Source organism: Hemibagrus wyckioides, linkage group LG29 (genome assembly GCF_019097595.1).
Source record: "Hemibagrus wyckioides isolate EC202008001 linkage group LG29, SWU_Hwy_1.0, whole genome shotgun sequence".
Taxonomy (NCBI): domain Eukaryota; kingdom Metazoa; phylum Chordata; class Actinopteri; order Siluriformes; family Bagridae; genus Hemibagrus; species Hemibagrus wyckioides.
In genome coordinates, this window is record NC_080738.1 from 4,486,499 (window position 1) to 4,552,336 (window position 65,838).

The 65,838-nt window shown below is 41.6% G+C and overlaps 2 protein-coding genes across 5 annotated transcripts in view; both read right to left on the reverse strand.

Moving 5' to 3' along the window:
• Nucleotides 1–19,868: 19,868 nt before the first annotated feature.
• LOC131349202 (stonustoxin subunit alpha-like) lies at nucleotides 19,869–58,139 on the reverse strand. 3 transcript variants are annotated; one of them, XM_058384688.1, is made up of 13 exons: nucleotides 57,952–58,139; nucleotides 39,955–40,010; nucleotides 36,565–37,016; nucleotides 36,207–36,263; nucleotides 35,998–36,082; nucleotides 35,565–35,669; nucleotides 35,110–35,193; nucleotides 34,797–34,901; nucleotides 34,097–34,505; nucleotides 33,902–34,009; nucleotides 32,864–32,936; nucleotides 32,519–32,611; nucleotides 19,869–23,135 (listed from the first exon to the last, which is right to left on the reverse strand). In XM_058384688.1, the coding sequence occupies exons 8-13, from the start codon at nucleotides 34,898–34,900 to the stop codon at nucleotides 21,997–21,999; spliced, it is 1,926 nt and encodes a 641-aa protein (XP_058240671.1). In that variant the 5' UTR covers nucleotide 34,901; nucleotides 35,110–35,193; nucleotides 35,565–35,669; nucleotides 35,998–36,082; nucleotides 36,207–36,263; nucleotides 36,565–37,016; nucleotides 39,955–40,010; nucleotides 57,952–58,139; the 3' UTR covers nucleotides 19,869–21,996. The 3 variants fall into 3 exon arrangements, with proteins under 3 accessions (XP_058240671.1, XP_058240669.1, XP_058240668.1); XM_058384686.1 differs by lacking the exon at nucleotides 35,110–35,193 and having other exon boundaries at nucleotides 36,207–36,260; XM_058384685.1 differs by lacking the exon at nucleotides 35,110–35,193.
• A 4,688-nt stretch (nucleotides 58,140–62,827) lies between these two features.
• Nucleotides 62,828–65,838, reverse strand: part of klhl5 (kelch-like family member 5) — a 38,402-nt gene continuing 35,391 nt past the window's right edge. For both annotated transcript variants that reach the window (XM_058384640.1, XM_058384638.1), the window contains one exon: nucleotides 62,828–65,838. This exon is cut by the window's right edge and continues 1,614 nt beyond it. The gene's annotated coding sequence lies outside the window, so the exon portion shown is untranslated.

A 65,838-nucleotide genomic window follows, 5' to 3' on the forward strand; every position in this document is an offset into this window, starting at 1 on the left:
AACTTTGTGTGGCTCTTAAAGTGTCTGTGCCTTTTTGTGAAATGCGCATAAACTTTCCATCTGGTGAGGTGTGCATGGACTGATTGATGGTTGGTTTCCATTCCAGCACCTGGCTAGTTTCCTTGAGCATTGGTCCCAAGTCCTTTGATTCGTGGCCTCCTGCTACCATCAATGTGATATCGGGTATTGAGTTTGTTATCTGGAACCAGCTCTTCAAGTTGTTAGGTAGCTGAACTGGCGCTGCCACCCCTTGCGGTCCCACAAAGATGTCTGTCGTTACTACGTCAAACATTTTTCCTTCCAACATATCTGACCACAGTATTGCATATTCTTCATTGGTACAATCTGGTTCAAAACACATGGTACAGTGTAGTGGGCTCTTGGGTTCGGTGTAATGCGGCCGCATGGCCCGTGTCCGTGGCCCGTATCCACAACTCTAATGTTTTAGGATTGTCATTCTGTAGCCAATACACTGTGCCACACTCCGTGTCTGTCTGTGCCTCCACCATGAGATATTGTTCTGCTATGGTTCTGTCCGGGAATGTTACCCAGAGACCTGTAGGACTGCACTGAATTCTGGACTTGAATTTACACAGGAGCTCTTGTCCCAATAAATTGACTGGTGTAGCAGGTGAATACAAAAGCAGTGCCACAATGGTGGTGTCTTCTAATGTTGGTATCTGAGGCTCTGTGAAATGTAAGATCTATGAGACCCCTGAGAAGCCTGTTGTTTTTATGGTCTTCCGAGCGAGAGGGAGATTCGAGCCTTCACGTCCTATGCATGAATATGTGGCACCTGTGTCAATCATGAACGGAAAAGGATGCTCATTATTAAGTGTTACCATGACAGTTAGTTCTTGTTGTGGATGCAGTGTGGTGGCATACTGCATATTCTCCCCCTCCGGCTTCTCAGGGCCACTTCAACTCCAATTTGGTGTGGGCCCCAATCCCGGCCCTATCTGGGGCTGATACATATGTGGACAGTCTCTTCTCATGTGTCCACTCCTTCCACAGCCCCAGCACTCTAGTGGTTGTTGAGGCTGCTGGTATTGAGGACTAGGGGGCGCCTGTGCATAACTCTGTCCTTGGGGCCCTCCAGGGCTCTGCGGCGCATAACCTTGCTGTGGTGATCCCCACCTTTCCCATGGCTGTCCCATGGCACCTTTCCCATGGCTGTCTGATTTGAGTTTTCTCGTCATTAAGCAACAAAGTTATTTGTAAGCCACTCTTTGATTTCGTGCAGACAGGCTTCCAGTCTTTTGTATGCTAAGTTATCGTTACGTTTTATGGGTATGTAGAGCTGTGTATCATCTGCATAACAGTGGTATGATATCCCAAAGTTACTCATAAGGGATCCCAGAGGTAACATATAAAGCAAAAATAGCAATGGTGCTAAAATCAATCCCTGGGGTACACCACAAGTAAGTTGAGCCATTGAGGAAGAAAGAGGGCCTAAACTAACAGAAAAACTTCTATAAGACAGGAAAGATTGAAACCATTTCAAAACTGTACCCAAGATTCTGAGAGTGTTTGAACAGGGATTAAAGAATCCTGTGGTCCACAAAATCGAAAGCTGAACTTAAATCTAACAGCATTAAAGCCACGGTATTACCAAGCATCTTTGGTCATTAAAATATCATTAAAAACTTTTAACAATGCAGACTCAGTACTATGCAGGGGTTTAAAACCAGACTGAAAAATGTCAGAAATGGAAATGATTTGCAGATGGTTTTACAACTGTATGAGAACAGCTTTTTCAAGAATTTTGGATAAAAACAGCAGATTGAGATGGGTCTATAATTTCCATATATTGCTGAACCAAGTGAGGCTTTTTTGAGAATTGGGGTCACAGTAGCTAGTTTTAATCAGGCTGGAACCGTCACAGTCAACAGACAAATATTAATAATACATAAAATGACTGAACCGACCGTATCGAAGATCTGTTTTAAAAAATGTGAGGGAAGAATGTCGTGAGGGTGGGTTTCAACTTTAAAGCGGTCTCTCTACATGTCTGTCTCAGGGTCGGATACAGGTTGTATTGAGGTAAACACTTAGGCTTGAGTAATGTTGATTTTGTCAGAGAAAAAGTTGAGAAACTTTTCACACTCAAATGAAGAGATAACAGATAATGACCAAGTGATTAAGAACAGAATCAATGGTTGAAAATAGGGTTCTAGAACAGTGTGAGTTTTTTTTGCAATAATATCAGATAAAAATTTATGCTAAGCAGTCATGGTGGCCTTTTGGAAATTATGTAAGGAAGCATTCAGCATTTCGAGTGATATTTGGAGCTTGTCTTTCTTCCATTTTCATTCAAGCCGTCTGCACTGCTGTCATAGTGATCAGATATCATCATTGGATCCAGGGCTGAGACTTGTTTCGGGAACAAACAAGCTTTCTAGTTGCAATAGAATCCAAGATGTCGGAACATTTGCTACTAAAAAACTGAATCTGCTCATCAACATCAAGTATGATGCAACAGACTCCAAGATGGGCAGATTATCAGTCCCCAAATATAGTTCAGAAAAGAGATGATTTGAGTGCAAATTCAAAATGCGAGACCAACGCACTGGATGTGGTAAGGTTTTAGGTGAAGCTGGAAGAGGTGTGGAAAAGAGCACTGGTCTATGATCAGAAAGTGGAATATCGCAGATGTCAATGTCAACCACAGACAGCCCATATGTCAGTATTAAATCACGTGTGTGACCATGACAGTGTGTGGGACCATTTACCTATTGAACAACATTCAAGAATTTGTTTGCCAGGGATCGCACATTGGCAAGCCCCATCCTGAGCTGTGGTCGATCCTGCTGAACATCAGAGACTCACTTTCATCAGTGATTCACTTTCCTACATCAGAGTCGAGGGGAATTCAAACGGATAATGCTGGAAGGTGAATCCTTGGGACACCAATGAGCTCCCACATCCTCTGTGGGAGTGGTTGGACATTAATATACCTTCTAGTGGGTTAGTTTCTAAGGTCTATAACTCAGTCCTCTCACTGCAAAACACTCATATTCTATCTATCCACTCCTGGGAAAGGGATGGTCTCGCTCAACCTGAATGGGACGTGGTATGGACCAGATGTTTCACTGCATCTAAAAATCTTGCACACCAGATGATACATTATAAGTGTATCAGTAGGGCTTATATCACTCCCAGTATACTTTACAAAATAAAAGCTAGATCTGACCCTTACTGTCACTTATTTGGCTCTTATTTGCATATGTTTTGGGAATGTCCAGTGGTGGTTATTTTCTGGAAATTTGTATGTTCTGTTCTTTCAGATTTCCTGCTCTTGGATATACCACAAAAGCCCACACTTTTTCTGCTGTTAGATGATTCCATTCTCCAGCTGAATGCTCATCGAAAAAGGACCTTATCAGCTGCAAGTACTGCTGCTAAAAAGACTATTCTGAAGTTATGGATAGAACCATCCACTCCCACATCATTCACTTGGCTATCATACTTTAGTGTCATTGCCTTGCTGGAAAGTACCACTGCCAGGCTCAATGTCACAAAGGACCAAACTATTCGAAGTTGGATAAATATCGCATTGATGATGCTAGATAGACTTAGATAGACTTACATTTTTACTATACTTATTTGATTTATTTCTCTCCTTTTCCTTTCATCCTCTCCTTTAGTACAAGTGGACAGTTCATGGCATTTGTTTGTACATAGTTCTTTTAAACTTTAAATTGTGAATTATATGTCTTTGTTAGTGAATAAAAATGTTGATCTTAAAAAAGATTATGAAATCTGTGTAATCCTAACTGAGATAACAAAATATAACCGTATGGAGGCAAAAAGAAAGAAGAGTTTTACAGATGACATTCTGCTTTTGGGGAAAGATGCAGACTGCTGTAGAAGAGGCTCTATTATCCTTTTAACCCACCTGGCACAGTGTGGTTTCAAGGCCTCGCTCTCTAAACTCCAATTCTGCAAGGCTCTGGTGCAGTATCTGGGGTTTCTCATCTCTCAAGGACAGTGCAAGTTCTCATCTGATCATCTGAGAGTCATAACGGAAGTCCATCCTCCCAAAACACAGAAGGGTATGCTCAGTTTTCTGGGACTGATCAATTATTGCCGTCAGTACATACTGGACTGTTCACACTATGACAAAGTGTTGTGCCAGTGCTGTCTCAGAGACATGCCATATACTGTGGAATGGACTAAAGAAATGATGAACTCTTTTTGTTACCTCAAACAATCCCTGAGCTCTGCTCCAGCTCTAGGGCTGCCTGACTACAACATTCCATTTCATCTCTATGTCACCGAGGATGGGGGCACGACTGGAACTTTCATATTCCATACCACCCCAAAGGAAGTCTTGGCCCAAGAGCACGGTGGTGGTTATTGCCCAGTTATTATTGCCTGGCTATCTATGCCCACATGTGTGCGTTCAGTTGCTGCCTCTGCTCTACTGGTCTCAGATGCTGAAAGAGTTGTTCTTTCACACCCACTACATGCACCACATCAGGTAGTCACCATTCTCAATAATATTCAGACACAACATATGACAGCACAACGTCGTTCAGGCTATGAAGCCATCCTTTGTGCCACACAAAATCTCACTATCAAACCCGTAACGGCCCAAAATAGCCCAGCTGTCCTGCTCCACCGCCTCATGCACTCTTGTTTGGTGCCTGATGGCTGGCTGGAACACGACTGTCTGGCTAAGATTTCAGAATCGTCATCACTGTGTGCAGATCTGTCACAACATTCGTTGGAGGGTGGGGCACACACATTTGTAAATGGCTTGTGCTCTAAACCCAATGATAATACCACCTTATGTGGATATTCAGTATGTTCTTTGCCTAATGTTGTACACAAAGCTCACTCTATTCCTTTTCTTTCACCTCAAGTGGCTGAACTTGTTGCGTTAACAAGGCTATGTTGTCTGTTTAAAGATCAAGTTGTGACTATTTATACTGATTCACGATATGCTTTTGGTGTAGCTCATAATTTTGGTAAGATATGGCATGCACATGGTTTTAAAGCTGCAAATGATAAACCCATTTCACATGCTAAACTGGTTTCTGATCTTCTAGAGGAATGTTACCTAAATGTTTAGCTGTCATCAAGGTCAAGGGTCATGACCCAGAAGATTCTGAAATGGCTTGTGGTAACTCTAGCTGATGAAGTAACAAAATGGGCTGCCAAAGAAGGTACTCACCTTTTGTGCACAAAACAGCCACAGTATTTTCTCTGTTCACACATATTTTGACTCCAATAGATATTGATATAACTTTTCTACAAACACAGGCTTTAAAACAAGATCTTTTGTTTTGGTCTTCTGAGAACTGTTCACCCTCAGATAATGATGGACTGATTCACTGTCCTCAGGGCCATATTGCACTCCCCTGTTCTGTCTTACCATTTCTCGTGCACCATTTTTATGGTATCTCACATGCTGCAAAAAGAAGGGTAATTAAAAACATCAACAAACAATTCTGTATTCTTAATGTCACTAAAACTGCCAAATTGCTACTTGATGCATGTTTGATTTGTGCCAGAGCCAACATTCAGGTAAAACTGCCAAACATGATGCGTTACCCCCTCCAGAAGCGCCGTTTCAAGCTTCACAAATTGACTTTACACACATGCCACCTGTGAGAAACCTAAAATATCTTTTGGTGATTGTTGATAAATTCTCAAAATGGGTTTAAGCTTTTCCCTTTGCAAAGGAAAATGCAAATACTGTCGTTAAAATTTTGGCAAAAGAAATCATACCTAGGTATGGTATAACACAATCAATTGACAGTGCTAATGGTACACCATTCACTTCCAAAGTGACCCAGAAACTTTGTCAGTATCTCAACATTGACTGGAACTTTCATATTCCATACCACCCCAAAGTTCAGGGATAGTAGAAAGAAAGAATAGAACCATTAAAGTCAGACTCACTAAAGGCCTGGTCACACTACGAGACTTTAACCGATGGCAGTTAAAGTCTTGTAGTCACGTGTGTCTTCGTGAGGGGGTCACACACCACACGATCTGACAACAACTCTTGTCACTCAATGCCTCAACGCCGTCCCCAAACACACGCGACAGGTGTATCCGGAAATGATGCGAGACTTTCAGTAGAGGTTTGTTTTGAAAATGAACGTCGGCAGGAGTCTCGCTCTAAATAAATGTTAATTTATTAAAATAAATGTTGTGTCCACACTATTTTTGAAGCCATGTTGCTGCTGCTGCTGCTTTTCTTCCGGTGACCTCAACTCTGTTCACTTGCTCTCTCATTGGCTGGAGGTCGTAGCTACAATTGACACCACGTGATGTCGAGTCGGCCGACCGTCCCAGATATTTAACATGCCAGATATCTGGATTTTGTCTGCGAGGTGTCAGCGATGCGTCAGCTTGCCTCTTTGATGCGTCGTTGAGTAGTTCACACAAAGATTGCCAAGCACTGATCACCCGCTGATTTTCGCATGATCACCCGCATGACTACTCCAACCCCTTTTTCTTTGTTTTTGTCTTTTAAGTTAACCTACAGTACTTTGAAACCGGCAATTTCTTCCATATGGAGTGCATTGAGTACGATAGAGATACTCTTATTTCTATTGGTATACAATGTACTCACAATTCGATGTTTTTGACCACGGTTCCAAGCTGGCCGAGTGAGATCCTGAGGAAGAACAAAGGACGCAACCCGAAGCGGTGGCCCCGAGGGAAAAGAGCCGGCGTCAGGAACAGGCTGAGAGCCCGTGCACACCGCACACCTCTGTCTAGCATCCTGCTCGCCAACGTCCAGCCGCTGGAGAACAAGCTCGATCACCTCAGGGCCAGTGTAAAGTTCCAGAGAGACATTCAGGACTGCAATCTCCTCTGCTTCACCGAGACATGGCTGAACCCAGCGGTACCGGACCACACCATCCAGCCAGCCGAGTTCTTCTCGGTTCACTGCATAGACAGGACATTGGAATCAGCGTGTGTTTAATGGTGAACAGTAGCTGGTGTAACAGCGTGAGCATTGTTCCTCTTACACGCTCCTGCTCACCCAACCTGGAACTATTGACCATCAAATGGCGTCCTTTTTATCTTCCTCGGGAGTTTACATCGGTCATAGTCAGCGCCGTTTATATTCCGCCTCAGGCGGACACAGACACTGCTTTATGCAAGCTGCATGAAGCACTCACACAACACCAGACTCAACACCGGGATGCTGTGCTTATTGTGGTGGGGGACTTTAACAGTGCCAACCTCAAACGCACAGCGCCAAACTTTTATCAGCACATCAGCTGCCCCACCAGGGGTGAAAGGACACTGGACCACTGCTACACTACAGTTAAAGATGGCTACAAGGCACAATCTCGCCCACCGTTTGGGAAGTCTGACCACGCCGCCATCTTCCTCATGCCAAAATATAAACAAAGGCTCAAGCAGGAAGTTCTGGCTCAGAGGGAGGTCTCACGCTGGACAGACCAATCAGTGGCTGCTCTACAGGACGCTCTGGATGACGCGGACTGGGACATGTTCCGGCGCAGCTCTGATGACATCAATGTGTTTACGGAAGCGGTTGTGGGATTCATTGGGAAACTAGCAGATGACATTGTGCAGAAAACCACCTTCAGAACGTTTCCCAATCAGAAGCCGTGGGTGGATAAGACCATCCGCGACGCTTTGAGATCTCGCACTGCTGCCTACAACGCGGGACTTGCGTCAGGTGACATGACCTCTTTCAAGGCTGCGTCATACAACATGCAGAAAGCGGTGAAGGAGGCGAAGCGGGAGAAAAGCTCTAACAGAGTGACTCTAGGAGCCTGTGGCAGGGATTAAGGACAATTACGGACTATAAAGCACCAACATCTTCTAACTTCTACGCTCCCTTCGAGGCTGCAGCTAATGATGCTAATGCTAATGCTACAGCTAATGCTAATGGCTGTAGACATGAAGAGAATGCCAACACCAATGCATTCATCATCTCTGAGCATGACGTGAGGAGAGCCTTCAGGAGAGTGAACACCAGGAAAGCAGCAGGACCAGATGGAATCTCATGTCGAATCCTCAGAGCCTGCGCTGACCAGCTAGCACCAGTGTTCACAGACATATTCAACCTCTCCTTAACCCAGTCGGCAATCCCCATGTGCTTCAAAGAGCCCATCATTGTTCCTGTCCCGAAAAAAACCCATCCTACTTCCCTCAATGACTATCACCCTGTAGCCCTGACCTCAGTAGTGATGAAGTGCTTTGAACGGCTGGTCAGAGACATCATCATCACTTCACTTCCAGACACACTGGAACCACTACAGTTCACCTACCACCCGAACCGCTCAAATGACGATGCCATTTCCCACCTCCTTCACACATCACTCACTCACCTGGACACTAGAAAGGGGAATTATGTTAGAATGCTGTTTGTTGACTACAGTTCAGCATTTAATACTATAATCCCCTCCACACTCACCACCAAGCTGGAGCACCTGGGACTCAGCCCATCTCTTTGTCAGTGTCATGAGAAACTGTCTATTTCTATTAAGGTTCTTAGAAGAAACAGTTCACACAAATATGACTGGTTATGGCAAACTTTGATTAGCATGAAAATGATTTTTATTAGAGTTGTGTCTGTTTAAGACATGGTCCCATGTAAAGTTCCAAATATGCAGTTGTAAAAGTGAATTTAAGACTGGTTTTGTCCTTTTTTAATTAACTGTGATGTAGTTTATGTTATATTATATGATTCTTTTCCTCATACAGTTGGAGATACGTTTTAGTGTAAACTAGTATAATGTCTTCTCCTTGTCAATCTGTTTCTTTCTTTTTTAGGATGTAGCTGACAAGGATGCATACAGTTAAACTACAGTGGGGATCCTCTGCGTAGACCAGGAAAGTCCTCAGCTAAACCCATCCAAGGTGGCAATCATCTTGGAAGAGAGTTTGGTGATGGAGGAACTGCCTCAGGACTTCTGTGTCCTTTTTGGGCTAATTTATGCCTTGTACCTCGACTACCCTAAGTCTATGAAAAACACTTTTCAATTCATTCAGAAGGTAATGCTCAATGTAGGAAAAGGTGAGCTGGCACCAAAAATACAGTCTTTAAAAAATCAGCTTGCACTGTAAAAAAAAAATGGTTGTTGCTGTTACCAAGTTGTTTGTAATGTGTTTGTAATTGCAATTTTAAAATGTTCACTGTTTGCACTGTTTGATTTACAAGGTCTCTATCAGCCTTGAGTTGTAATATTCATTATTCAGTTGTAAGATTCATAGTCTTCTTGTATTTGGAATAAAACACCAAAAAAATTACTATCATTTGTTTTGGGTTTTTTTTCCAGATTTTTCTGCTGTGAATTAAAAACTTTAGTTAGTTTTACTTAAGAAAAAGAGTAGAGTAATTGAACAAAGTAATTGATATTACAAATTATTTCAAGTTAAATCAGCATGGAATTTAGTGTATTGAACTTAAATATTCCAAGTGTAGTAACTGAAAAAGTAATTAATATAAAACATTTTAAGTTAAATAAATATACATTTTTAAGTACATAGAAGTTAAGATAGATGTTGGAAGAGCTGGAAATTTTAAGTCAAATTCACTCAAGTTTTTGAGTACACATTACTTAGTTTTTTTAAGGCAACCAGTTTCCTCAAATTTTTTAAGTAAATTCAACTCATCCAGGTTTACAGTGTATGTGACTAATAAAATTTGAATTTGTTATTACAAACCAACAGCCGAAACTGGGTGGATCTCCTGCCCTCAGTTCTTTGTGAAATTCCCATGACGCCACATCCAAAATCCCAACTATCTCCTTTTGAGATAATTATGGGCAGGCTATTTCCAACCCCTTGGACTAAAGGTAATCCTGGTGTTTCCTTTTCAAGTGACCTGGCGGTGATTGTCGGCGATTACACTCAAGCACTAGTTGAAAGATTAAACAGTGTTCATGGAAATGTCTCTGCCTCTCTCCCTCTACCTACAGATCAGCCGACTCACCCTTTTCTCCCAGGTGATGCTGTTTTAGTAAAAAGCCTCTATCCCAGGAAAGTGGGGGAAGCCTTTGGCCATCCAACTAGAGTGGTAGCAGTCACATGCACTGCTGGCCTCACTAATTCTCAACCTCAGTGGATCCATGCCAGCAGGGTGAAACAGTGCCCTGTTCAAGTGACACCTAAGAAAGAAGAATACCTGCAATCAAGCAGCCCTTAGGGGGCCTCATCTCATCTCACCTTTTCACATACACATTTAGAAACCTATGTATTAGCTTTCACACATGTCTGATAATCTGACCAGGTTTAGAACTAATAACATTCCTAGACACTGGCTTTGTAGACTCTTAGGTCATTCGAGAACTTGCTCACGTTGTGATCCTGATAGGCCACTCGGCCATTGCTTAGAAAATAAGTGGAAAATGTTGATTATACTTTAAGTAGGGAGCTTATGCTTATATTATAGTAGTTTTACACCTCAGCAGCAGTGTGGCGGAAATTTAGCCTGTGATTTTTCTTTAGAAATCGCTCGCAATTTGTCCGACATTCATGATGCATCTGTTGGGTCTGTCATCACATTTGTACTCAATGGTCGTCATTTCCTTTAGATAATAATACTGCAGTTGAGATCAATAACAGCAGTTCTTTCTGTCTAGTTCCCTCTGAGCTAACTGCTGCTTTTTGCTCAGGACATGACATGACCGATCCAGTGCCTGGCTGTAACTCCAGCTTGAATACATGTCATGGTCTCCCTGGGGAAGAGTGCACCTCTCCCCCTGATGTATTATTATTGCCCCAAAAAAGTTGGGTGACACTTGTCTCTGCTCGAATGCTAGTGACCAGTTATCTCTCGGCAATTCTGAGTGCAAGACTCGTGTGGATGTGAGAGCTTCGGAAAAGAGGGCTCCAATCCTTTTTGTTTTATTAATGATAAGGGTTTCCCTTGATCTAATGATGGTCTCATCACTGGACAGAAATGTCCATTTAGTTTTCTGACAACAACTAACACTGTCTTGTGGGTATGTGGAAGTAAAGCCTATACTAATATACCTCACCATTGGAATTGGACCAGGTGCTGTTATCCAGCCTTTGTTGTCCCTAGTGTCTCTCTACACACACAGATCCCTTGGCAAAATCCCAACTCTGAGTCCCCTGTGTCTTATCACCGAAGCAGGCGTTATGTACCTAGATATTTTGAAGGGTATACCCTAGCTGGCCCCTGGACATCCCCAGGTGCAGGGGTAGAATGGTCCGTGTTCCTCGGAGGAGGTACCATAGCCACACTTAATAAAATAAATGGCTTGACATATATGCTTTTATCCTTAGCGAATTATGCTGAACAAGCTCTGCAGCTAGTCAGTGGCGAATTAAAGGATATGAGAGACGTGGTTCTTCAGAACAAGATGATATTGGACATCTTGACTGCAGAGTGTGGTCTGTAATATGCTTAACACCTCATGCTGTTTGTTTTTTATTCCTAATAACTTTCATAACATCACGTTATTCAACATATGAGAAAGGCTGTAGCTAATCCGCCGCCAGCTGATGACTCTTGGTTTGCATGGCTTTCTTGTCTTTGGGATGGTTGGGGTAACTGGATTCTGCATTCCATTATACCCGTTGTTGTGATCATTGTTTTGGTTTTTGTGTTCTTACCGTTAAGTGCATTTCTGCTTGTGTTAGGCAATCTGTAGATGCCCTAGTTAACAATACTTTTGTAGCAGTTCCAATGAGTACAATGAAGTAGGTCTAGCTTTCTGCTCGACAGGACCACCCTCTGACCTCTGGCATGTGTGGCCTTAAAGGGTGACTGTCGTGGGGTTGGGGCTGTGGGATGGCCCAGTTGACAGTAAGACTGTTTTGATGCTCCATAGGAGCGTGCACAGGTCCCGTTGGGACCTAAGAGGGCATTGATGTATTCTATATCTAGGCATGCTCTGTCCTGGGCTGACTGCGGCCCTTGGCTGAGTGTGTCACCGTTTGTTTATGACCTCATCTTATTTCCGTGATATCCTTTGTTTTGTCCTAGAAAGTCTTTCTGTTCTGTTTTGAGAACATGTGCTGCACAGACACTCAGTAACAGTTCTGTCTTCCAGATCTTAGACAGGCCTTTTCATAATAAACTCACAAAGCTGCCAGTGAACACATCAACCACCACGTCTGTTTCTGCTGACATCTTTTGTTTACCTATAGATAATAATGAAGATTATACCTTTCTTCTGTATAAATACTCCCTGTTAATCTCATTAAATTTTGAAGAGTTCTGCTATTCAATCACTGTCTCTGTGTGGTTCTTTAGCATCTCTTACCTGAATTCATCTGTAGAGGCAGCAGGATTTTCTCAGAGTGAACCCGAAAATTCTAACATTATATGTAACAATTGTGTGTTCAGGCGAGGCAAAGTGTACTGGCTGCAGACGAAATGGACTTCTGGAGGGGAATCACCACTGACGTGATGTCAGACGAAGAAGACGGTGCAGTTGATGGGGTCTCGGGATGGATTGTGAGATCTCCATCATTCAGCAACCAGGAGCTCAACAATCTGTGTGCTAAGCTGCAGGCGAGACTAGAAGCCAGTTCAAAGTATGCAACACTGGATCACCGGTGTCTGCGAACTGGGTTTCCGTCTAACAGAACGTCATCACATACCTACGACCCCGAGGCAGCAAAAAGACATTTGATGCCAAACGTGATGTCATGAAAATAATCTCTGGCTACTTTTTGTGTGTTTATTTTTCCAATGACTATTTAATAAAACTCTTACATTTTAGCAACATGTCTCTCCCAAATGTCTGTTTTCCTAATATTTACTATTAGCCTTTATGACACACATTGTTATAATACATCTTTAACAATTTTTATAGATTAATATAATAAATAAATATATATATATATTTATATATATATATATATATATATAAATATAAATATATATATATATTTATATATATATATATATATATATATATATATATATATGTTACGTACAAAGGTGCGACCGGCACGGCTCTGTATGGAGGCAGAGGAACGAGCACATGCCCACCATGCAGAGCTGGATCTGCATCTAGAAGTCCGCAAGCTTGAAATTCAGGCTGATAAGGAAATAAGATTGCGCAAATTGTATATTGAAGCAGCTAAGATTGCTTCAATTCCTCCCACGCAACAGAGCTTCTAATCGGTGAGTGATAATTCGACTAATTCCAGTTCTACCACATTTGACCTGGGTAAACATATTGCATAAAAGTATTCACTCACCCATCCAAATAGTAAGAATCAGGTGTTCCAATCACTTCCATGGCCACAGGTGTATAAAATCAAGCACCTAGGCATGCAGACTGTTTTTACAAACATTTGTGAAAGAATGGGTCGCTCTCAGGAGCTCAGTGAATTCCAGCGTGGAACTGTGATAGGATGCCACCTGTGCAACAAATCCAGTCGTGAAATTTCCTCGCTCCTAAATATTCCACAGTCAACCGTCAGCTGTATTATAAGAACGTGGAAGTGTTTGGGAATGACAGCAACTCAGCCACAAAGTTGCCACGTGGTTGGCCACGTAAACTGACGGAGCGGGGTCAGCGGATGCTGAGGCGCATAGTGCAAAGAGGTCGCCAACTTTCTGCAGAGTCAATTGCTACAGACATCCAAACTTCATGTGGCCTTCAGATTAGCTCAAGAACAGTGCGCAGAGAGCTTCATGGAATAGGTTTCCATGGCCGAGTATGCATCCAAGCCATACATCACCAAGTGCAATGCAAAGCGTCGGATGCAGTGGTGTAAAGCACGCTGCCACTGGACTCTAGAGCAGTAGAGACGCGTTCTCTGTAGTGACGAATCGCGCTTCTCCATCTGGCAATCTGATGGACGAGTCTGGGTTTGGCGGTTGCCAGGAGAACGGTACTTGTCTGACTGCATTGTGCCAAGTGTAAAGTTTGGTGGAGGGGGGATTATGGTGTGGGGTTGTTTTTCAGGAGCTGGGCTTGGCCCCTTAGTTCCAGTGAAAGGAACTCTGAATGCTTCAGCATACCAAGACATTTTGGTCAATTCCATGCTCCCAACTTTGTGGGAACAGTTTGGAGCTGGCCCCTTCCTCTTCCAACATGACTGTGCACCAGTGCACAAAGCAAGGTCCATAAAGACATGGATGACAGAGTCTGGTGTGGATGAACTTGACTGGCCTGCACAGAGTCCTGACCTCAACCCGATAGAACACCTTTGGGATGAATTAGAGCGGAGACTGAGAGCCAGGCCTTCTCGTCCAACATCAGTGTGTGACCTCACAAATGCGCTTCTGGAAGAATGGTCAAAAATTCCCATAAACACACTCCTAAACCTTGTGGACAGCCTTCCCAGAAGAGTTGAAGCTGTTATAGCTGCAAAGGGTGGACTGACGTCATATTGAACCCTATGGATTAGGAATGGGATGTCACTTAAGTTCATATGCGAGTCAAGGCAGGTGAGCGAATACTTTTGGCAATATAGTCTAAGTTCAGTCCCGAAGTCTGCAGTGACTGTTCAGCCGTCCAAACTAGATGGTGAGCAGTCTAAAGAGAACTGAGAATGTTTTTATGAGAGGACATGTGAGAGATGCTGTAAGAGAGGACATTTGATAGATAACTGTCTAACTCTGAAACGTAAACAGCACTCTCAAAGAAAGGAAGTTGCATTGGTTAACTCTGCTAACTCATGTTTGTTGCCTGAACAGGGAGAGGAATTGCCAGACCCCACCTATTTGCCTTTCTTGTTTAAAGATTTTGTTTCATTGACAGGGAAGAAGAAGGACCAAGTTGAAGTCCAGATATTACATGATACAGGTGCCACACAGTCTTTTATATGTACTGACGTCTTTCCTTTTTCAAATCAATCATCAGTTGGATCCAGTAGGTTGGTACAAAGCTTCAGTAGGGAGTTTAAGAAAGTACCCATACATCGCATTCACCTTCAGTCTGATATACTTATGGATTTTGTGGCGGTAGGAGTATGTCCTGCATTACCAGTAAAAGGTGTATCTTTCACCTTGGGCAATGATCTAGTTGGGGGTATGGTGATACCTTCACTAGAGGTCGTAGATAGTCTACTGACCCAACCTAGGACAGAAGACTTGTTTCAGAAATACCCGAGCATTTTCTACATGTGCTGTTACATGCACCCAAGCTAAGAAAGAAAACAACATCTTTATCTGACTCTTTCTTTTGTACAGATGCTGAGTCTGGGGAACTTGCACAAACCGAGTTTGGTGCCAATGACCATGACCATGTGAAGAAAGTTGTGATGGGCGATATTTTGCCCTTGGCTGTAACTCATGAGAAGCTTATTAAAGCTCAAAACAATGACCCTTCATTGGTAAAATCTTTTAAATCAGTGGAGAACTGCAAATTGGATGATTCATTCTTTGTTAAAGATGGGTTACTTATGCAAAAATGGCATAAAAGTAATTTTACAGAGGACGAGTGGAATGTAGTTTACCAAGTGGTAGTTCCCACTGCCTTTCGTCAGCAGGTTTTGTCACTGGCGCATGACCATATGCAATCAGGATATCTAGGAATAACAAAGACCTACAATTGCATCCTACAACATTTTTTTGGCATGACCTTAAGCACGATGTCATAGTATTGTAAGACTTGTTACATCTGTCAATATGTAGGTAAACCTAACCAGGTGATTCCACCAGCTCCTTTGATCCCAATCCCAGTTTTGGGTGAACCTTTTGAGCACGTCATAGTAGACTGTGTAGGGCCCTTGCCAAAGTCTTAATCTGGTAATCAGTTTTTGCTCACAATTATGTGTGCTGCTACCAGACATCCGGAGGCTATCCCACTGCGCAAAGTTACAGCCAAAGCAGTCTTACAGCCAAAGCAGGATGGAATCCACCACCCCATCTGTTAATTCTCAAAAAAGTTCAACAAAAGTCAGCGTAATTATTCAACAACAGAGAAGGAGGCTTTAGCCTTGCTGTTAGCACTGCAGCATTTTGAGGTGTGTGTTGGTTCCTCTACTTTACATTTACATTTCTGGTATTTGGCAGACGCTCTTATCCAGTGCTTTAAGTCTCTATCATTGAAAACATTAACACTGGTTCAATAGGTTACAGACTTAGGATACCATTAGCCTAAAATTGGATGGTTGTTTTTTTTTAATAAAAAAAAAACAAACAAACATAATACATAAACTGGGAAAGATAAGAGCTAGTTTAAGTGCTTCAAGAAAAGGTAGGTCTTAAGATGTCATTTGAAGGCAGTCAGAGACTCTGCTGTACAGACATCTAGGGGAAGTTCATTCCACCACCTTGGTGCCAGAACAGAGAAGAGCCTAGATGAATACTTACCTTTTGCTCTGAGAGATGGTGGGACCAGTCGGGCAGTGTTAGTGGATCAGAGGGAGCGAGGTGCAGTGCAAGGAGTAATAAGATCTTTGAGGTAAGATGGTGCTGGTCCATTCTTGGCTTTATAGGCAAGCATCACTGTTTTGAATCTGATGCGTGCAGCTACCAGAAGCCAGTGGAGGGAACGCAGCAGTGGGGTGGTGTGGGAGAACTTGGGCAGGTTGAAAACAAGCCCTGTAGCTGCATTTTGGATCATTTGCAGTGGACAAATTGTATTCAGAGGTAGATCTGCCAGTAAAGAGTTGCAGTAGTCTAGTCTCGAAATAACCAGAGACTGAACAAGGACTTGAGTAGCCAGTGTATAGGAATGGTCAAATCCTTCTAATGTTGTACAGAAGAAACTGACATGAGCGTGTCACATTAGCATGGGAGGAAAAGGACAGTTGATTGTCCATGGTTACTCCAAGGTTGCAAGCAGTGGCCGAAGTGGAGATTATTGAATTGTTCAGAGTTGTCTTTTATACCGACCATAACCCACTAACTTTTATTTCACATATGCGTAACTAGAACCAGAGATTGATGAGATGGTCTCTCTTCATTCAGGACTACCACCTTGAGATTGAGTACAAAAGAGGTAGGAATAACGTAGTGGCAGATGCTCTTTCTCGAATGTAAAAACTAGTATATTGTTTTGGTTTATCAAACATGTATGTTTGTTTTTAAGGGTGTCAGTGTTACGTCTTGTAGTGTTTTGGGATGTCTTTTTTTGGTGTTCTTGGTTCCTGTCTTTCAGGTCCTGGGATTGGATGTCGCATTTGTCATTCTCCATTGCCAGCATGAGGGTGGATCCTTTCGGAACCAATGAGACATCACTAGCCTAGTATAAGAGAGTGGAAGTGATGCAGGAGCTTTCGGCTTCTTTCTTCTCGTTACGTTGTTTATGTTGTTTACGTCATTCTTATGTTTTTGAATGTTGTGGCGGTTACCCGGCATTAGCTCATACCCATGCTCTGTTTTTGTTACACGTTTAATCCGGCTGTGCTATGTGAAGGACAAATGTTGGACTTATTTCCTATTCATGGTGTTGAGTCAAGGTTAGTATCCCTGAGGCTCTATATAACATACACGTAGAGCACAAACTTGTATAGAAACATTAGTTAGGAGTGGGAGCTAACTGTTGTATTTATGTTTAGTCAGTCAGTGTAGTTAGCGGGCATACTACGCCCAAGATTTACTTTCGTTTTCGTTTGTTAGATTAGATTGATGGTCGGGTTAGTTAGAACGTGTTGTGTTTTATTCATTTCTTTGATTTAAGCTTTGCTCATAGCTCTCACCATTGAGTTCGCTACTTTGAAAGATTTGTATACCTTTTTTTTGTAAATATTGTTTCTCTCATTGTTTGAACTCTGGTTTCCACTGTAATTAAGGAGCAATTGGGTGTAACAATGTAAATTCTTCACTACTTTGCTAACGCTCTTTGCAAGTCTCGAGTTTGTCTCCTTATTTCACACAGTCCATTCCCCTGTTGGTAATCAGTGACAGCCTTTATTACATTAATATACCTTTTTTTTAGGGCCCAAGCACTAGCAGTGCGAAGGGACCTCTTGTTCTTCTAAGGATGATGATTCTTCTTTTTTTTCAAACATCCGGGCACTTTTGAGGGTCTTAACATGCTCAAAAATTCATGAAAAATCAGCAGACAGGTTGGAATCTGCGGCCATTAGGAGGTCACTGTGGCTCGGCCCTGGGCATGGCACACACCCATCACAGCGCCCCCTGGAAAATCTTGCTGCATAGCAGATACACACTTGCACGTATCCATGTAAAACTTGGTACACACTTGGATCTTATTGAGCTAAACAACTTTCACATTGCAGGTCATTAATTTTAATCCACAGGATGTCAGTTATTTTGAGTTGTTTGCAAAACACACCCAATGGAATTTGAAATACTCCTCCTAGGGAATTAATACAACTGCCACCAAACCCACGGTAACATGATCTCAAGACACTGATATGACTGCCACCAAACCCAGGCTAATATGATCTCAAGACATTGATAATGCAAAATTGATAAGGGATTTTTGATATCTCAAAAAAATAACGGTTCAGCTGTGAGGAGCCCTTAAACTTATGGCGAATAAAACAAAACAGGAAGTGGCATATAACTTCTGTGTACATTAAGTGATCTACATGAAACCTTAGGATTATGTAAACATAGAAAGCTGATCACAGAGATATGACAACTGTGAGTCTCGGTCATAGCGCCACCAAAAAATTGATAGTATTAGGAACAAAATATTGGATGTTCAACCTTTGACAGCATCCAGTGATCTAGACCAGCCTAAAGCTCCACATTTAAAGCTACAATGCTTTACCAGTATAGGGCAGGAAGAGCTAGTTAAACTTATCACCACAGCTAAATCAACATGTTTGTTAGATCCAATTCCAGCTAGATTGCTGAAAGAAGTGATACATGCAGCTGGAGAGCCGCTTCTCAATATTATTAACTCCTCATTATATCTAGGTCATGTCCCAAAATCTCTCAAGTTAGCAGTTAGTAAGCCTCTTCTTAAGAAACCAAAACTAGACCCTAATGAAATATCAAATTACAGACCTATTTCAAACCTTCCATTTATATCAAAAATACTAGAAAAAGTGGTGTCAGCTCAATTGTGCTCCTTCCTACAGGAAAACAGTACCCTGAATTATGAAGAATTTCAGTCAGGTTTTAGGCCCCATCATAGTACAGAAACTGCACTAGTTAAAATCACAAATTACTTGCTTTTAGCTTCGGACCAAGGCTGCATCTTGATTTTAGTCCTGCTTGATCTTAGTGCTGCGTTTGACACTATAGATCATAATATCCTCATAGATCGCTTACAAAATCACAGGTATGCAGGGACAGACATTAAAATGGTTTAGATCCTACCTGTCTGATCGATACCACTTTGTAGATTTAAATGGAGAACTGTCCAGTGTAGTGCCAGTGAAATACGGGGTCCCACAAGGGTCAGTTTTAGGACCTCTGCTTTTCTCAGTATACATGCTTCCATTGGGTGACATCATTAGAAGGCATGGGATTAGTTTCCATTGTTATGCCGATGATACCCAGTTATATATTTCATCAAAACCAGATGAAATATCTAATTTGTCTAGACTAACTGAGTGTGTTAAAGATATTAGAGATTGGATGACCAATAATTTTCTATTACTAAATTCTGATAAGACAGAGACATTAATTATTGGTGCAAAAACCAGTACATAGAAGCTCTCACAATTCAGCTTGCATTTAGAAGGATGTACTATTACTACTAGGTCAACAGTGCAAGACCTGGGCGTAATATTAGACAGCAACTTGTCCTTTGATTCAAGATTCAAGAAGCTTTATTGTCCTTTCAACCAGTGTTGTATAAAGTACCCAAAAGCCATACTTGAGTAAAAGTACAGGTATTTTGTTAGAAAATGATTCAAGTAAAAGTTAGTCAACCATTATAATTCTACTTGAGTAAAAGTCGAGATACTTAAAGTATCTAAAATAAACTGTACTAGTATTTTCATGAATGTATTCAAGTATGGAAAGTAAAAGTAGAAGTAAATTAATAAAAAAAGCAAGACTGTAATAATTTGGGCCATTATAAATTTTATTCTGTAAAAATTTACTTGACTTGAATTTAATTTGACTTTTAGGCATTTAGAACTGGATAGCTGTGAAGTGTCCTGTTTCGTTTTTCCATACACGTGAGCTTGTAACTAAGGCCATGTCCACATTTAGTTGGGTATTTTTAAAAAGGGAGATTTTTCTCTGTGTTTTGACCTTTCGTCCAATGCAGTTTGAGGTCATTGAAAACAGAGCTTTTGGAAAACTCATTCCAAAGTGAATATTTTCCAAAACTCACTGTTTTCAGTGGTGTTGTGTGGACAGGGGAAATGGAGATTTTGACAAATTGACATCATTGTGTGCCGGTCTCCTTGATTTGATGTCAGCATTGTTTATGAAGATACTTTGTGCAATAGCAGACTTGCGTAAACTACTGACTGTGTTAACGTTGTTACTGGACTTTTTCCATGCGTGCACATACACACGCAGTTACTCACGCATTACAGTCATGAACAGAGAGAGGGAATGTAATACGGAGCTCACTGCTAATTGCATACAAAACTCGGACAACACACACAGCGATGGAGGTTTTGGACGAGACCCGCTCGGACTTCTACGTACTACAATGAAATTTTCACGTCAAGGGCATCGCTTTTCTGTGACACGCCACTGTTGTTAAACTATCGGAACCGGTAATAAAGTTTGGTCTAGGCTTCTGATTGGCTAGGCTCCTGACAGTACTTAACAGAGCGTTTGCGTTTTCATGTGGACAAAGATATTTTTAACACGTAGGTCGTGTGGACAAGTCCAACAAATCTCTGTTTTTAGAAATACCCTGCTACGTGTGGACATAGTCTAAAGTCATCACTAACCACAACTTGTCTATAAACATACCACATACAACAACATACATACAACAAAGTTCAAACACAAAAAAGGTGCAAACAGCTAGGTGCAAACAGAGCAACGAAAAAATGCAAAATGTGCAAAGAAAAAAGTGCAAAAACAATAAGCGAGCAAAAAAAGAAAAAAGAAGGGTGATGATCTAGTGTAACAGCACACGCAGAGCCCCCGACTCATGAGTTTTAACATTGTGTACTTATTTCCGGTGTTTCTAGGCTATTTAAACAGCATTTGTTAAACCTATCTTTGTTATACCTGCAGCATCGATTCCCCTTTAGAGTGCGTACCAAGACTTTATTCTCTCTTATAAGATTGCTGTGTGTGTGTGTGACCCTTGTCTTCCCTAGTTGACTACGAGTTTTGGTTTTCGGTTTGTGGAAAGCCTGGTCATCGTGTGTTTCACTGCCCCAAGAAGCCTACCACATCTCAGGTAGAAGTTATTAAGATGGCAGATAAAGATTCACTCCCTGCCTTTTTTCTCCATAATGACTCTTGCTTTTCTGTTACTCTACGCCAAGTTACTCTTCCCAATGAATACCATGAATTCCACGAAGTTTTCAGCGAGTGTCTCCCTCTAAAGTGAAGCGTGTATGTGTATATATATATAATAGGAAACCTTAACATAATCTTATTATTATAACATTATTATATTATTATTATTATATTATATTAAGATTATCTTATTATTATAACATAATCTTATTATTATAACATTATTATATTATTATTATTATATTATATTAAGATTATTATCTTATTATTATAACAATCTTATTATTATAACTTATTATAAAAGTAAGTAAATGGTTTGGAATGCAAAAGAATTGATTTGATAACATCTAGGACTGTCTGTCTGTTCATATATGTTTGTTGTTTTTTTATGTTGTTTCTCATGTAAAGCTGCTTTGAGACAATGCTCTTTGTTAAAAGTGCTATACAAATAAAATTGAATTGAATTGAATTGAATTTTGCACTAATTATCCACAATGGATATGTCGTGGACTGCTGGACAGTTTTCTGCCTGAATATCAGAGGGTGGTTTGACAGGGTTTGTTTATACGTGTGCCATGTGTCTTTGTTTATTCAATTCAATTCATTTTGTGTAGCGCCTTTTACAATGAACATTGTCTCAAAGCAGCTTTACAAAGGAAGAGAAATGGAGAAAGGAGAGGGGAAAAAAATGAAAATAAAAAATATAAAAAATAACTAAATACAGAGAAATAAGAATAAATTATTAAATTAAATTATTAAACTAACCCTAACCCGGCCGTATTTTGCTGTCTCAGAGCTGAAAGAAATGGATCCTCTCCCTCCAGTGAGGTAAAAATGAAACCCCACACTTTGTCTGCTTTGCAGTGCTGGACAAAGCTCTGTAGGTCATTTTGATTGTTGAGGATTCTGATGTTATCAGATCTGAACTGGATCAAAGCTCTAACCTGAGCATTTTTGTTTTGGAGCCACTGATACCTGCACTGTGAGCTGAATGGAGATTGGTCATTTCTGTCCAGAAGATCTCGCAAGTTCTTCTTTTCCCCTAATGCTCCTGTGCTTCGTATGGTCTTAATACAGGAGGCCAGTCTTCTCTGAAAATCGCACTGGTACTGCTGCAGAAGTGAAGAAAACTCAGACAGAGCTTCTTTTAAAGCTGGAAACTGTGTAAATACATCATGACCACCAACAACAGACATCAGATGTTGAGAGAAGCTGATGTCCATCTTTAGTTTTGCCAGAACGTCCTCTGCTTTATATAATTGATCTTGACTGATGTCTTTAACAATGCAAGCTGATGTTTGGTTCAGATTCTTCAGAGGATAAAGCCAGACTTTAAGAGGAACTGCTCCTGCATTCTGAAGTGCCCTCCCTACAGAATGTTGCAGAACATTTCCATCAATATAGTTAGCTGTTTTTTCTGTTTCAGTGAGCCTACAGAGTAGATCAATCTGACTAGAGGAAGCGATCATCTTCGTGATCATGTCTTTCAGGTCTGTCTTTTTAGTGTTTCTGTCCTTCTTGCTATCAAAGACAAAAAATGCCTGAGATCCGTAAAGCACAGCTACAACCACATGTGTTGCCGTGGTCGAGCCGGTCACCGAGAGAAATCTGTCCTGTAGCAGTTCCTGACTGAGCATGTCCAGTCTGGTGGAGGTTCTGTAATGCACAGTGACCCGGTCCTGCAGCTCGGTCTGAACGGGATGATCAATAAATGCAGAAGCCCCAGTCATCTCCACCAGCCCTGATACAACACTAGCCCTCAGAGGAAGGCTCAGGTCTAAAGCTGTAAGTCTGTCCTGTAGAGAATCTCCATCTAAAATCCTCACATCAGTCTGGGGTCGAGGGATCGACAACTTCATGGAGGACATTAGGTTCTTTTCCCACAAATAGATATCTGAAAATATATATATATATAAAAAAAAAAGACAGCATCAGAGCATTCAATTGCCTTGATCACCACAAGAAAAACAACAATGTTTAGTCCATCCCAGGAGGTTATATTTTCATAATATTAAGCAACATAGTGACATATGTTATGATCATAGTGAGAGATGTTCTTTTTCCATGTTATGTCAATGTCATAGGACCAAATTTTTGCGTATGCAGGAAGCAACAAAGCTAGGCTGCATTTGTTATCAAAGACAGCTTTCATTTAAATTTCATTTAACCACTTTCATTTACATAATGTGCTTCCCACGTACACCCACGCATGTTCATTTCCCTAAAATGAGAGAGAAAAAACCTACTGAACTAGGTATATCTAGTGTGGGAAATAATTTTATAGTTTGAAGTGTATACGTATGGAATTCTTGTTTGCGTAAAATAACCAGGGGACAGCATGATTAAGTTTTCAGGTAAAGTTTATTCAGAAGATCGTTTGATTCGGAGAACAATATAGGGTTAACGCGACACATGACTCGGTTGCTGGCCTTGCATGTAGTCTGCAAGGGCTTTAGAGAATGAGCAGCCATATCGGTGCTGTCAGTCTGGCAGGCTTTCTCAGCGATAGCAGGCTTGCCAAATTTGCACCAGTCAATATTAGAGCTGTACTTCAGGTCATCATGACCAATCTTCACCCTGCTGATACCCTGAGAGGCAATGACCTCATGATGGAGCAAACGCAGAGCATGTTGAACAGCAATGGTAGTACCATGTGAAATGACTAGATCAAATATACAGAAGAGGAGAGATAGATGAAAAAGCAGTGAAATGTAAAACGCAATAATAAAGAAAGATGGGGGTAGGCCCCTACAGAACTGAGAACTTACCCATGCTGTCCACTGTGGTTGAATGAGTCACCTGAGAAAGTGGAGCTGAAGAAAATCCCACTGGTGGGGGCGGAGATGCCCACATTTTTAATATAATGATTCTCGAAAGTTTAATTATAATGGTATTCGAAAAGTTATAAATCCAAAGATAATGGTGCCAAAAAAGAACCTAATGCTCCAAAAAAGAAAATAGGTGGGACTTTCTCAGCAGAAAGCTGGTGACGTGTTACATTTGGAAAGATAAGGAAAATGGATAAAAAGACAATGTTTGGAGATGCCAAGAGAGAGGTTGTTGGGACGCTCATGCGTGAGCATCTCAATTCTTGTATCAGCGGTGATTGCAAATAAAATCTCATTCAATCTGAATTCATCTAGTCTGCATGTTTTGTCTTATTTGGTTAGAGTCTCACTCAGACTGAGCTGTCGGGTCAGTGTGGAATTGGAGTCAGATTTTGTAGTGAAGTAGTGTTAGCAAGTAGAACAGAATTTTTTCCACACTAGATATGTAAAATGAAGGGTGCATAGAAGGGTGAACCTCTGCACCACTTGGGACAGTCTGACCCCATCTCAGTGTTCCTCTACTCAAATTCAAAATTCAAATTTTATTTGTCAAATACAAAATCATACACAATACAATAAGTGAAATGCTTTTTTTTGACTGTCCTTGTTCCAAAAGAAAGATTAATAAAAATAGAAATATAAAACTAACAAGTTATAGAAATAAATAAAAAATATGATAAATTAACAAAATACCAATGAGATACCAAATATAAATACACCTGGTCACTCAATACCAACTCCATCACCAAGAAAGCCCAGCAGCACCTCTACTTCCTGAGGAGGCTGAGGAAAGCCCATCTCCCTCACCCCCATCTTGACTGTGTTCTACAGAGGCACCATAGAGAGCGTCCTGAGCAGCTGCATCACTGCCTGGTTTGGAAACTGCACCGTCTCGGATCGCAAGACCCTTCAGCGGATAGTGAGGACAGCTGAGAAGATCATTGGAGTCTCTCTTCCCGCTATCAAGGACATTTACATTGCACGCTGCATCCACAAAGCTAAGAGTATTGTGGATGACCCCACACACCCCACACACACTCTTACATACACTATGTGTCCAGGTTATTAATCTCCTGTAGGTAGGTCGCCTCATCATTGTTGGAGATCAGTCCCATCACCACTGTATCATCCGCAAACTTAACGATGTTGGTGGAGCTGTACATGACCACACAGTCATTTACAGTAGGTGTGCAGTGAGTACAGCAGGGGGCTCAAAACACAACCCTGGGGGGCTCCAGTGCTGAGGGTAAGTGAGGGTGAGACATGGTCGCCCACCCGTACTGCCTGTGGTCTGTGTGTCAGGAAGTAGGAGATCCATCGACACAGGGACAGGCTGAAGTCCAGGATCTCCAACTTAGTGATGAGTATGGAGGGAATTATGGTGTTAAACGCTGAACTGTAGTGAACAAACCACATTTTAACATAATTCCCCTTTCTGCTGTTCAGGTGGCTCAGGGCTGTGTGATGGAGTGTGGACTGAAGAATGTGATTAGGTGGTTCAGGTGCAATGAGTGGGAGCTGTTTTAGAACTTATCTACATGTGTGAGGACACTTCTATTGAACTGGATGATAACACTTTAGCATAAATAAGCTACACAAGCATGTGCATCTATACCCTTTAAACTGATCTGGACATACACTAACCAAAAGCTCAAATATCCAGCGAGGTTCAATCCATACTATGTGCCTGTTCTGCTGCATTTGTCTCATGTAATGCAACTGATTATACAAGATGGCCAGATCTGACCTTTGTGGAATCATAAGGGATGCCAAGAAACAATACAGACTGAGGCTGGAGTGTCACTTCACCACCACTGACACCCGGCACATGTAGCAGGGACTGTGAAATGAGGCAGGCTATCATGGCAGAAGCAGGAAAGATCACTGATAGCCATATCAGTAAGCTGGTTAGTGGGAGCATGGATAATTCTCCATTTAGAGTCTTGTTTGCAGAAGTATTTTGGGAAAATAAGCCTACAGAAAATAGCTTGCCCTGTCCACAGTCTGTTTGAAAAGGGAAGGGCAGCTCCAGGACAATAACTACAAACACAGGAACCCCACAGAACTGAATGGTGAGCCACATTCTCTACATGTTCTTCACCCATTTTTGTGTGCCCTTTCAGAATAACCCCATTATTATCAAAGTTGCTGACAATACAATGTCACATATTGTGTATATATATATATATATATATATATATATATATATATATATATATATATATATATATATATATATATATATATATATATACACACACTATATTGCCAAAAGTATTCGCTCACCTGCCTTGACTCGCATATGAACTTAAGTGACATCCCATTCCTAATCCATAGGGTTCAATATGACGTCGGTCCACCCTTTGCAGCTATAACAGCTTCAACTCTTCTGGGAAGGCTGTCCACAAGGTTTAGGAGTGTGTTTATGGGAATTTTTGACCATTCTTCCAGAAGCGCATTTGTGAGGTCACACACTGATGTTGGACGAGAAGGCCTGGCTCTCAGTCTCCGCTCTAATTCATCCCAAAGGTGTTCTATCAGGTTGAGGTCAGGACTCTCTGCAGGCCAGTCAAGTTCCTCCACACCAGACTCTGTCATCCATGTCTTTATGGACCTTGCTTTGTGCACTGGTGCACAGTCATGTTGGAAGAGGAAGGGGCCAGCTCCAAACTGTTCCCACAAAGTTGGGAGCATGGAATTGTCCAAAATGTCTTGGTATGCTGAAGCATTCAGAGTTCCTTTCACTGGAACTAAGGGGCCAAGCCCAGCTCCTGAAAAACAACCCCACACCATAATACCCCCTCCACCAAACTTTACACTTGGCACAATGCAGTCAGACAAGTACCGTTCTCCTGGCAACCGCCAAACCCAGACTCGTCCATCAGATTGCCAGATGGAGAAGCGCGATTCGTCACTCCAGAGAACGCATCTCCACTTCTCTAGAGTCCAGTGGCAGCCTGCTTTACACCACTGCATCCGACACTTTGCATTGCACTTGGTGATGCATGGCTTGGATGCAGCTGCTCGGCCATGGAAACCCATTCCACGAAGCTCTCTGCGCACTGTTCTTGAGCTAATCTGAAGGCCACATGAAGTTTGGATGTCTGTAGCGACTGACTCTGCAGAAAGTTGGCGACCTCTTTGCACTATGCACCTCAGCATCCACTGACCCCGCTCTGTCAGTTTACGTGGCCTGCTGAGTTGCTGTCGTTCCCAAACACTTCCACGTTCTTATAATACAGCTGACAGTTGACCGTGGAATATTTAGGAGCGAGAAAATTTCACGACTGGATTTGTTGCACAGGTGGCATCCTATCACAGTTCCACACTGGAATTCACTGAGCTCCTGAGAGCGACCCATTCTTTCACAAATGTTTGTAAAAACAGTCTGCATGTCTAGGTGCTTGATTTTATACACCTGTGGCCATGGAAGTGATTGGAACACCTGATTCTGATTATTTGGATGGGTGAGTGAATACTTTTGGCAATATAGTGTGTATATATATATATACATACATACACACACACACATATATATATATCTATATATATATATGAAACCTCCAACACTAAATTGGCCAGTGTTTCAGTTTCATTGTCCAACCCCTGTATGTGTGTGTGTGTGTGTATATATATATATATATATATATATATATATATATATATATATATATATATATATATATATATATATATATAATATCGTCTCAGGAACAGCATCTCCAGCACCACCACACTGAGCAGGGTCCTCAGGGCTATGTGCTCAGCCCACTGCTGTTCACTCTGCTTACTAACAACTGTGTAGCAATGCACAACTTGAACCACATCATCAAGATTGCCGATAACACGACTGTGGTGGGTCTCATCAAGAAGAACGACAAGTCAGCATACAGAGAGGAGGTGCAACAAGGCTAAAAATCTGTTTCTGAATGTCTCTGAACCTCTTCTGACTAAAGTATTATTTGACTGATCGTTATCAGTTGCTAGATCTAAATGGTGACTTCTCTAAGCATGCTAAGGTTAAGTTCAGTGGCATGACATAATGAACACTTGCCAACTATTTTGTTGGTCCCCTTTTGCTACCAAAACAGCCCTGACCCGTTGAGGCATGGACTCCACAAGATCCCTGAAGGTGTGCTGTGGTATCTAGCACCAAATTGTTAGCAGCAGATCCTTTAAGTCCTGTAAATTGTGAGGTGGGATCTCCATGTATCAGACTTGTTTGTCCAGCACATCCCATAGATGCTGGATTGGATTGAGATCTGGGGAATTTGAAGGTCAAGTCAACACCTCAAACTGGTTGTTGTGTTCAAACTATTCCTGAACCAATTTTGCTTTCTGGCACGGCACAGTCTCCTGCTGAATGACTTGCCAGTTCAGCACTGTTCCTCCCTAGAACCACTTTTAATAGATACTGACCACTGCAGATCAGGAACACCCCATAAGAGCTGGAGTTGTCCCATTTTTTCTGCTTCTAACACATCAACATTGAAGAGATAATCAGTGTTATTCACTTCACCTATTGGTGGTCATAATGTTATGCCTGGTCAGTATATGCTACCCTGGTATAATTATTCATAATGCTTCCACTGTTATGTTGATAGCATACAGTTATATGATTCATGTATAAAGCAGCAGATTAATATGATAAAAATATGTAAAGGAAATTAGACAGTGGATGACATCTAACCTCTTCCTGCTTAACTTTCACAAGACACAGGAGTGCTTTTACTAGGACCCCATACAGTCAGAAGTAAGCTTTTTGATTACAGAGTAATTCTGGATGGTCTTCCTGTTTCATCATGTTCAGCAGTAAAAGGCCTTGGCATGATTAATGACTCCAGCCTTTCATTTAACTTTCATGTGAATAATATGACTAGGGTAGCCTACTTTCATTTCAAAAATATTGCTAAGATAAATATATTGTCACTTCATTATGTAGAAAGACTAGTTTCTGCTTTTGTTACCTCTAGGTTGGATTACTGTAATACCCTACTGTCTGGATGTTCCAGTAGGAGCATAAACAATCTCCAGTTAGTTCAGAAACACAGCAGCTAGAGTCCTAACTAGAACCAGAAGATATGAACACATCACTCCTATCTTAACCACACTGCATTGACTCCCAGTCAAATTTTACATTATAAAATACTATTACTAGCTATAAAACACTGAATGGTCTCATGCCACAGTACCCAAGCGATCTTTTGTTTTGTTTTTATTATCTGCCACATCTACTTCATTCAAAAGGTGCAGGCTATTTGTTTGTACCTCAAGTAGTAAAGGCTACAGCAGGGGACATTTTTCTTACAAAACTCCACAGTTAGGGAATAGTGTTCAGAACACAGTCCTGGCTGTTTAAGTCCAGGCTCATTTGTTGAGTCGACCCCTTTAATGAATATTTTTTTCTTAAGTACAGTGCCTGAAATTTTTATTACTATATTTTATATAGTTGATATTTGATATTTATATGACCCAAAACATCATTAGATTTTCAGTCATAAAAGTAGACAAATTGGACCAATCAAACAAATAAAACAAAATATGCAGCTACTCAGGACGCTCTCAATGGTCCCTCTGTAGAAGGTGGTCAGGATGAGAGGTGGAAGATGAGCCTTCCTCAACCTTCGCAGAAAGTAGAGATGCTGATGGGCTTTCTTGGTGATAAAGCTAGTGTTTAGTGACCAGGTGAGGTCCTCCGCCAAGGAATTTGGTGCTCTTGACGATCTCCCTGATGGACCCATCGATGTTCAGTGGAGAATTGTCACTCTGTGCTCTCCTGAACTCAACAACCATCTCTTTAGTTTTCCCCACATTCAGAGACAGGTTGTTGCCTTTACACCAGGCTGTTAGCACTCTCTGTAGGCTGACTCATCGTTCTTGCTGATGAGACCCACCACGGTCGTGTGATCGGCGAACTTCATGATGTGGTTGGATCTGTGCATTGCTGCACAGTCGTGAGTCAGCAAAGTGAACAGCAGTGGACTGAGCACACAGCCCTGAGGAGCTCCAGGGCTCAGTGTGGTGGTGCTGGAGGTGCTGTTCCCAATCCGGACTGACTGAGGTCTTCCAGTCAGGAAATCCAGGGAGGTGTTGATGCCCAGCAGACTCAGCTTCTCGATCAGGTGCTGAGGAATGATCGTATTGAATGCTGAACTGAAGTCACTGAACAGCATGCGTAAGTAAGTGTCTTTATTGTCCAGGTGTGTGGGGCCAGATGGAGGGTTGTGGTGATGGCATCGTCTGTGGAGCGATTTGGACAATACGCAAACTGCATGGGGTCAAGTGAAGGTGGCAGCAGGTTCTTGATGTGCCTCATGACAAGCCTCTCGAAGCACTTCATGATGATGGGTTTGAGTGCCATGGGACAGTAGTCATTGAGACAAGACACTGGAGACTTCTTCGGCATGGGAATGATGGTGGTTGACTTTAGGCATGTTGGGACGACGGCGCTGGTCAGGGAGATGTTGAAGATGTCCGTGAAGACATCTTCACTAGCTGTTCTGCACATTACCTGAGCACTCTGCCAGGAATGTTGTCTGGCCCAGCATCTTTCCCTGGGTTGACTTTGCATAGAGTTTTCCTCATGTCAGCCGTGTTGAGACAGAACACCTGGTCCTCTGGAGAAGGGATGGTCTTCCTCGCTGTCACGTCATTTTGTGCCTCAAACCGAGTGTAGAAGATGTTCAGCGCATCTGGAAGGAAGGCATCACTGTCACAGGCAGGTGGAGCTGGCCTGTAGTTAGTGATGGACTGGATGCCTTGCCACATGTACAGAGAGTTACCACTGCTCTGAAAGTGGCCATGGATTCTCTGGGAGTGTGCACACTTCGCCTCTCTGATGGTTTAAGACAGTTTGGCCCGTGCTGTTTTTAGGGCGTCCTTGTTTCCAGCTCTGAAGGCAGAGTCTCTGGATCTTAGCAGCGCACACACCTTTGCGGTCATCCACGGCTGGTTTGATCGTGTGGTAATGGACTTGGAGATGGTCACGTCATCGATGCACTTTCCAATGTAGCTGGTCACTGATGACGTGTATTCCTCAAAGTCTGTGGTTTCGCCGTTGGTTGCAGCTTCCCTGAACATATCCCAGTCAGTGCACTCGAAACAGTCCTGAAGAGCAGAGATTGCTCCTGCTGGCCAGGTTTTAACCTGTTTCAGAACCAGTTGAGAGCATCTGACGAGTGGTCTGTATGCTGAAATCAACATAACAGAGATGTGGTCTGAGTAGTTGAGGGTGGGGCTCCGCACGATAGGCGCCGGGAATGATTGTGTAAACAAGATCCAGCGTGTTCGCCCCTCTCGTCACAAAGTCCACATGCTGATGGAATTTAGGGAGAACAGACTTGAGATTTGCATGACTGAAATCTCTAGCGATGATAAACAGTCCGTCGGGGTGAGCATTCTGCATGCATGGGACATACATGGGCATTAGCACTGGGTGGAATGTACACTCAGACAATGAAAGTGGTGGTGAATTCCCGGGTAAATAAAAAGGTCTGCATCTAACAGTCACAAATTCCACTAGTGATGAACAGTAGTTAGACACAAGCACAGAGTCCTTACACCATTCTGTGTTGATGTAAACACACACCACATAGAGCTGCATTTCTGTCAGCACGAAACACTGTTAGCTCAGCTAGCTGAATAGCGGTGTTCGGAACTCTGTCGCTAAACTATGTCTCCGTAAAAACAAAAACGCAGCAGTCTCTGAACTCTCGCCATGTAGTTCGCTGGAACTGCATTCCAGCAGTTCCAGGGGCAGTGGTGGATCAAGTGGTTAAGGCTCTGGGTCGTTGACCGGAAGATCAGGGGGTTCAAGCCCCAGCACCGCCAAGTTGCCACTGTTGGGCCCTTGAGCAAGGCCCTTAACCCTCTCTGCTCCAGGGGCGCCGTATCATGGCTGAACCTGCGCTCTGACCCCAACCTCCAAGGATGGGATATGCGAAGAAAGAATTTCACTGTGCTGTAATGTATATGTGACAAATAAAGGCTGTTTCGTTCGTTTCGTTTCGTTTGGAGAAACCCTGCCTAGCACTGACACCCGCCCTATTGCCACACTTCAGCTTTCTCACGCACCGCTTCCGTCGACTCCTCTCCCGGCCAGCGGCATCAGGCGAAGCCAAGGGCTTGGGGCCTGGTCTCCACAGCAAGCCGAGATCAAAAGCAAAGGATTAGCTTGAGCCATTTCTTCAACCAATTCTATGGTATGCATGTGTGTGTTCCATCTTTTGTTTAGAATCTACAAATATGTCTTATTTATTGAAATGCAAAATTGGAAGAAAAAGTTATAATCAAGGTTTAATTTAATAAATAAATTACTGTTGAAGACAAACTCCTATTAATACAGTGACTACTACAGTGTTTTGTTTTCTCATTAGAAATTACACTCTGTTGTAGTTATTAATACTTGTTACTGCTTAGTATTACTTATTGAGTAGAAGTGTGTTCCTACCAGAGCTGAAGGAATCACTGCAGCAGTCATACAACATCCCAAGATCCAACTGGCGACCCAGTGCAGCAACTTCCACAAACTCTGAGGTAAAATCTGAATTTGGTGGTGTCAAGACATAATGATTAAGTGTGGAAGTATGTATAGCACATGAAAATGAGATGACAGCACTGTATTGTAAAAAAAAAAACAAAAAAAAAACAAAACAAAAACACCAATTTTAGCCTAATGGTATCCTAAATCTGTAACCTATTGAACCAGTGTGAATATATTCATTGATGGAGACTTAAAGCACTCTGTATAAGAGCGTCTGCCAAATGACAGAAATGTAAATGTATTATAACCCACCCGGGCCATCCTGAAGTCCTCCAAAGACACGTTTCGACAGGTGAGACAACTCGGACTCTGCTCTCTCAAGGCTCTAATACAGAAAAGAAAAGAAGAGGATTTATACATGTTAAAATACCGGGAACTTTCTGCTGAGGTTTAAAGAGTTGTGTGCAGTGGTGGCCGGTGCTGTTAGTAATGCAGGACTGTAAACAGTCATTTATCAGGTGATTATGTATCATTACTGCTAAAATAAAATATTGAAAATGTTACTGTTAAAGTCAGCTGTTAAAGCATGCAATAAATCTACTATGAATCAGTGAATTTGAGATCAATGTGGGTTTATTATCAGTAACTCAGTATCACACTGGAACGGTGCCCATTCACAGGCCTCCTTTCCTTTTGGCTTGCCAATTTCTCAATGACCTTCTGGTTAAAGTCAGTCATCTCAGTCTCCACTCTCTTTTCCATTGACAGCATGGCCAATGCATTCAATAAGAAGTGCTGTGGAAGCTCGACTGCCATCACTTGACTGCTGATGAATTTGCAAATTGGGTCGATCTTGTCATGCTCCTTGATTTTTTCTTTTCTTCATCCAAACACCTTGTGAAAGGGTATTTTTGTAAAGATATAACTGGATTTTTTTCATCTGAAAATATTTCACTTGTTTCCACATTAATCAGTACCTGTCCATTAACCTGCTGAGCAGTATTGAGGCTCGTTGAGAATGGTCCAATCACATGAGGTTAAATATATAAAAACTATAAAAATCTAAAAAAAAAAAAGCCAATCAGAGCTTAGCCTCAAGTCACATGCTTTTCAAAAGTTCACAGACCTACATACACTTGTTTTTCCAGCGGCCCACACACAAACAAATGAACGAAATATAGTTTTGTTTTTTAATAAATTATATGACTAACAGAGGAATAGTATGATTAAGTGATTTTATTTTGTTATTAAAATTTATAATTATTGTTAACTTGTTAAAGTAGCAGTCTTCTTAAGGGGGTGGCACCTCAGAGCCCCCTATTGACTGGCCACCTCTGGTCATGTGTGTACCTTGACTTTTGCTGTCAGCTCTTTAATGTGTTTGAAGAGACGCTTTATCTCCGCCTTGCACTCTCTATTCTGGATGGCTGTTGAGTGTGGATTTGGTGTTAATTTTGCCTAACACAACAAGAAAAGCAGGTGAGACATAGAGAAAACTTTTACGCTAGATTATATTTCTGCTAAGAAAATCTACAGACAGCATACCTCAGTTGCATGACTTCCACCTTTGGCCAGGACAATGTCGTGATCTTTATGTTCCTCCATCACACAGACAAGACAAATGAAGACCTTATCGGTGTTGCAGAAGGCCTCCAGAGCTCTGTGGTGCAGCTGGCAGGTTCTCGTCTCCGGATCCCCCGTCACGTCGGTGAGCTTGTGTTTCTGCAGAGCTTCAACAGTGTAGTGCTTCCTCACATGGGTCTCACAGTACGCTACACTGCAGGTCAGGCACCACTTCACTGCTCTCCTCCTCTTTCCAGTGCAGAGATCACAGGCCATGTCTCCAGGTCCAGCGTAGCTCTGAGCAGGAAGTGCAGGACTGAATCCAGCCTGCTTCAGCATGTGATCCAGTGAGATGTTTATCTTTAGTTCAGGACGAGTTTTAAACCTCTTCCTACAATAAGGACAGGAGAAGTGTTTCTCATGAGTTGGTTTCTCCCAGTAGGACAGGTTGCAGGTTTTGCAGAAAGTGTGTCCACGGGAAATGGACATGGGTTCATTCAGCAAGTCTTTACAAATCAAACACCTCCAATAATTTAAGCTGCTGTGTGATTCTCTACATATTTAACATAAATACAAACAAAAAAAAATAAAAAAGACAGTCCGAACCCTTTAAGGAGAGTGTGTTTTTAAACACATCAGAATAAAAATCATAGTAAACCTGAGCTGAAACTCCTGCTTGTACCTGTTGTATGCAGTGATGTTTTCATTGCAGAATCTCGGGGGTTCATCTATAGACTGATCACTTTTGAAAGACAGGCAGGGGGACGGGATCTGCCCCAGTTTCATCCTGAGGATAAACATTCATTTAGTTTCCGAAAATACCGATTGAATTGTGGACAAGATTCTAAATCTAGAGCAAATGTTGCAAATGGTTTTTTCTGAATTATTAACAGAACTAGAACTAGAATGTTGAACTCTCCAATGTGAGATAAACACATGATGCATATTTAATATAAATACAAATACAAAAAAGCTATCTGAACCTGCCCACATACTGAGAGGGGAATAGCAGTGATTTTCCTCATTCTTGGCTGAGAAAACAGACTGTCATAGTAATTTCTCCCTGTTTCTCAGGTAGGCTGTGGGTTCAGAAAACAGTGAAATGTTTAGAACAATTTTCTAACATTCTGTGAGTATCAAGAGTTTGTCTGAAATATTTTGAGTGAGTTTTGTTAATGAGGTTAATTGCATGTGTGCATGCAAGCAGAGCCCCCGCTCAGTAGCAGAGTACAAGTTGTAGTTACCAACCATGTGCTTTTCTTTTGTCCTCAGCAAATTTACACATGTATATTTGTTTGTCATGGGTTTCTATCATTCTTATTCGTTGTGATTGAGTTTTGTTTTGGCATAATGTATGTGTTTGCTTTAAACTAATTGTAGTAAAATCATTGGCATTATACAGACTGTCATTATCATTTCTCTCTGTTTCTCAGGGGTTTAATGCTCGTACCTGATGTCTGGAGTGATGCTTTCATTGCTGAATCCCGGGGATTCATCCATAGACTGATCACTTTTGAAAGACAGGCAGGGGGACGGGATCTGCCCCAGTTTCATCCTGAGGATAAATATCAAGTTAGTTTCAGAAAATCCAGACTGAATTGTGGACAAGATTCTAAATCTAGAGGAAATATTGCAAATGGTTTATTCTGAATTATTAACAGAACTATCGTTAGTTTTGTCTCTGATGTGAGATGCAGCTGGAAATGCTGTTTCTCTACTAATTTAATATTAATACAAATGTAAAACTGGTGAAATAACTCTATATATTCAGTTTTTTGTGTCGTTGTAGAGTTCTGGCACCAGTTTTACATTTGTATTTATATTAAATATAATATATTTGTATCGCGTGTCAGGATTCTCATGTCTTCTATTCAGACTCTTACATTGGCTGTTGAAAAATCACTGTTGACAGAGGGAGCCCGAGACGGAGATGGAGATGGAGCTGGAGAGGGAGGCGGCGTCTCTGACCTGTAACAAACTCTATTATTATTTTATACACATGATAGACTTTCACGTGCTACATTTAGACAAATAAAATACAGTCTGAAACATCAAATCTAAAACTTTAAAAACATTAAAAAGAGTTACTTACTGTGTAAAACCTCCAGCTCTTTTAGGTGTAATAAGTCGATCCACTGGCTGGCTGCTTCTTAAAAAAAAAAAAAAAATGTCTAAGAAACTTCATTGTCACTTCAACCATATATAAGAGATGCAGTACAAAGTGAAGTGAAACAACGTTCCTCCTAGACCAGAGGTGCTACACATAACAGACAAACATAGAGCTAAACACAGAGCTAAGAACTAAACTATTCTTAATGTGCAAGAAATAAACTAGACATACAACAGAAGTGCAAAGGATGACGAGACAAGACAGTGCAGACAAACAACATATTGACCAAAGTGCGTGTGTGCGTGTGTGTCCAGCTCAGTTCAGTTCTCTGTTGAGATACCTGATTGCCTGAGGGAAGAAGCCGTTCAACAGTCTGGTTGTGCGGGTCCGAATGCTCCGGTACCTCCGGATGGCAGAAGGGTGAAGAGTGTGTGAGTGCGTGTGAGGGGTGTGTGTGTGTGTGTGTTTGTGAGGGGTGTGTGGGGTCGTCAACAATGCTGTTGGCTTTGCGGATGCAGCGTGTGGAGTAAATGTCTGTGATAGAGGGAAGAGAGACTCAGATGATCTTCTCAGCTGTCCTCAATATCCGCTGAAGGGTCTTGTGTAATCCGAAACGGTGCAGTTCCCAAACCAGGCAATGATGCAGCTGCTCAGGACGCTCTCGATGGTCCCTCTGTAGAAGGTGGTCAGGATGGAAGGTGGAAGATGAGCCTTCCTCAGCCTTCGCAGGAAGTAGAGATGCTCACAGAGACGTATGATGAAGCTTGTCCATGCAATGTATCCTGGGAAAAACTAAAGTTCACAGGAATGTTGTTTTAATCCTCTCTACAATCACCCCAACTCGACTGCTAAATAAATTCAAATTCAAAAAACTTTATTTGTCCCTGAGGGGCAATTAAAGGCATATGAGCACCATGAAGGGCATAATAATAACAATAACAAAAATACAGTTTAAATACATTATATATATATATATATATATATATATATATATATATATATATATATATACATACACACATACATACACATACACACACTATATTGCCAAAAGTATTCGCTCACCCATCCAAATAATCAGAATCAGGTGTTCCAATCACTTCCATGGCCACAGGTGTATAAAATCAAGCACCTAGGCATGCAGACTGTTTTTACAAACATTTGTGAAAGAATGGGTCGCTCTCAGGAGCTCAGTGAATTCCAGCGTGGAACTGTGATAGGATGCCACCTGTGCCACAAATCCAGTCGTGAAATTTCCTCGCTCCTAAATATTCCACAGTCAACTGTCCGCTGTATTATAAGAACGTGGAAGTGTTTGGGAACGACAGCAACTCAGACACGAAGTGGTAGGCCACGTAAACTGACGGAGCGGGGTCAGCGGATGCTGAGGCGCATGGTGCGAAGAGGTCGCCAACTTTCTGCAGAGTCAATCGCTACAGACATCCAAACTTCATGTAGCCTTCAGATTAGCTCAAGAACAGTGCACAGAGAGCTTCATGGAACGGGTTTCCATGGCCGAGTAGCTGCATCCAAGCCATACATCACCAAGTGCAATGCAAAGCGTCAGATGCAGTGGTGTAAAGCACGCCGCCACTGGACTCTAGAGCAGTGGAGACGCGTTCTCTGGAGTGACGAATCGCGCTTCTCCATCTGGCAATCTGATGGACGAGTCTGGGTTTGGCGGTTGCCAGGAGAACGGTACTTGTCTGACTGCATTGTGCCAAGTGTAAAGTTTGGTGGAGGGGGGATTATGGTGTGGGGTTGTTTTTCAGGAGCTGGGCTTGGCCCCTTAGTTCCAGTGAAAGGAACTCTGAATGCTTCAGCATACCAAGACATTTTGGACAATTCCATGCTCCTAACTTTGTGGGAACAGTTTGGAGCTGGCCCCTTCCTCTTCCAACATGACTGTGCACCAGTGCACAAAGCAAGGTCCATAAAGACATGGATGACAGAGTCTGGTGTGGATGAACTTGACTGGCCTGCACAGAGTCCTGACCTCAACCTGATAGAACACCTTTGGGATGAATTAGAGCGGAGACTGAGAGCCAGGCCTTCTCGTCCAACATCAGTGTGTGACCTCACAAATGCACTTCTGGAAGAATGGTCAAAAATTCCCATAAACACACTCCTAAACCTTGTGGACAGCCTTCCCAGAAGAGTTGAAGCTGTTATAGCTGCAAAGGGTGGACCGACGTCATATTGAACCCTATGGATTAGGAATGGGATGTCACTTAAGTTCATATGTGAGTCAAGGCAGGTGAGCGAATACTTTTGGCAATATAATGTGTATGTGTGTATATATATATATATATATATATATATATATATATATATATATATATATATATATATATATATATATATATATATATATATATATATATATCCTTTTCCAGCTGGTGACTGGGTCAATACTCTTCATAAAGTACAGTGGCGCAGGGTGCAACACTTGGCACAAACTTTCTGGAATAAATGAAAAAAGCAGTACCTATCTCTTCTGCAACCAAACACAAAGTGGCCCTCTAGTAAGCCTGACCTTGAACCAGGAAGCATTGTGCTTTTAGAGGATGAACAACAAAAAGGGAATAAATGGCCAATGGGAACTGTCACTTAGGTCTTCCCAAGCAAGGACAACAAAGTCCGAAAGGCAGAAGTCAAGGTCTTTAAGAAAGCTGGTCCCAAGTTTTTCATACGGCCTATCACTAAGACAATCCTTCTCCTTGCTCCTGAGAAACTTGACTAGGTCAGTTCAAAAAGTTCTTGTGTGATAGAACAAGTTTAGTTTACACAGATTTCATATTTAGTGTTTAAACTGATAAGAGATTTAATTGTTTATTGAGTATGACTCATTAATGGCAGTAATTCTAATGGTTTACAGCCCCATCTAGTGGCAAGTTTAGCGTTACATTAAACTGCAATTTCTGGTGTTCACATGATTCAGGAAATAGTTAAGTACTTCATGCAGGCAGCAATAATGATGGTTCTCTTTAATTGCCATATATCTTTTACCTTGCAACAGTATCGCTTGTAAGTATTTATGTATTTACAATAATGTTCATTATATCTGTATTTAAATGTGAACTGTTATGGGTAAAGTGAATTTATTGGCCATTGTTATCAAGCTGTTGCCTTGGCCATGTTGTGTTGTAGTGTTGTGCAGCTGTGTTGTGTATTTGTATATGGGAATGATGTTTGTTTCCAGGCATCACTGAATGTTCTGATGTGAATGTTATGACTGTAATTTTGTTAGGCTGGACATTATTATATAATGTGTTCATTTGTAGTACACTAAAGCTTTGCTGAGGACAGTAAAAATGTTTTAATTTATTCTAGTTTATTCTAAAATTGTGTACACATTTCATATCTGTGTATATGTTGGCACCTGACACCAAGACAAATTCCTAGTACTGTAAAGTGCTCTTTGCTAACTCCTGTAGTTGGCAATAAAAACTTTTTTCTGATTTTGATTCTGATTCTATGGCATAAGAACAGCATTTGACTATATTCTTGGGACATGAAAAAACTGTTATTCTGAAAAAAAACTGTAGTATCAATGATTATATTAGATGTACGAAAAAGTAGCTCCTTATACATTTAGAATGAGGCAGGTTTCCTATTCTAATGTTCCCAGCAACTAGGTAATAAAGTACTTTAAGCCCAATGAGATAATATTAGATCATCCTCTCCTAGAGCAGTATATGAGCTTTTTTCCCCCCTAGAGTTATCTTACCTGCTTTTCACATCATGCTGAGGTTAAATCTTTCACATCACTCCAACGGCTTGAGCCTGGATTAACAACACACACAAAACATACAGCATGACCTCAACAATAAAAGCTCAATCATCAAATTGGACAAAAGAATGCTTCATTGGACTGTGAGTATTTTCTTTACAGTGCAATTTTGAGATTTTATGTTATATATTAATTTTATTTTTTAAAATACATTTATGCATGCTGGCCAAAACAAAGCTTATTCTGATTCTGCTTCAAGGACAAATAGAAATGTGGGCAGTGGAGGCTCAAGGGGTTAAGGCTCTGGGTCGTTGACCGGAAGATCAGGGGTTCAAGCCCCAGCACCGCCAAGTTGCCACTGTTGGGCCCTTGAGCAAGGCCCTTAACCCTCTGTGCTCCAGGGGCGCGTATCATGGCTGACCCTGCGCTCTGACCCCAACCTCCAAGGATGGGATATGCGAAGAAAGAATTTCACTGTGCTGTAATGTATATGTGACAAATAAAGGCTGTTTCGTTCGTTAAGAAGAAGAGGACAGGTGAACACGTCCTATAATTTTTCTTGAACAATAGCCATCTAACGGCGATTGTGTAATGTGGAAACACTGCAGTGTTTTATGTTAAAATGACCAAAAGTGATACTAAGAACACAAATGTCATTTTATTAGTCTTTAACGTAACATCATTTGCTTTGTGTTTATTCGTATCTCTGTATTAACCCAGACTCTTCATCAGAGTCCTGTATCACTGCATCCACAGGCTCAGGTCAGTCAGATACAGGGTGAGGGACTGCAGGATCAGAGACGGACACACACACTGATCAGGACATGGCCAAGTGCATGCTGGTAGTATAACGAAGGATAGATTCCCTGTGCAATGCTTTCAAGATGACCGTTAACAAAAGCTAGATTTGGAGATTTATATGAGTATATGAAAATCTGCTGCATCAGTCTGCATGACATTTTGATATTTTCAGGAGGCAGACTGCCTGTGGAAAAAGAAGAATAAACACTGCTTCCAGAATCCATGAAATATAAAAGCCTTAGTCTGAATGTTCAGGACTGTCATTACAGTAGTGTTCTTGTAAATAAAAGATAAAATACATTACAAAGACAATACAAGATAAAATACAGGTTTTTTTTGCATAATGTTTTAGTATTTGACTCTGCACTTCTGTTTCTGCCCATTGCAGTAGTTTTATTGCTTGTTAGTCACGCATCAGTGACGTCACTTTACCACTTGGGTAGAAGAGGGAAGTAGATTGAGAAGCAGTGGAGAGACTTTGATTCCACCACCTAATCTGCATATAACTCTACTTGTGATTTTTGGAATAACAAACCAGAAACCTGGAAAGAACAATCTAACCACCTGGAATAACAAACTAGCAAAATGAAAGAACAAACTAGCAACACGGAAAGAACAAACAAGCAACACGGAAAGAACAAACTAGCAACCTGGAATAACAAACTAGCAAAATGAAATAACAAACTAGCAACACGGAAAGAACAAACTAGCAACACGGAAAGAACAAACTAGCAACCTGGAATAACAAACTAGCAAAATGAAATAACAAACTAGCAACACGGAAAGAACAAACTAGCAACACGGAAAGAACAAACTAGCAAAATGAAAGAACAAACTAGCAACACGGAAAGAACAAACTAGCAACCTGGAATAACAAACTAGCAAAATGAAATAACAAACTAGCAACACGGAAAGAACAAACTAGCAACACGGAAAGAACAAACTAGCAACCTGGAATAACAAACTAGCAAAATGAAATAACAAACTAGCAACACGGAAAGAACAAACTAGCAACACGGAAAGAACAAACTAGCAACCTGGAATAACAAACTAGCAAAATGAAAGAACAAACTAGCAACACGGAAAGAACAAACTAGCAACCTGGAATAACAAACTAGCAAAATGAAATAACAAACTAGCAACACGGAAAGAACAAACTAGCAACACGGAAAGAACAAACTAGCAACACGGAAAGAACAAACTAGCAACCTGGAATAACAAACTAGCAAAATGAAATAACAAACTAGCAACACGGAAAGAACAAACTAGCAACCTGGAATAACAAACTAGCAAAATGAAATAACAAACTAGCAACACGGAAAGAACAAACTAGCAACCTGGAATAACAAACTAGCAGCCTGGAATAACAAACTAGCAACACGGAAAGAACAAACTAGCAGCCTGGAATAACAAACTAGCAGCCTGGAATAACAAACTAGCACCCTGGAATAACAAACTAGCAACCTGGAATAACAAACTAGCAACCTGGAATAACAAACTAGCAGCCTGGAATAACAAACTAGCAACCTGGAATAACAAACTAGCACCCTGGAATAACAAACTAGCAACCTGGAATAACAGACTAGCAGCCTGGAATAACAAACTAGCAACCTGGAATAACAAACTAGCACCCTGGAATAACAAACTAGCAACCTGGAATAACAAACTAGCAACCTGGAATAACAAACTAGCAACCTGGAATAACAAACTAGCAACCTGGAATAACAGACTAGCAGCCTGGAATAACAGACTAGCAGCCTGGAATAACAAACTAGCAACCTGGAATAACAAACTAGCACCCTGGAATAACAAACTAGCAAAATGAAATAACAAACTAGCAACACGGAAAGAACAAACTAGCAACACGGAAAGAACAAACTAGCAACCTGGAATAACAAACTAGCAGCCTGGAATAACAAACTAGCAACACGGAAAGAACAAACTAGCACCCTGGAATAACAAACTAGCAAAATGAAATAACAAACTAGCAACACGGAAAGAACAAACTAGCAACACGGAACGAACAAACTAGCAACCTGGAGTAACAAACTAGCAACCTGGAATAACAAACTAGCAACACGGAAAGAACAAACTAGCAACCTGGAATAACAAACTAGCAAAATGAAATAACAAACTAGCAACACGGAAAGAACAAACTAGCAACACGGAAAGAACAAACTAGCAACCTGGAATAACAAACTAGCAACCTGGAATAACAAACTAGCAACCTGGAATAACAAACTAGCAACCTGGAATAACAAACTAGCACCCTAGAATAACAAACTAGCAACCTGGAATAACAAACTAGCAATATGGAATAACAAACTAGCAACCTGAAATGACAAACTAGCAACCTGGAATAACAAACTAGCAACCTGAAACAACAAACTAGCAACCTGGAATAACAAACTAGCAACCTAGAATAACAAACTAGCAACCTGGAATAACAGACTAGCAACCTGGAATAACAAACTAGCAACCTGGAATAACAAACTAGCAACCTAGAATAACAAACTAGCAACCAGGAATAACAAACTAGCAACCTGGAATAACAAACTAGCAACCTGGAATAACAGACTAGCAACCTGGAATAACAGACTAGCAACCTGGAATAACAAACTAGCAACCTGAAATTACAAACTAGCAGCCTGGAATAACAGACTAGCAACCTGAAATAACAAACTAGCAGCCTGGAATAACAGACTAGCAACCTGGAATAACAGACTAGCAACCTGGAATAACAGACTAGCAACCTGAAATAACAGACTAGCAACCTGGAATAACAAACTAGCAACCTGGAATATCAGACTAGCAACCTGGAATATCAGACTAGCAACTTGGAATAACAAACTAGCAAAATGGAATAAAAACTAGCAACCTGGCATACCAAAGTAGCAACCTGGATAGAACGCACTAGCGACCTGCAATAACAAATTATCAACCTTGAAAGAACAAACTAGCAACCTGGAATAAGAAACTAGCAGCCTGGAATAACAAACTAGCAGCATGGAATAACAAACTAGCAACCTGGAATAACAGACTAGCAACCTGGAAAAAAACAAACTTGCAACATGGAATAACAAAAATAGCAACCTGAAATAACAGATTAGTGACCTGGAATAACTAACAAGCAACCTGAAATAACACATTGGCAATCTAGAATAACAAACTAGCAACCTGGATTGACAAACTAGCAACCTGGAATAACAAGCTAGCAAGCTGGAATAACAGACTAGCAACCTGGAATAACAGGCTAGCAACCTGGAATAACAAACTAGCAACTTAGAATAACAAACTAGCACTCTGGAATAAAAAACTAGCAGCATGGAATAACAAACTAGCAACTTTGATTAACAGACTAGAAACTTGGAATAACAGACTGGGAACCTGGAATAACAAGCTAGCAACCTGGGAAGAAAAAACTAGCAACCTGGACTAACAAGCTAGCAACCTCGAAAGAACAAACTAGCAACCTGGAAAAAAAACAAACTCACAACCTGAAATAACAAAATAGCAACCTGGAATAACAGACTAGCAACCTGGAATAACAAACTAGCAACCTGGTATAACAAACTAGCAACCTGGTATAACAAACTAGCAACCTGGCATAACAAACAAGCCACCTAGGAAGAAAAAACTAGCAACATGGAATAACAGACTAGCAACCTGGAATAACAAAATAGCAACCTGGTATAACAAACTAGCAACCTGGAATAACAAATTAGCAATTTGGAATAACAGACTAGCAACCTGGAATAACAAACTAGCAACCTGGTATAACAAACTAGCAACCTGGTATAACAAACTAGCAACCTAGGAAGAAAAAACTAGCAACATGGAATAACAGACTAGCAACTTGGAATAACAGACTAGCAACCTGGTATAACAAACTAGCAACCTGGTATAACAAACTAGCAACCTGGTATAACAAACTAGCAACCTGGTATAACAGACTAGCAAACTGGTATAACAGACTAGCAACCTAGGAAGAAAAAACTAGCAACATGGAATAACAGATTAGCAACTTGGAATAACAGACTAGCAATTTGGAATAACAGACTAGCAACCTGAAATAACAAACTAGCAACCTGGTATAACAAACTAGCAACCTGGTATAACAAACTAGCAACCTGGTATAACAAACTAGCAACCTGGTATAACAGACTAGCAACCTGGAATAACAGACTAGCAACTTGGAATAACAGACTAGCAACTTGGAATAACAGACTAGCAACCTGAAATAACAGACTAGCAACCTGGTATAACAAACTAGCAACCTGGTATAACAAACTAGCAACCTGGTATAACAGATTAGCAATTTGGAATAACAGACTAGCAACCTGAAATAACAAACTAGCAACCTGGTATAACAAACTAGCAACCTGGTATAACAAACTAGCAACCTGGAATAACAGACTAGCAACTTGGAATAACAGACTAGCAACTTGGAATAACAGACTAGCAACTTGGAATAACAGACTAGTAACCTGGAATATCTAACTAGCTCCTGGAATAACAAATTAGCAACCTGGAATAACAAACTAGCAAACTGGAATAACAGATTAGCAACCTGGAATAACAGGCTAGCAAACTGGAACAACAAACTAGCACCCTGGAATAACAAACTAGCAACCTGGAATAACAGATTAGCAACCTGGAAAAACAGGCTAGCAACCTGGAATAACTAACTAGTACCCTGGAATAACAAACTGGCAACCTGGAATAACAAACTGGCAACCTGGAATAACAAACTGGCAACCTGGAATAACAAACTGGCAACCTGGAATAACAAACTGGCAACCTGGAATAACAAACTGGCAACCTGGAATAACAGACTAGCACAATGGAAAAGACACTTGAGATCTGACTGTCAGGCTAACAATCTTTGATCAATTTATTTTTGTAACTTTCCCGGTTACAGGTTCTGTGTTTCAGGCAATATTTAATCACTAAAATACAATCCAGTACACTACACACCAGTACACTACACTCCAGTACACTTTACACCAGTACACTACACACCAGTACACTACACACCAGTACACTTTACACACCAGTACACTACACTCCAGTACACTTTACACCAGTACACTACACTCCAGTACACTACACACCAGTACACTACACACCAGTATACTTTACACCAGTACACTACACACCAGTACACTACACTCCAGTACACTTTACACCAGTACACTACACACCAGTACACTACACTCCAGTACACTACACTCCAGTACACTACACTCCAGTACACTACACTCCAGTACACTACACTCCAGTACACTTTACACACCAGTACACTACACACCAGTACACTACACTCCAGTACACTTTACACACCAGTACACTTTACACACCAGTACACTACACTCCAGTACACTTTACACCAGTACACTTTACACCAGTACACAACACTCCAGTACACTTTACACCAGTACACTACACACCAGTACACTTTACACCAGTACACTACACACCAGTACACTTTACACCAGTACACTACACTCCAGTACACTTTACACCAGTACACTACACTCCAGTACACTACACACCAGTACACTGTACACCAGTACACTACACTCCAGTACACTACACACCAGTACACTTTACACCAGTACACAACACTCCAGTACACTTTACACCAGTACACTTTACACCAGTACACAACACTCCAGTACACTTTACACCAGTACACTTTACACCAGTACACTTTACACCAATACACTACACTCCAGTACACTTTACACCAGTACACAACACTCCAGTACACTTTACACACGTACACAACACTCCAGTACACTTTACACACCAGTACACTACAGACCAGTACACTACACTCCAGTACACAACACTCCAGTACACTTTACACCAGTAAACTACACACCAGTACACTTTACACCAGTACACTACACACCAGTACACTACACACCAGTACACTACACTCCAGTACACTACACTCCAGTACACTACACTCCAGTACACTTTACACCAGTACACTACACACCAGTACACTTTACACCAGTACACTACACACCAGTACACTACACACCAGTACACTACACACCAGTACACTACACACCAGTACACTACACACCAGTACACTTTACACCAGTACACTACACACCAGTACACTACACTCCAGTACACTTTACACCAGTACACAACACTCCAGTACACTACACACCAGTACACTGTACACCAGTACACTGTACACCAGTACACTACACTCCAGTACACTACACTCCAGTACACTTTACACACCAGTACACTACACTCCAGTACACTTTAGACCAGTACACAACACTCCAGTACACTTTACACCAGTACACAACAAACCAGTACACTACACTCCAGTACACTTTACACACCAGTACACTACACACCAGTACACTACACTCCAGTACACTTTACACCAGTACACAACACTCCAGTACACTTTACACACCAGTACACTACACTCCAGTACACTTTACACCAGTACACTACACACCAGTACACTTTACACCAGTACACTACACACCAGTACACTTTACACCAGTACACTACACACCAGTACACTTTACACCAGTACACAACACTCCAGTACACTTTACACCAGTACACTTTACACCAGTACACTACACTCCAGTACACTTTACACCAGTACACTACACACCAGTACACTTTACACCAGTACACTACACACCAGTACACTTTACACCAGTACACTACACACCAGTACACTTTACACCAGTACACTACACACCAGTACACTTTACACCAGTACACTACACTCCAGTACACTTTACACCAGTACACTTTACACCAGTACACTACACTCCAGTACACTTTACACCAGTACACTACACACCAGTACACTTTACACCAGTACACTACACTCCAGTACACTTTACACCAGTACACTTTACACCAGTACACTACACTCCAGTACACTTTACACCAGTACACTACACACCAGTACACTACACACCAGTACACTACACTCCAGTACACTACACTCCAGTACACTTTACACCAGTACACTACACACCAGTACACTTTACACCAGCACACTACACTCCAGTACACTACACACCAGTACACTACACTCCAGTACACTTTACACCAGTACACAACACTCCAGTACACTTTACACCAGTACACAACACTCCAGTACACTTTACACACCAGTACACTACACACCAGTACACTACACTCCAGTACACTTTACACCAGTACACAACACTCCAGTACACTTTACACCAGTACACAACACTCCAGTACACTTTACACCAGTACACTACACACCAGTACACTTTACACCAGTACACTTTACACCAGTACACTACACACCAGTACACTACACACCAGTACACTTTACACCAGTACACTACACACCAGTACACTACACACCAGTACACTACACACCAGTACACTTTACACCAGTACACAAGACACCAGTACACTACACTCCAGTAGACTTTACACCAGTACACAACACTCCAGTACACTTTACACACCAGTACACTTTACACCAGCACACTACACTCCAGTACACTACACTCCAGTACACTTTACACCAGTACACTACACTCCAGTACACTTTACACACCAGTACACTACACACCAGTACACTACACTCCAGTACACTTTACACCAGTACACTTTACACCAGTACACTACACACCAGTACACTACACACCAGTACACTTTACACCAGTACACTACACACCAGTACACTACACACCAGTACACTACACACCAGTACACTACACACCAGTACACAACACTCCAGTACACTTTACATCAGTACACTACACACCAGTACACTTTACACCAGTACACTACACACCAGTACACTTTACACCAGTACACTACACACCAGTACACTTTACACCAGTACACTACACACCAGTACACTTTACACCAGTACACTACACACCAGTACACTTTACACCAGTACACTACACACCAGTACACTACACTCCAGTACACTACACTCCAGTACACTTTACACCAGTACACTACACTCCAGTACACTTTACACCAGTACACTACACACCAGTACACTTTACACCAGTACACTACACTCCAGTACACTTTACACCAGTACACTACACACCAGTACACTACACACCAGTACACTACACTCCAGTACACTACACTCCAGTACACTACACTCCAGTACACTTTACACCAGTACACTTTACACCAGTACACTACACTCCAGTACACTTTACACCAGTACACTACACACCAGTACACTTTACACCAGTACACTACACTCCAGTACACTTTACACCAGTACACTACACTCCAGTACACTTTACACCAGTACACTACACTCCAGTACACTACACACCAGTACACTGTACACCAGTACACTACACTCCAGTACACTACACACCAGTACACTACACTCCAGTACACTTTACACCAGTACACAACACTCCAGTACACTTTACACCAGTACACTACACTCCAGTACACTACACACCAGTACACTACACACCAGTACACTACACACCAGTACACTACACACCAGTACACTTTACACCAGTACACAACACACCAGTACACTACACTCCAGTAGACTTTACACCAGTACACAACACTCCAGTACACTTTACACACCAGTACACTTTACACCAGCACACTACACTCCAGTACACTACACTCCAGTACACTACACTCCAGTACACTTTACACACCAGTACACTACACTCCAGTACACTTTACACCAGTACACAACACTCCAGTACACTTTACACCAGTACACAACACACCAGTACACTACACTCCAGTACACTTTACACCAGTACACTACACACCAGTACACTACACTCCAGTACACTTTACACCAGTACACTACACTCCAGTACACTTTACACCAGTACACTTTACACCAGTACACTACACTCCAGTACACTTTACACCAGTACACTACACACCAGTACACTACACACCAGTACACTACACTCCAGTACACTTTACACCAGTACACTACACACCAGTACACTTTACACCAGCACACTACACTCCAGTACACTACACTCCAGTACACTACACTCCAGTACACTTTACACACCAGTACACTTTACACAAGTACACAACACTCCAGTACACTTTATACCAGTACACAACACTCCAGTACACTTTACACACCAGTACACTACACACCAGTACACTACACTCCAGTACACTTTACACCAGTACACAACACTCCAGTACACTTTACACCAGTACACAACACTCCAGTACACTTTACACCAGTACACTACACACCAGTACACTTTACACCAGTACACTACACACCAGTACACTACACTCCAGTACACTTTACACCAGTACACTTTACACCAGTACACTACACTCCAGTACACTACACTCCAGTACACTTTACACCAGTACACTACACTCCAGTACACTACACTCCAGTACACTACACACCAGTACACTACACTCCAGTACACTACACTCCAGTACACTACACACCAGTACACTACACACCAGTACACTACACACCAGTACACTACACACCAGTACACAACACACCAGTACACAACACACCAGTAGACTTTACACCAGTACACAACACTCCAGTACACTTTACACACCAGTACACTTTACACCAGCACACTACACTCCAGTACACTACACTCCAGTACACTACACTCCAGTACACTTTACACACCAGTACACTACACTCCAGTACACTTTACACCAGTACACAACACTCCAGTACACTTTACACCAGTACACAACACACCAGTACACTACACTCCAGTACACTTTACACACCAGTACACTACACACCAGTACACTACACTCCAGTACACTTTACACCAGTACACAACACTCCAGTACACTTTACACCAGTACACTACACACCAGTACACTACACACCAGTACACTTTACACCAGTACACTACACACCAGTACACTTTACACCAGTACACTACACACCAGTACACTTTACACCAGTACACAACACTCCAGTACACTTTACATCAGTACACTACACACCAGTACACTACACACCAGTACACTTTACACCAGTACACTACACACCAGTACACTACACACCAGTACACTTTACACCAGTACACTACACACCAGTACACTACACACCAGTACACTTTACACCAGTACACTACACACCAGTACACTACACACCAGTACACTACACACCAGTACACTACACACCAGTACACTACACACCAGTACACTTTACACCAGTACACTACACACCAGTACACTACACACCAGTACACTTTACACCAGTACACTTTACACCAGTACACTACACACCAGTACACTACACACCAGTACACTACACTCCAGTACACTACACTCCAGTACACTTTACACCAGTACACAACACTCCAGTACACTTTACACCAGTACACTTTACACCAGTACACTACACTCCAGTACACTTTACACCAGTACACTACACACCAGTACACTACACACCAGTACACTACACTCCAGTACACTACACTCCAGTACACTTTACACCAGTACACTACACACCAGTACACTTTACACCAGCACACTACACTCCAGTACACTACACTCCAGTACACTACACTCCAGTACACTTTACACACCAGTACACTACACTCCAGTACACTTTACACAAGTACACAACACTCCAGTACACTTTACACCAGTACACAACACTCCAGTACACTTTACACACCAGTACACTACACACCAGTACACTACACTCCAGTACACTTTACACCAGTACACAACACTCCAGTACACTTTACACCAGTACACAACACTCCAGTACACTTTACACCAGTACACTACACACCAGTACACTTTACACCAGTACACTACACACCAGTACACTACACTCCAGTACACTTTACACCAGTACACTTTACACCAGTACACTACACTCCAGTACACTACACTCCAGTACACTTTACACCAGTACACTACACTCCAGTACACTACACTCCAGTACACTACACTCCAGTACACTACACACCAGTACACTACACACCAGTACACTACACTCCAGTACACTTTACACCAGTACACTACACACCAGTACACTACACTCCAGTACACTACACTCCAGTACACTACACTCCAGTACACTACACACCAGTACACTACACACCAGTACACTTTACACCAGTACACAACACTCCAGTACACTTTACACACCAGTACACTACACACCAGTACACTACACTCCAGTACACTACACTCCAGTACACTACACACCAGTACACTACACTCCAGTACACTTTACACCAGTACACAACACTCCAGTACACTTTACACACCAGTACACTACACACCAGTACACTACACTCCAGTACACTTTACACCAGTACACAACACTCCAGTACACTTTACACCAGTACACAACACTCCAGTACACTTTACACCAGTACACTACACACCAGTACACTTTACACCAGTACACTACACACCAGTACACTACACTCCAGTACACTTTACACCAGTACACTTTACACCAGTACACTACACTCCAGTACACTACACTCCAGTACACTACACACCAGTACACTACACACCAGTACACTACACTCCAGTACACTACACTCCAGTACACTACACTCCAGTACACTACACTCCAGTACACTACACTCCAGTACACTTTACACCAGTACACTTTACACCAGTACACTACACTCCAGTACACTTTACACCAGTACACTACACACCAGTACACTTTACACCAGTACACTACACACAAGTACACTACACTGCAGTACACTTTACACCAGTACACTTTACACCAGTACACTACACTCCAGTACACTACACTCCAGTACACTTTACACCAGTACACTACACTCCAGTACACTACACTCCAGTACACTACACACCAGTACACTACACACCAGTACACTACACTCCAGTACACTACACTCCAGTACACTTTACACCAGTACACTACACACCAGTACACTACACACCAGTACACTACACACCAGTACACTACACACCAGTACACTACACACCAGTACACTACACTCCAGTAGACTTTACACCAGTACACAACACTCCAGTACACTTTACACACCAGTACACTTTACACCAGCACACTACACTCCAGTACACTACACTCCAGTACACTACACTCCAGTACACTTTACACACCAGTACACTACACTCCAGTACACTTTACACCAGTACACAACACTCCAGTACACTTTACACCAGTACACAACACACCAGTACACTACACTCCAGTACACTTTACACACCAGTACACTACACACCAGTACACTACACTCCAGTACACTTTACACCAGTACACAACACTCCAGTACACTTTACACCAGTACACTACACACCAGTACACTTTACACCAGTACACTACACACCAGTACACTTTACACCAGTACACTACACACCAGTACACTTTACACCAGTACACTACACACCAGTACACTTTACACCAGTACACAACACTCCAGTACACTTTACACCAGTACACTACACACCAGTACACTACACACCAGTACACTTTACACCAGTACACTACACACCAGTACACTACACACCAGTACACTTTACACCAGTACACTTTACACCAGTACACTACACACCAGTACACTACACTCCAGTACACTACACTCCAGTACACTTTACACCAGTACACTACACTCCAGTACACTTTACACCAGTACACTACACACCAGTACACTACACACCAGTACACTACACACCAGTACACTACACACCAGTACACTTTACACCAGCACACTACACTCCAGTACACTACACTCCAGTACACTACACTCCAGTACACTACACACCAGTACACTACACTCCAGTACACTTTACACAAGTACACAACACTCCAGTACACTTTACACACCAGTACACTACACACCAGTACACTACACTCCAGTACACTTTACACCAGTACACAACACTCCAGTACACTTTACACCAGTACACAACACTCCAGTACACTTTACACCAGTACACTACACACCAGTACACTTTACACCAGTACACTACACTCCAGTACACTTTACACCAGTACACAACACTCCAGTACACTACACTCCAGTACACTACACACCAGTACACTACACACCAGTACACTACACTCCAGTACACTACACTCCAGTACACTACACTCCAGTACACTACACTCCAGTACACTTTACACCAGTACACTTTACACCAGTACACTACACTCCAGTACACTACACACCAGTACACTACACACCAGTACACTACACTCCAGTACACTACACTCCAGTACACTACACTCCAGTACACTACACACCAGTACACTACACACCAGTACACTTTACACCAGTACACAACACTCCAGTACACTTTACACACCAGTACACTACACACCAGTACACTACACTCCAGTACACTACACTCCAGTACACTACACACCAGTACACTACACTCCAGTACACAACACTCCAGTACACTTTACACACCAGTACACTACACACCAGTACACTACACTCCAGTACACTTTACACCAGTACACAACACTCCAGTACACTTTACACCAGTACACAACACTCCAGTACACTTTACACCAGTACACTACACACCAGTACACTTTACACCAGTACACTACACACCAGTACACTACACTCCAGTACACTTTACACCAGTACACTTTACACCAGTACACTACACTCCAGTACACTACACTCCAGTACACTACACACCAGTACACTACACACCAGTACACTACACTCCAGTACACTACACTCCAGTACACTACACTCCAGTACACTACACTCCAGTACACTACACTCCAGTACACTTTACACCAGTACACTTTACACCAGTACACTACACTCCAGTACACTACACACCAGTACACTACACACCAGTACACTACACACCAGTACACTACACTCCAGTACACTACACTCCAGTACACTACACACCAGTACACTACACACCAGTACACTTTACACCAGTACACAACACTCCAGTACACTTTACACACCAGTACACTACACACCAGTACACTACACACCAGTACACTTTACACCAGTACACTACACACCAGTACACTTTACACCAGTACACTTTACACCAGTACACTACACACCAGTACACTTTACACCAGTACACTTTACACCAGTACACTTTACACCAGTACACTTTACACCAGTACACTACACACCAGTACACTTTACACCAGTACACTACACACCAGTACACTTTACACCAGTACACTTTACACCAGTACACAACACTCCAGTACACTTTACACCAGTACACTACACACCAGTACACTTTACACCAGTACACTACACTCCAGTACACTACACTCCAGTACACTACACACCAGTACACTACACACCAGTACACTACACTCCAGTACACTACACTCCAGTACACTACACTCCAGTACACTTTACACCAGTACACTTTACACCAGTACACTACACTCCAGTACACTACACACCAGTACACTACACACCAGTACACTACACACCAGTACACTACACTCCAGTACACTACACTCCAGTACACTACACACCAGTACACTTTACACCAGTACACAACACTCCAGTACACTTTACACACCAGTACACTACACACCAGTACACTACACACCAGTACACTTTACACCAGTACACTACACACCAGTACACTTTACACCAGTACACTTTACACCAGTACACTACACACCAGTACACTTTACACCAGTACACTTTACACCAGTACACTACACACCAGTACACTACACACCAGTACACTACACACCAGTACACTTTACACCAGTACACTACACACCAGTACACTTTACACCAGTACACTTTACACCAGTACACAACACTCCAGTACACTTTACACCAGTACACTACACACCAGTACACTTTACACCAGTACACTACACTCCAGTACACTACACTCCAGTACACTTTACACCAGTACACTACACTCCAGTACACTACACTCCAGTACACTTTACACTCCAGTACACTACACTCCAGTACACTACACTCCAGTACACTACACTCCAGTACACTACACTCCAGTACACTTTACACTCCAGTACACTACACTCCAGTACACTACACTCCAGTACACTACACTCCAGTACACTACACTCCAGTACACTACACTCCAGTACACTTTACACCAGTACACTACACTCCAGTACACTTTACACCAGTACACTACACTCCAGTACACTTTACACCAGTACACTTTACACCAGTACACTACACTCCAGTACACTACACACCAGTACACTTTACACCAGTACACTACACACCAGTACACTTTACACCAGTACACTACACTCCAGTACACTACACTCCAGTACACTACACTCCAGTACACTACACTCCAGTACACTACACACCAGTACACTACACACCAGTACACTACACTCCAGTACACTTTACACCAGTACACTACACTCCAGTACACTACACACCAGTACACTACACTCCAGTACACTACACTCCAGTACACTACACTCCAGTACACTACACTCCAGTACACTACACTCCAGTACACTACACTCCAGTACACTACACACCAGTACACTACACACCAGTACACTTTACACCAGTACACTACACTCCAGTACACTTTACACCAGTACACTTTACACCAGTACACTACACTCCAGTACACTTTACACCAGTACACTTTACACCAGTACACTACACTCCAGTACACTTTACACCAGTACACTTTACACCAGTACACTACACTCCAGTACACTACACTCCAGTACACTACACTCCAGTACACTTTACACCAGTACACTACACTCCAGTACACTACACACCAGTACACTACACTCCAGTACACTACACACCAGTACACTACACTCCAGTACACTACACTCCAGTACACTACACTCCAGTACACTACACTCCAGTACACTTTACACCAGTACACTTTACACCAGTACACTACACTCCAGTACACTACACTCCAGTACACTTTACACCAGTACACTACACTCCAGTACACTTTACACCAGTACACTACACTCCAGTACACTACACACCAGTACACTTTACACCAGTACACTACACTCCAGTACACTTTACACCAGTACACTACACTCCAGTACACTTTACACACCAGTACACTACACTCCAGTACACTACACTCCAGTACACTACACTCCAGTACACTACACTCCAGTACACTTTACACCAGTACACTACACTCCAGTACACTTTACACCAGTACACTTTACACCAGTACACTACACTCCAGTACACTTTACACCAGTACACTACACTCCAGTACACTACACTCCAGTACACTTTACACCAGTACACTACACTCCAGTACACTACACTCCAGTACACTACACTCCAGTACACTTTACACCAGTACACTACACTCCAGTACACTACACACCAGTACACTACACTCCAGTACACTACACACCAGTACACTACACTCCAGTACACTACACTCCAGTACACTACACTCCAGTACACTACACACCAGTACACTACACACCAGTACACTTTACACCAGTACACTACACACCAGTACACTACACTCCAGTACACTTTACACCAGTACACTACACTCCAGTACACTTTACACCAGTACACTACACTCCAGTACACTACACACCAGTACACTTTACACCAGTACACTACACTCCAGTACACTTTACACCAGTACACTACACTCCAGTACACTTTACACACCAGTACACTACACTCCAGTACACTACACTCCAGTACACTACACTCCAGTACACTACACTCCAGTACACTACACACCAGTACACTTTACACCAGTACACTTTACACCAGTACACTACACTCCAGTACACTTTACACCAGTACACTACACTCCAGTACACTTTACACACCAGTACACTACACTCCAGTACACTACACTCCAGTACACTACACTCCAGTACACTACACTCCAGTACACTTTACACCAGTACACTACACTCCAGTACACTTTACACCAGTACACTACACTCCAGTACACTACACTCCAGTACACTTTACACCAGTACACTACACTCCAGTACACTTTACACCAGTACACTACACTCCAGTACACTTTACACCAGTACACTACACACCAGTACACTTTACACCAGTACACTACACTCCAGTACACTTTACACCAGTACATTACACACAGGTTTATTTAGACTTGTGCCCCTGTAGTTAACGTTAACCTGCTAGCCATAATGCTAACACACTCGCTTACCTCCGCTCCTCGTTGGCAGTCATGTTTGATTGATCACTTTGTCAGTCTACTCGATTCAGTCGAAATATTAACCCTAATAATCTGTTTAGATCATCTATACCTGCAGCACGTTTTATAAAAGCAAACTGAAACACTCAATGTGTTCAACTGCTTCATGAGCTTGTAGGCTTTACTCCGGCCGCAGCACCACAGAGTTAGAGACCGTCAGTAAAACACCGCACAACGACTGATTACTTCCCCCTAGCGGCCTGGAGAATTAACATGCCATACAGTATTCAATGGAATATTATTATGAATTAAATAAAGACATAAATAAATATGCAGTAAATAAATAAATATTCCAGTAACCTGGAACTAACTAACTAGCAACCTGGAATAACAAACTAGCAACTTGGAATAACAGACTAGCAGACTGGAATGACTAACTAGTACCTTGTAATAACTAACTAGCACCCTGGAAAAGACACTCGAGATCTGAGTGTCAGGCTAACAATCTTTGATCAGTTTATTTTTGTAAGTTTCCCGGTTACAGGTTCTGTGTTTCAGGCAGTATTTCATCACTAAAATAAAGAATACAACAAAATGACTTTACTTACTCTTCCATGGCACGTTGGTACGAAGAGGAATTGGGTTGCCAGGTACACCAAGACTCCCACAAATCAAAGTTTGCATTTAAAGGAATTCACAGGCATGCAGCAAATTGCAGTAGAAAAAGGACTTGTTCACATTACAGCGACTCCAAAACAGTTCACACATACAGCGAAAAAGGAGATCAGTATTTATTTTTAAAGAATTTATTCATGTGACTTCCGTTAACATAAGAAATGGCCGTAGCTGACTTAACTTGGAGGTATATGGCAACAAAGGGGATGCCCTGAAAAAATGGACTTCTTGGTGTATTAAAATTCGCTAAGTTAACCTTCATAAATTTCAGTGAGAACTAGAATTTCCTAAGTAAAATTTTACATACATACCCATTTAATTTGTTTAATTAATGAACTCGAATGGAAAGGGTTTAATATCATTACGTGTATACTTGTAATATTTAAATGTTTTGTAGTCATTGCACATAAACCTAGTAATTGTAATAAATGGAAATTTCAGGATTTTATTACGAAATCACAGGTTTTAGTTTCAGCTGTAAAGAATCTGTCCAGAGGTTAATACTGTGATGGCCGCAGTTCTGCTTTAGCTAAACTAAAATGTGGACAGGAAAAAGTAGTGACCCTGCTTGCTCCATCTTTCCACACATGGTTCTTGCTGTATGTGCTCAAACCACTGCTCCCTGCACATGCATGCTTGTGTGTTCTCACTTTATTTGTGTTCATTATGAATGAATAAAAGGTCAAGTAAATTTTTGTTAATGTTGGCTAAATAAACTGTTTAAATGTATTTCAGTGGTGTGATTTGTGAAAGATATAGACTGAGTGATTACAGTTTATTTATAAACCATAAATTAGCAATGTTTACATAAATATCAGGAGTAATATAAACTGATAAAATCAAGTAAGTGAAAATCTCACTAAATCAAAACTTAATCAAATTTACAAACTAGTAATTAGTCGTATTTACTTAATAATTTGATTTTTTTTTTAAAAAGCAACGTTCCTGTTGTTGACCCAATAAATTAACTTTACCTTGATTACTTGAAATAATTCTTCTGAATTAAATATCATCCGGTCAGGTTTACTCACTTTCTTGATGAGCGTTAAGTTAGATATTAAGTAGATTTTTACCTGATAATTACAGGTGAGTTGTACTTAATTTTCGAGCGGTAAAATTGGATTGAAATCTGCGTGTGCAAATTGTTACGAGGATTTTATTACGTAAATCTTACAAGTTTTTGGGGCGTTTTTTCAGTGTGTAGATTTTGATCATTTTTTCATTTCCAGCGCAGCCGGATCGTCGATCGTGTTCGGTAATGAGTTCACATTTCCCATGATTCAAGAAGGTACCGAAGGCTTATATCGCCACTTCTTCGCTAGCTGCTTGGCCTTTAGCTTAGCCCCGGTTCTGCAGCTGGGATACAGCCTGCTCACCTTGTCAGGTAAACGGGGAACCACACCGGAGGGGGGACATTTTCAGAGCAAGTAGATGATACGTCCAATAAATGAGTCTTGGGTTGTGAAAAACCCATATCCATAGGACAGATAATCAAATGCAACAAAAGCACAAAAAAGAAAAACACGAAAAGGCAAGGCTGCTGGAAAGGCTGCCACTCACTGCGGGCCTGGAAGTATCCTGGCAGTAATGTTCGTTTTGTAGAGTAGTGGTTTGCTTCTTGCAACTATACCATGCGTAACAAGGTCGTCCCTGTGCTCCTGATGGTGGAAATTGAAATTTAAAATTTAACTATCCATTGTAAAAGAGGTCTTCAGTTTGTTTATAAGTTATCCTGGGTTCCTTTGTGACCTCACCGACTGTTCCAGGTCTTGCTTTTGGAATGACTTTGATGGGTTTGTAACTTTTTTCAGCCTGATAAGCAACAACTAGTTTTCTGAGGTCCTTAGAAATCTGCTTCATTGGTGCAACAAAGCACTTCTATAAACTTTTGTTGTGAAGATCAGACTTTGATGGATCCCTGTTCTTTAAGTAAAACACTGACACTTGATCGACTCACCGATCCCATTGATTGAAACAGATCAGCCTTTCAATTAATTTTAAAGATTCGTATTTTTTTGCCATTTACAGACAGATTGGATCCTCTTCCTGAATAAATAAGTTACCAAGTATAACATTTTGTTTTTATTTGTTTGATTGCTCCGCTTTGTCTACTTTTAGGACTGGAAATCTGATGATGTTTTGGGTCATATAGATATCAAATATCAACTATATAGATTATAGTAATTAACATTTCAAGCACTGTATTTAAGAAAAAACTATTTTTTAAAGGGTTGACTCAACACATGTGTCTTCAACCTGGACTTAATCAGCCACTGTGGAGCATTGTAAGAAAAATGTCCCCATCTTCAAAACTGCAGCTCCTGTGGGGTGTTCCCGGCCTGTAGAGGTCAGTGTCTATCAAAAGTGGTCTAAAGAAGGAACTGTGGTGAACTGGCGACAGGGTCATTCAGCAGGATAATGCTCCGTGCCACAAAGCAGAAATGGTTTGATGACCACAACAAACAGTTTGAGGTCTCAGCCTCCAAATTCCCCAGATCTCAATCCAATCCAGCATCTGTGGGATGTTCTGGACAAACAAGTCCGATCCATGGAGGCTCCACCTCACATCTTACAGGACTTAAAGGATCTGCTGCTAACATCTTGGTGCCAGATACCACACATACCTTCAGGGATCTAGTGGAGTCCATGCCTCGATGGGTCAGGGCTGTTTTGGCAGCAAAAGGGGGACTGACACGATATTATGCAGGTGGTCATGATGTTATGACTGATCAGTCTATATACACAGCACTCCTGCACACATATTCAGACACGGAGAAATGAGTTATTGCAATATACTTGTTTATCGTAGAAATATCTTTGGGAATCGTGATTTTATCATCTAACTGGGGGTTAATGGAAATAATAATCAAAACAAACAAACCAACCAAATCAATTAAAAAATCGTTTATTTAAAAACAAATTTTCCTATTATTCTTTTTCAGTGGTAAAACATCTGGGGGGTATCTGGTACCAAGAAACACTTTCATTTAACTTTTATTATTTTTTATTTGCAAGAGAATAAAAAAAGAATTAAAAAGTACACAGCATGGCGCTTGAGAGTACCCGCGTAGCAGTTACCGCTTTCCACCACTAGAGGGAGACACAGGACTGCTTTATACACAACATCGCGGTTTTGTACTTTATTTTTTAAAATAATTTTCTTTTAACTGGACATTTGTTTGTTAAATTCTTAAAGGTTCATTAAAAAAGAAAGAAAATATTTACACACAAATTATATATATATATATATATATATATATATATATATATATATATATATATATATATATATATATATAAATAAACAAAATGCGGCAATGTTCAACATTATTATTATTATTTATTATTTTTTCATTTCAATTTTTCAAATTGTTATTAACCAGTATTGGTATTTTTTTTAAATATAAAAGTCGACAATGAGACGCTTGTTTATTTTTGGATCAATATTTAAGAAAAAAAAAAACATCCTATAACTTTTTTTAAAAATAATTAAACACACAAATATTTCGTACAAAACACACTACAGTGTTTATTAATGTTATTGTATGATTAATGTCCGGATCCCATTTGCGTTATCGTTTACACTGAGCATTTCCTCACAGCTCAGAATTACAAGGAATTTCAGTTAGCGGTTTGTGCTACATGTAAATAATATGGATTTGTACTTGAATGGAGAATGTTTGGAATAATTGACCGACATATCTGAGGTAAATGTCGACATTCCCGATAAGACGGTGTGGTTTTTGCGGACACTACACCTTTACGCTGTCCGTAGGGACAACTTTATACAAGCTAAATCAGTATTTATCCCGTTTCCGGATGCCCATCAACATCCTCACACCTTTACCTGAGGCCTGCGACTGTAATGAACAATAGTGCACCGTTTTATAAGATTAATTACCTTTAATCAGCTTGAATATTGGCACAGAACTAATCTGAATGTAAATGAAATATTAAAAGGATACGAGGTGCTTTTCATTTACATCACTAAAGCTGCTCCAGGGTTCCACTGAGAGGAAATGAGAGTGATGCTGTAATATTCCTAAATTGATCAGATAAACTGTTATCACTGCTGTCATCCTGAGTGTGGGAGCATGTGTGTGTGTGTGTGTGTGTGTGTGGTTTGCAGAGCCAGGAGAAACCATGCTGTGATGATATTACAGTCCTAAGGTGTGTGTGTGTGTTCATCCCTGGATGGAGTCACGTACACTGCTCCATAAGAAGTGAATATTTATTATACAATGCTGTACAGAAACATATATACACGTACTTCTCCTTTATGTAACACATGTACTCTGAGCTATAGCTATAGCACTTCCATCATGGAAAATACTCGTTTCTGATTGGCCGATTTTGTTGTTCTACTGGGACGTCAAAGAAAACTGAAACCTTAACCAGTGGGTGTAGTGTGTTGGAGTGTAACAACAGAATCAGGTCAGAATTAAGACTAGACCTGAATCTACACCATGGTGCAGTGGGGTATGATCGTGTTTCCTGGCTTAAACCTCCAGGAGACCTGGATTATGGGGTATATTCCGGTATTCCCGGGATAAGGAATATACTAGATCCTAGATATTACAACTAAGAAATGTAGTATATTCAAGTATTCCCAGGATAAGGAATATAGCACACCAGAGTTTTCCTGAAACAGAGCATAGCACAGCATTCCCAAAATCAGGAATATTGTATCCAAGCTTCCAGAGATCAGTGTAAATAGTCCAGTATTCCCAGGCAAGGGTTAAGGTAAGGAATATATTATATCCCGGGATTCCCAGAACAAAATACATACTAAATTTTCCCAGGATAAGGATCATCGTATTTCCAGGTGATTTCAGGATATGTAGAACATGGTAGAGTTCCTGGACTAAAGACTAAAGTATATTCCAGAGTATAATTCCAGGGAATATTTTAGATCTAAATGTTTCTGGAATGGAATTGTAACCATCTTCCAGATCCACACTGTAGGCTCTGACCAGGATAACATTCTAATTAAAGGCAAACGAATGAGTTCAACGAATGCATTTATTTGTCGCTATAGTGTGTTGTGAGGTAACGACCTCTGACGTAACCATAGCAACAATCCAGTACTGATAATGGAGTGGACTAGAAATTTAGCTAAAGGATATTAGCTAACGTTTGGGAATGATGCTACACTCATGAGGCGTCCCAATGTCAGAACAAACACCCGCCCCATAAACACACATACCCCCCAACACACACACACACACAATATACATACATACATATATATAACATCTGATCTCCATCATACAACGACGACCTTTTAGGAAAACGTTGACATGTTTGTTACATTAACCAAGATGAACAAAACCGGTTTTGAAAAATGTAATAAATAAACAAACGAAAAAATGTAAACAAAGTGAAATATTATGGTAGAAACAGGTCAATAAAATCATAACTGCTACACAATTACACAGTAAATAAACCCCGCCCCCTGAATACACAGAATGATATGATGTAGTGTTTTGGTGACTGCAATCTGAACTGCACCAATTTCTCCATTTTGGATCTACAATACAGAAGAAAACAAAGGAGAGAAGAGGAATGAAAGTCAGTCGTAGTAAGACTGAGTACATGTGTGTGAATGACAGGGAGGGAAGTGGAACAGAACGATTACAGGGTGAAGGGGTGAAGAGGTGAAGAAGGTCCAGGAGTTGGAGTCAACAGTCCAGAGTAATGGAGAGTGTGGGAAAGAAGCGAGTGCAGGCAGGTTGAAATGGGTGGAGAAAGGTGTCGGGAGTTCTGTGTGATGGAAGGTGTACAGGACAGTGGTGAGACCGGCCATGCTGTATGGTTTAGAGGCAGCGTCACTGAGACAGAGACAGGAGTCAGAGCTGGAGGTAGCAGAGCTGAAGATGTTGAGGTTCTCTTTGGGAGTGACACGGTTGGACAGGATTAGGAATGAGGACATCAGAGGGACAGCTCATGTTGGACGTTTAGGGGACAGAGTTAGGGAGGACAGATTAAGATGGTTTGGACATGTCCAGAGGAGGGAGAGTGAGGATATTGGTAGGAGAATGTTGGACATGGAGCTGAAGGCAAAGAGGAAGGCCAAAGAGGAGGTATATTGATGGAATAAATGAGGAGATGAAGCTAGTGGGTGTGCAGTATGTGTACACTGACCAGGCATAACATTATGACCACCTGTCTAACATGGTGTTGGTCCCCCTTTTGCTGACCCGTCCTGCACTGTGTATTCTGACACCTTTCTATCAGAACCAGCATTAACCTCTTCAGCAATCTGATCAACAGTAGCTCGTCTGTTGGATCGGATCACACGGGCCAGCCTTCACTCCCCACATGCATCAATGAGCCTTGACCGCCCATGACCCTGTCACCGGTTCACCACTGGACCACTTTTGATAGATACTGACCACTGCAGACCGGGAACACTCCACAAGAGCTGCAAGAGTTTTGGAGATGCTCTGATCCAGTGGTCTAGACATCACAATTTGGCCCTTTGGTCAAACTCGCTCAGATCCTTACTCTTGTCCATTTTTCCTGCTTCTAACATCAACTTTGAGGACAAAATGTTGACTTGCTGCCTAATATATCCCACCCACTAACAGGTGCCATGATGAGGTGAATAAGACAGATGATCTCCTCACCTCTCACTGGTCATAATGTTATGGCTGATCGGTGCAGCTACTGAAGCAGTACAGCTCGGCCTGAGTTTCCTCTCTCTCAGGTTTCTCTCTGTATTTCCTCTCAGCATTCTGCGAGCGTGTGATGACGAGGGGTTTCTATCGTATCTGATGGGTGTGTAAACATCACTGTCTGATTCTGCGCTCAAGCCAATCAGATTCCAAAAGGAGGCGAGACCGCACTTCTACGCGTCTTCCATTCTGAGCTCAGGGACTGGCCTCGTTTCTGTCCTGGTTTTCCTGCCTTTCATCTCCTATTTCAGACCCTACCTTGTTTTTCTGCTGCTACATTACCTTCTGTCTCACTCTCCACCCGTCTCACTCTCCACCCGTCTCACTGTCATCATCCTTTCCTCCGTCTCTTCATCCACACAACCCCTCTGGACTGTTTACCACCTCTCACCACCTGCTGGGGAACTAGAGGGAACCCTGACCTGACAGCCAATCAGAACAGCACACAGGTTTGATTGACAGCTAATTCCACACGCGTGTCCGTGTTGTAATATTTAACCATGTAGTTTAAACAGCACTGGACACAGGTGTGTTAGCTTAGCCCCTC

What these genes read in the sequence shown, in the direction of transcription:
- LOC131349202 (XM_058384686.1), bottom strand. An exon ending in AGCTGACAGCAAAAGTCAAG is followed by an intron (nt 32,937 to 33,901) that starts GTACACACATGA and finishes TTTCTGTATTAG; the next exon opens with AGCCTTGAGAGAGCAGAGTC. An exon ending in CAGTGATTCCTTCAGCTCTG is followed by an intron (nt 23,136 to 32,518) that starts GTAGGAACACAC and finishes ATATATTTTCAG; the next exon opens with ATATCTATTTGTGGGAAAAG.